The sequence below is a fragment of the Haplochromis burtoni genome, unplaced genomic scaffold, assembly GCF_018398535.1.
Source record: "Haplochromis burtoni strain Fernald_Lab_line unplaced genomic scaffold, NCSU_Asbu1 Contig_514, whole genome shotgun sequence".
Taxonomy (NCBI): Eukaryota; Metazoa; Chordata; class Actinopteri; order Cichliformes; family Cichlidae; genus Haplochromis; species Haplochromis burtoni.
In genome coordinates, this window is record NW_024582875.1 from 177,563 (window position 1) to 242,225 (window position 64,663).

Sequence of the window (64,663 nt, forward strand, 5' to 3'; positions counted from 1 at the left end):
CACACACACACACACACACACACACACACACACACACACACACACACACACACACACACACGCAGTAGGAGGCACTCTTTGGCCTCTCGTGAAGGCCGTTTAACTACAGCACTGACCACATAATGTGAGATCACTGCTCTGGCTGGACAGCAGTTGATCCCAACTCCTTTAGTGCAGGACAGTCGTAAATACGAATGCTTCTTACCTATTTGTCACTCACATTGCATCAGAGGACATTTGCATAAAAACTGAGTAGCACTACAAATCTACTGTGCACAGTTTAAATGAGCCTAATGAAACACACAGAGCCAGAAGGACACAGTGAACAACGAGGACCACATGTGTGTGAAGACTTCAGCCACGCTTACAGCTCTGCTAGTCTGTATTTAAGGTGTAATTATTCTTCATCTGGAGTGTTAATGACACAGTCAAATAATATGGCTCAATAAAAACCATATGCAAAAAGTGATGAAAATATCAAAATAAATACAGGAAAATACAGAAGAAAGATAATGGATGTTTAAAAATGTATTCATTTATTCAGAATCCATTCTAAACTGTGTCTCTGTGGCTTTTAAACCCCCCAAAACGCATAGTGTACGCTGTTAAGTGCCAGGAGGATTGCCAGGATTTATACATCAGGGAAACCAAACAACCTCTGGCGAAGCAGATGGCACAACACAGAAGAGCCACCTTGTCAGGCCAGGACTCTGCAGTCTATTTACACCTGCAGGCCAGTGGACACTCTTTCAGTGATGAGGATGTTCACATCCTGGACAGGGAGGAATGCTGGTTTGAGCGCGGAGTCAAGGAGGCCGTTTACGTGAAAAGGGAAAGAACATCTCTGAATCAAGGAGGGGACCTAAGGGTACATCTTTCACCATCTTACAATGCTGTGATTGCAGCCATTCCCCAACTCTCTGTGAACGGTACTCACGGCCATTGATCAGTGGTCTTTGATCAGTGAGCTTTGATCAGTGGTTGTTGATCAATGGTCATGAGAATTTGCATAATTATGATGAAGGAACTGACCTATTGTTCCTTCAGTGGTGCTAGCTTCAGTCATTATGCGAATGTACTGTTGATAAGATTGGGGAAACCTGCAGTCAGCTGAGACTGAAGAAGTCACTTGGATGAGTGACGAAACGTTTCTCCCACTGAAAACGCTACGTCCAGATGAACAGAATGGTAAATGGCCTGTATTTGTATAGCGCTTTACTAGTCCCTATGGGCTAAGGGCGCTTTACATTTTCAGTCATCCACCCATTCACACACTGGTGATGGCAAGCTACATTGTAGCCACAGCCCCCCTGGGGCGCACTGACAGAGGCGAGGCTGCCGAACACTGGCGCCACCGGGCCCTCTGACCACCACCAGTAGGCAACGGGTCTTGCCCAAGGACACAACGACTGGGACTGTCCAAGCTGGGGCTCGAACCGGCAACCTTCCGATTACAAGGTGAACTCCCAATTCTTGAGCCACGATCGCCCAAGAATCAACTTTTGGACATTTTATTTTTTTATTTTTTTAAAGGGAAAATACAAATAATCTTTTTGTACTACAAAGCAAATTACAAACTTGAGTCTTTGAGGAAGAGACAGATCAGCATTGTCACAGCATTACTCAACCCTTGATCCCAGTAAGCTAGCCTTACTTTATTTAGGACATTTCAGTTTGGTAACTTATCAAGCACTCCTATGAGGAATGGCTTTAATACTGTCCAGATTAATACAAATCAATACTCACATATGAATGGGGTGTGGCTGACAGGTAGGACATGTGCTTTCATCTCTGCTGACCTCGAGCACCACGTCAGGAAACCACACTGCTGTTTTACAGGCTGGGAAGCCCACACACGACAGGTATTTACTGCAGGAGGAGACAGAGAGCAGCTGAGAGGTCAGAGTGCAGCGAGGGTGCAAAAAGTGTTTATATGTCCGCTACGATGGTAGAAACCTCCCCCCCAAAAAAATAATCAAAATGAATAAATGTAACTAAAAAAATAAAAGTAAGATGTGATGGGTGCGTCAGGTAAAAAGAGAATCACATGAAGTTCCTACCACACAGGACTGTGGTGGCAGTGTTAGCATCTGAGGTTCCTTGAGCTGGTCAAGTTCAATCTTTTTCCATTAGTATGCCCCTTGGTGGCACATTAAAGATGGCAATGCCAGAACTCATCAGGCTCAAACTGTGATAGTTCAGCTCAGGGAGAATGACACACCATTTTCACACACCACGGAGTCCAGACTTTAACCCCAGTGAGAATCTTTGGGATGTGTTGAGAAGACTTTATATAACGGTCCAACTTTCCCACACTGGGAGATGCCACAGCGCATGTGTGCTTTTACCAAAGGTAAGGGCCAAAATATTAGAAGGTGTGAGTTTCTTTTTCTTTTTTTGCCCAATCGGTGTATTTTTAACAAATACATCTCTACTGCCTGCTGAGGAAGGTTGGAAAAACGCATCCTTCTTTATTACAGCTTCCGTTGCTTCCATCGTCTCACCTGTTTCCCTCTCTCTTCTTCTTCAGCACCATGTCCCGACCACAGTTAGGGCACTTCCTCACCGGCAGCGGGATCTCCATGTCCTGCTGCTCTGCTTCAGGGATCTCGTGAGCTGCACCGAGATAGGGAGACAGCGCTTCATCTAACCTGAGGGAACAGCAGACATACGACTTCTTACCAGCAGGATGCAGCGATAGCAGGAAAGGTTACGCACTAGTTTTAATATTGAGGATGCAGACATACACACGTGTAAACTACAAGGTAAATGCAACTAACTTCTTCGCTTTCCTAACGGACTCAATGAAGACGGTCTTGTATTTCTGGATGTGATGCTGCAGCACGCTCTGTTTGTCCTTTCGGCCTTCTGACACCAGCTTGAGGTCTGCTTCCAATTCAGCACGCAGGTTTGGTTTTGACATCTCATAGCCCATGGAGTTATAACCTGCACGCACACACAAACACGCACACATTGATATGTACGCAGCTTAACTGAGTGACCGAGCTTTACATTGAGTGCGAGCGTGCGTGCACATACCCTCCACCAGCCCCATGCCCAGCTCTCCAGGCGTAAACCTCTGGTCAGCTGTCAAGCCCACATACATGCGACTCTTTATAGTCTCAATGTGCTCAGCGTGGGTTGCATCTGTACCTGTAATGTGAACAGTTAGCATAGTAACACTCACATTAGACACCAAACTGTGAGTACGGAGCAAAGAAGGTCTATACTGACGTGTTAGTAGGTGGAGCTGCTTTTATTAAACCAGATCAACACACAAAAAATATCCACATACACTCACTAGACACTTTATTAGGTACAACTTGTTAGTTGGGTTGGACCAAGTTGGACTTTCTTTTGCCTTAATTGTCCGAGGCCCCAATTCAACAAAGTGGGGGTAAAATGTAATATTCCCTCATTTGCCGAATACTATTGACCTGAGTCAATATAATCATGAATCTCTTTATAGAGATCACATTTTAAAGCTAATATTTAATTTAAAATATGATATTTAATTCACTAAATGATCAAAACCTAACAACATATTTTATAATGAAACATTTCTTCCATTAAATCACATGACAGTGAGCTGGTCTTGTAAGGAAAATATTTTAAACTGACACTTTATGTACTGGGTCTTTAAATCTCTCATCCTGTGAAAAATCACACATTACATATATTCATCATTTAAAGTATTTATGGACTAGTGACAAGTCGACAAATACACAAAACTAACTAACAAACAAACAAACAGAATTTCTGACTTTGTGCGTCAATTATATACCAATGCCGTGCTTCTCCATCAGCGATATGAGGTCGGCTTCAGTGAGCAGCTGCGGAGGACTCGTCTGTCCGTCCACCATCTCAATAGCAGAGGGCTGGAACTGAGAGCCTTGTTCATACACTGGAATCACCTGTAGAGCACATTTGAATATGTTGTCCACAAAAAGCAATAACGTAGAGATGTGTAATGAATGCCAAGAATGTTTCAGCTCACAGTCACTATTTGAGCTGTTTAAGTGGGTTTAGAGCAAAACTGGTAAAGTTTGGTCAGTCTAAACACCCACACTGTACCTTTGTGCTCCACCTGTCATAGGGGTAAACATCCAGGTAGTTCCTTGCAATGATCATGAGTCCCGAGACGGAGAACTTCTCCTGAGCGATATCTATATCAACCACAGTCTCCTGTCCCAAAGCATCCTGGGATACACAAGCTAAGAAATGGCGAACAATGAACTCATACACACGTCCTTCATTGCCCTGGGAAGAACACAAAGAGACAACAAGCAGTGTTTATTGTAATTATCTTCTCAGATTCTGTGGTTGTTTTCTGTTCATAAAATTGAAACAATAGAAATGAAAAAAAAAAAATCCCTGTTATTGATCACACCAAGCTACCTGCAGTGTGTTAGTGAACTTGGTGGGATGTATGGGAGGGTGGGCTTGGTCAGAGTTCTTGCCCTGTCTTGGGTTGGGTCCCCCCGGCTGGTCAAGCACTCGCTGGGCGAACGCCCCCCACACCGGGCTGTGAGCCTGCTGCTCCACCAGTGGGGTAAGAGCCAAGTTTGCTGGAAAAATGTTGGTCTCTGTGCGGGGATAGCTGATGAACCTGAGCAGAAGAAAAAAAAAGAACAAAGAAAAGGACGCATGATTCACGATGTAGGAACGCTCTGGAAATGTAAAATCACTGATTGCCGAACCTCCAGAGTGGACGTTCTTTGTGTATAAAACTAAGAACACATCTAAATGCACTTGTATGTTTCACTGAACCCACAAACACTCTCACACATTAGGCTTAAGAGTGAAATAAGTTCAGACATCGAGACATTAGTTTATTCTCTGGAAAGCAGTTTTTACATCACATAAAATGCTTTCGACTAAAAGATTCACACACTCACCCCTGAGTATAGAGCTTTTCTGCAATTTTCATGGTCTCTTTGGCACTTATTCTGAGCTTCCGTGAAGCCAGTTTCTCCAGTTCCTGTAGGCCAGACAAATGAAGAAGACTATTTGCAGTGGGCCAAAGCAGCAGGACAAAATCTTTTTTTTTTAAGTTGCTGTGTGTTTTACATTTATGTGCAGCTGTTTGGCTTTCTATTCTTACCACAGTGTCCAAAGGCAGTGGCCTCCATTTACTCTTAGGTTTGCTGGTTACTGAGGTGACTGTTGCTATGGGATCCTGGAAATGAATGAAGTGATATTCTCTTTTCACACGCGGCTTTTATATCATTTTATTTGTGCAGGTTGAAAACACTTGAAACTTACTGTGGTGTCCTAACAGCAGCAGGAGAAGCATAGAGATGCGCTAACCTCACACACAGTTGGTACATGTCCATGGTGCCTTTCAAGGTGGATACTAACCTTGGATTGTACTTTTCACTCTTTTACTTTCTGCTGTTGGTTAGATTTAGCATCCTCAAAAATATTATTGATGTTACTTATCTGTTTGCAACAGCTGAAATAAACACCAGCTACTCTGGCCCAAGTGGTGTGGGGTTTTTGTGCATTGAAAAGCTTCTTGAATGGCCACAATGACCCCCCATAATGAATAGTTTAATTTAGTAGTAACAGGACCTGTAGTGCTTGATAATGTGAGATGCCTACCTAATCAAAGACCATCTCAATCTTGAGTGTGAGGTGTAAATAATACAGATTTTCAAATTGAAAGCAGAAAAAGGAACACAAATGTTAAGTGAGGAAGGAAATTGTTTCAGCACCTGTAGTCTGTTTTGGTGAAAAGCTGTGAATGCAAACAGGAAATGTGAACTTCTGTTTGTCTCCTCAGGACACATTTTAAAGTCCATTAACAGTTTTTCTCTGCCAACACGGGGGAACAAATTTAAAAAAAAGAAAATAAAAAAGCTAAGTGGAGCCATAAATGGACCACACAACTGAATGCTGAACTCTTTGGTTTTGGAACTACATGTGAGCCGTCTCACCATGTTACTATAAAAAGATAGTGTGCACTTTTAAGGTATAATGCAGGAACTTCCTTGCTGGCCTTCTCTAACCAGAATCAGGCTCTCATTGCCCCACTAGAATAAGTTCATCACACCTACAGTTTGACTTGTTATCCTCCAATACTCTAAAGAACTGCAGACTAAACCCGGCGCACAGAGACAAACATTGCTGAGTCTCTCTGACTTAAGTTTTTCTTCCGATTCTCACATTTCTCTCTGTGGGCAACAGTGAGAATGAAGTGTTAATTACTGGGCTCGACAGTAAACAATACACGTGTCTCGATGAGAGTCATAGAGCCAGATGACAACTTTGTTCTCTCATCAATAAGCAAAAAAACCCCCAAATCAAAATATAACAACACAAAACACTCATGGCTGTATAAACACACAGAAAAATCACAGCAGCTACAGTCTCACATAGAATAACAACTAAAACAAACCCATGAAAGCAACAGATCAGAGGTCGTGACTATTTCATGAACAGCTCATGAGTTTTTAATCACTGAAGGAACAAAGTGTAGGATATTCAACATAAAAAAATGCAGGCACATACCTCCATGCAGATCTGGTAGAGCACTAGACAAGCTGTGTGATTGAAGAGGCGGTTTCGTTTCCAGTTGAACTCCACACAATCCTCCTCCACCTCGTGGATCACTGAGGCAAAGAGAGACACGAAGGAGAGAGGCGAATATCCTTTTAAAACCCAAATCACTGAATTTCTGCTGAGTATTGGGGTGTGTGCACAGACAAACCTTTGATCTTATAGAAAGTCTCGGGTATGAATGCCTGGATGGCTTTGAAGCGCTCCACCACAAAACCCAGAGTGGGAAACTGACAGCTGCCGTATGAGATCAGCTGATTGGCCAGGGACTCTGGGAAGATCTTCTGCAGGCGAAGTGTCTGGAATCGAGTAAAAGATGCACCTATGAAGGATGCATCAGACATTTGTTGAATCACTGACCTTTGACCCAATCCATTATCCCCACAAAGCCTTCCATGTGCTTAAGAGCGAGTGCTGTCTTACCTATACGCAAGTCCAGCTCCTGGCGGACATCAACTGCATCGCTGACGTTAGCATCAGGCTCTGTTAGAGTTTCACAGGCTCTTCGGATTGAGTTGGGCGTGATCTCAGAAAACTTTGCCCGAAAGACTTGTAAATTTGGCTTCACTGAAAGAAAACAAAATGCAGACAGAGGAGATGTTTTTAGCAGCAGGTTTTTCACATGAAGCCTGAACTTCTGAGGCCTTACACAGTCAACAAAAACATCCAGACTTCTGCTATACCTGCTTTGCAAACATCTATGATTTCGAAGCCAATGTTTTCTCCCTCTCTATCACAATCAGTCCAGATGACCAAGGCCTGGCACAGCCTCACCTCCTTCTCTAGCGTTCGCTATGTAAGAAAAAAAGGACAGAGAAAAGGAAAGTGAGGAGAGGAAGAATGTTATAGCAGTTGACTTAATAAAGAGTAAACTTTGAACTGAAATACAAAATAATCATTTATTTCAGTAGATGTTTCCTATTATTAGGAGGACAGTTAACGAGCCTACCTTAATCTGTAACATATTATCCGGACAATATTTCTCTACTTCTGCATCAAACAGCAGCACCGGATTGCAGCTGTGCCTTTGGAGAGAAAAGGATGAAAAACAATAAGCTTTTTCTGTTAGCGTGTTTGATGCTTTATACCCCCAAAAAACAAAATTTTTAAACTTACCATTTCTGAAATGGAGCTTTAAACTCCAGACCCAGTAAATGCCCTGATACTGATGTCATTGAGACAGTCACATTCTGGTGAAGGAAGCACAGGGACAAAAATCAGACACAAAGTGAAACGCCAAAGAACAGACATTTAGGTAAATGTATGAAATTTTCCTTACTTGCCCAAAGAGATGATATTCATACTCATAGATTTTATTAAACTTCGACATTCCTTCCCTCTAAAATAAAAAAACAAGACAATGAGTGCTGGAGCAACCAAAGATTTGTTGTTGTATTGTCAGATGTATAGATGGAGAAATCGGTATGGTTGACAAGTCAAACTCTACAGGCGTTTCTTATTTTGCTCAACATATTTATGTAAGCTACACAATACAAATGTGTCTGTCAGAGATCTTGTTATTGTGTATATATGTACTTTTTCCCTGCACATATTATTTAAATGGAGTTTAATTTACTCGAGTTTAAAATACATCTTTGTTTATCAAATGACCAAAAATAACAGACAAATTCACAGACACAAGTAACACAATCTCACTGCTGGTCCAGCTATATGTGGGACCAGTTGTGCTTCTGTGAGTGTTCATCCTCCCAAAGGCCTGTTTTTAGCCAGGAGAAACCCTGATATATCACAGTTGTTACTCACAACAATAACATATCCCAGGGTTGTAGAAAGGTGCCTGTCATAAAGCCATTCTTAAGGAAGTAAACAAACCCAAACTTGAAACTTCTTACTCAAATCTCTTCAGCATGTACAGAGGAAATCAGCCTGTCTACAGCTATCTGTAAGACACGGTGGAGGCTCTGCCATGGTTTGGGATTTCATTTCAGTCAGTAATGTTAGGGAAATTATAAATACAGAATTGGATGGATTAGATTCAATCCATTCTAACAGTACGATCTCTGAAAATGTCCAATTGGCAACAGCTTCATTTTCAGCATGACAATATTCCCAAACACACTGCTAATGCAGTAAAAGCGTTCCTGGATAGAAAAAACACACACACACACACACACACACACACACACACAATGGAACATCAGTCATGGATTGGCCTCCCAAGAGCCCAGACCTCAACATTATTGAAGCAGTGTGGGATCATCCTGAGAGAGAACAGAATAAAAAATGCCTTATATACTGTATTTACATGTATGTTTGTGTATGTTTACTTAGCAAAATATAAAGAAATGATAGGTGGCTCAAGACTTTTTACCAGTGCTACACATTTTGGAACTGATAGAGAGTTGACACATTAGCCTGGCAGATTTGTCTGTCTGAGGTGAGTGTGTGTGAGGGGATGTGACTGACCCTCCTGGCCCTGCCGCTGGACATAATTTCAGAGATCCCCTTAGCAGCATCATTTTTCTCGGCCACGCAGAGGACCCGACGGATCTGCCCCCGGCTTCGGATCATGTCTGCCTCCTGCTGCAATGTGTCCTGGAGGACACTCTGCGCCGCACAGAAATACCTCCGCTGGACTCCCGGCCGCCGTAGTCCCGATAAAAGCACAGATCTCCTGAGGAGACACGCTACTAGCATACCCGCTCTCACGTGAAGCAGCCGGCTCAACGGACAGCTTCAGCGCTGTTCTCGTCCCATTTTGTTAGCATGCTAGCTGATGCGGGGAGCTACATATTATCAGCTCCCAGGAACTTCAACAAAGAGCAAAAAAGGCAACCAAAGCTTGACTAACTTCACTTCCCACAAATAAAACAGCGAACAAAGAGGAAATATATACCTGCCACACGAAAATTACCAACAATTAGCAATAAAAAAAAATGAAGAGGACCTTAGACACAGGAACACTCTTACTTCTGTTTACAAAATCCGCGCCTGCCTGTCAAAACTGCCGTCATCAAGGTCGGAACACTGTCGCAAATATCCTGACGCAAAACCTCAAATGAAAACCTTAAAACAGGCTTAGAAAGAATATTACAATACGTCCATTCAATTTTACTTTTGTCTAGATGTGTAGCATATGTTTTATTATTAGTTTTTTTATAGAATAACTCTAACGCAATGTTACTCGGTTGTTAAAAAAATAAAATACACTATAAATACATCCATTTTTTACATGCCAGAATAACTTACTATTGGTAATTTGGAGTTTGATCATTGGGTTTTACTTTCTAGAATATATTACATTGTTTTTTAAAAAAAAAATCTCTAAAATGTAAAATTGACAATTAATTAGTAGCTTTTAAGGCTCTATAATAATTTTTTTTGGGGGGGAAACCCCCCAGATCTTATTTCCTAATATGTATTTATACCCGTGGAGTGCTTTAAACCTCTATATTGACGAATTCAAATAAAATAAAATAAACTGAATTGAATTTAGGTTTCAGGGTCGATTTCCTTCACACGGGACTTACGTTGATCACGTGACCGGGCGGCAGGCAGCTGAGTAAACATGGCGTCCGTGTCTGACTGTGGGAATTCAGTGCAGCGCTTCAAGCTGTAAGCGGCGTTTCTGCGGCCCCGGTGTTTGAGCCACGGACTCAGAAATTACCGTGACACAGGGCAGACGTGAAGACTTGAAGAGGAGGAAAGAACAAGCTCTCCGCTAAAGCAGCTTTATCCTTTTTTCTCCTTCTTGCACAGCAGGGATGGCCTGATGCCTCCTAGCACGCTGTGATTGGCGCTGGATAATTGCTTTTGTTAACACAGACGCTGATTTGTGTTTCTGTGAGTCAGCTGCTTTCTTTCTTTCTTTCTTTTTTAAAATAAGCGATCCTCTTCTGTGGACTAAACTATGCAGGGGCGCAGATGCCTTTAGGGACACCTGTGTCCCCCCGCTTTATGACTTGTATAAAACAAATTGATTTTCTTGGACCCCTTTCAAGTCGCTTAATCAGCATCACCTGGCGAGGTGCTTTATGGACTGTGTGAGTGCAGGATGACCAATTTAACTGTTTTTTAAGGCTATTAGTGGAACTGCACTCGTGTCTCGTGTTTCTCATGTCTTGCTTAGAAACACCACTATGATAGGCTCCCCGGATGTGGTGGCTTTCGCTAAAGAGGACGAGTATGGGCAGACCAGTCCTGATCCCTGGCCTCTCCCAGAGGAGTTCTCTGTCCCCCTCTATCCTCTGGCTGACTCCAACCCCTGGGCCAAAACCTCCTATGCCAAGTTCACCAAAGACTTCATCCTCATCTCAGAGTTCTCTGAACAGGTGGGCCCACAGCCTCTCCTTACTATCCCAGATGATCCCAAAGTCTGTGGCACTTTCGACCTCAACTACTTCTCCCTGCGCATCATGTCAGTGGACTACCAGGCCTCCTTCGTGGGGCATCCGCCTGGCACTGGCTACCCAAGGCTCAGCTTTGTGGAGGACTCCAGGGTGGTGTTGGGCGACTCGAAAGAGGGGGCATTTGCCTACGTGCATCACCTTACCCTTTATGACCTTGAGGCGAGAGGCTTCGTGCGGCCCTTCTGCATGGCCTACGTTGCAGCAGATGAAAAGAAGATCATGCTGCAGTTTCAGGAGCTTTCTCTTCGCTTCTCGCAGGCTTCAGAGTGCCTGAAGGCCGGGAACAGGAGAGCATTTGCCAAGGAACTCCAGAGGAAGCTCCGAGACCTTGAGTAAGAATGCCAGCGCAACCTTAACTGTTCTCCTACATACAGTTTAAAAAGACTTCATCCAAATGAGAAGTTTACATCAGATAGTTGTATTCAGATTCTCAGTGAGCAGGATTTCTTGGCAGCTTGATCTACTGATGTGTGCTAGAATGATGCTTCTGTGTTTCTGTGGGCTAGAAGGATCAGGGATGGGTGTCATTGTTGAGTACTGACACTCTATAACACAAACAGGTGCTCTAAATAGAAGGTAGGGGATTCTCAACCCTTAAAGGAAAAACCTTGTGTGTTTGGACATTTAGCCAGCAGAAAATAAGTGATAAGAGATTAGTTTGATTTGATATAATTTGATTAACTAGTTTGATTTGAACCGTGAGGCTGAGCTTTGGCACAGCTGTTATTTGAATCAAATGTTAACATGATGGCATTAAAAATATGAGTAATCTGATATTTAATTGATACTAGGTTGATAGGTTTCAAAATATTTTTAAACTGCTATAATGCTAAATGAAATGTGAGAGGATTATCCTGTCCTCCGGCGACAATGTGCCCTCACCAGACACTTTATTAGGCACATCTTTGAAGCACCGTGTTGGCCCCCCTTTTACCTTCAGAACAGCTTTAAATCTTCATGGTTTAGATTCAGCAAGATGCTAGAAGCTTTTCTCAGATTTTGATCCATATTGACATGAGAGCATCACACAGTTACTGCAGATTTGTCGCATGGACATCTGTGATGTGAATCTCCTGTTCCACAGGAGAGCTTCCACTGAGATCTGGTGACTGTGGCAGCCGTATGAGTACAGTGAACTAATTGTCATGTTCAAGAAACCAGTTTGAGATGATTAATGTTTTTTGAAATGATGTGTTATTCTGTTGAAAGCAGCCATCAGATGATCACTGTAGTCATAAAGGGATGGACATGGTAAGCAACAACACTCAGGTGGACTGTGACGTAACAAGAAACTGTAGCCTCAGTTTTTTGTTCTTAGCTGACAGGACCCACTGTGGTCTTCAGCTGCTGTACATGTTGTGTGTTCAGTGACTTTCCTCTGCATAACTTGGCTGTAACAAGCAGTTATTTGAGTAGCTGTAGCCTTCCTGCCATCTGGAAATTCCCCTTTGGTGTCAAGAAGACATTTTCTCCCAGAGAACTGTCGCTCACTGGACATTTTCTGTTTTTCAAACCAGTCTCTGTAAACCCAAGAGATGTTTGTGTGGCACAGTCGGTAGTAATAGCAGTCGCTTCTGAAATATTTCAAACATTCCTTAAATGCTTTGAGTTGCTGCCACGTGATTGACTGATTAGATATTTGAACAGCTATATTTCGTAAAGTGGCCTGTGATTGTATTTCTGTACAGAATTTAATCCATTTTATAGCTGTCAAAAAATCCATTTGACCATTGATTAATGTATTGGTAAAATCAGTTAGCAGATCAATACAGATATCATTGGAGCCACAATAATAGCATTGCTAGAAATAAAATGATCCCCACTCTGCTTCAAGATGTGGGTCTCAGCTGCAGGTATCCAGTGTTTCCTGTGCTGGGTTAGTCTTATCCTGTTGTGTCAGTTAATATTTATATCCCTGTGTGAAAAACAGGTCGATCACTATCTCTGTTGTGCTCTCCTCAGGTACACTCACTCTGTGCTGCAGCGGGAGGAGGGCCTGCAGAGAGAGGCGGGGCCTCAGAGCATGTACTCTGCTCATGCTGTGGAAAAGGCCAACGAACTGGCCAATGTGGAAAAGAGCATTTTTGAACACAGGGACTTGCTGAAGCAGATCAGCTCCTACCACCGCCGTCCACGACGGGATCCTCATGCTGTCACCTGCCAAAAGTGTGTGGACGAGTGCTTGAGTGAGTGCGAAGAGCTGCTGAACAAATACGCCAAGATTGCCTACCCTTGTGGTTACAGTGAGAAAGCGGGGAAAGGAGAGGATGGACAGGGTCATCCTCGTGGACAAGGTGAAGATGATGATGATGATGATGAGGAGGAGGGTGTTAAACGCAAGCTCTCCTACACGCCACAGCTGATCAAAGCTAAATCTGCCAAATGTTTTGACAAGCGCCTGAAGACCCTGCAGGAGCTGTGTGACAAGACTTTCTATGAGGCCACTGTGGAGCTCCTGAAGGAGACAGAAAGAAGTTTCCGGGGTGACCTGTGTTACCTCTACACACGCCGCCTGGACAAGGCACTGCAGAGAAAACAGAGAGTCACTGCCTTTTTGTTTGAGGAGGACCTCAGTGATGATGACGAGGATGAACTGGGAACACTAAGACCATTCTGTGCTGTGAACCATGCTGTAGATAATTATGTACTCTTAAATCCGCCTCCTATTGTTCTGACACCAGAACCTCATGAGCTGGATGCGCTGGAACGTCCGGAGCATCTAGACCCGGCTTCTGAGACCAGTGTTACTCAGGAGAGTGAGCTCGGACTTGGGGAGAGTCATCTGGAGTCCTCCCCTTCAGACCAGACTCTTGAAACCCAGGAGAGCTCAGAGGAGACCAAAGGAAGCTTCAGCAGTGATAAGAGTGGAGTGGGTCTAGCAGAGATGCAGCAGGGTCTGGTTAGTATGAAGTCAGAAGCGCCTGATCCTGACTCTGACTTGACCCCTGACCCAAACCATAACCTGGAGAGAGAGAGCAGCAGTGAAGAGATGGAGACAACTGCAGGGGAGGATGAAGGTGAGAATGGTGGACACCAGACACCCGTGTCTTTGTTGGAAGTGGTGTCTGAGCTTGAGGCCAACCGGGAGGAGGAGTGTGAAGGAGTAAGTGGGTCTGAGTTGCTGGCTCCGATAGACACAGCATGCTGTATGGCCCAGGAGGGTTTCCTCTATGAGGCTTCTGCCCCAGAGGCGGTGCCTCGTCTCTGCCAAAACTTCCATCTGCAGCCTTCTCAAACTCTTGTGGTCAACCAGGAACCCCAGGCCCTCCTTCCACTCCAGGATGACTACACTGTCGGCTCTCCGTGCTCGGAGAGCCCTGTGACTGGGTTGGAGCTGCCTAGCGGCCTCCTTGGAGATGCAGTTTCCCGTACTTCGGCGGAGGATGGGTCAGACTGCACCATGAGTGCCTCCACGGGGTCCGATCAGACCGCGTCACCTCTAGGCTATGGGGCGGTGGTGACCTTGCGTCAGAGGAAGAAGGCTGGCCAAGGAGCCTTGAGGTTTGTGCGTCAGTACCCCTTTGCCATCCAAGCCCTGTGGTGCCTGCTGAGTGGCAGAACCCTGGTGGTGCTCGGGGCAGACGAGGGGAGAGTCCGCCGGTTGGTGGCGGCTCTGGCTCTCTTCGTACCGGCTCCGGGGAAGTGTGGAGAGAGGGTTCAAGCTTGGTTGTCCTGTCCCTTCACCCTGACTGACCTGCAGAGGTGGAAACTCATTGGATTGCAGAGGTATGAATGGAGTCAAACTCTGATGCACTTCGGTATTATAGGTAGTTAGAAAGTGCGAATGTCTGTGATTAAGCTCAGGTAGGGTAGTACTAGGAAAATCAAACTAATGAGTGATGATGCTTTTAACAAAGATTAAATAAAGCATGAAGTTTGCTTTTCACAGAACCTTAGCAAGTCTCCATCAATGTGAGGTTTGAAGTGACTGTTTATTCTACATTTTCTTGTTTGTGTTGCGCCGTACGCTACTCTTACTCATCCCCCGTGACTCACACTTTGATGACTCACACAGCCAAGCATACACGCAATACAACCTTGAGCACATCTGTCCCTGAACTTCTTTTTCTACTCATCTTTCTGGTGACAGCGTGGGCTGCGAATCCCCCAAAGTCATTCACACAAGATGGGGATCCAAGGCGACTGAGTGTATTTGTTACACTCATCCAGTTGATACATACACAACACGTATAACATTCAGAATTGTGCAATGCTAAAGCTGTGCAGCAGGTAATGTAGCACTACAGTGAAATCATTCATAAGTAGATAAAGTATCAGAATTGGTACATAAACTCTTTTATTATTAAAAGACTTGCCTTTTTAAATGATCTTAGTGTGAAATCACAAATCATTAATCCTCCATTTAGAAGTCAACTTTAAAAGTCTAAAGACTATTTAATTCAACTCTCTCTATCACCAAATCACAACAGTCACTTCAAGGTGCTTTATATTGTAAGGTAAAGATCCTACAATAATACAAAGAAAACTCCAACATTAGGAAATCATCTGTGAGAAAGCACATGGCAACAGTGGGAAGGAAAAACTGCCTTTTACCAGGAAGAAACTTCCAACAGAACCAAGCTCAGGGAGGGGGAGCTATCTGCCAAGAGTAGTTATGAGTAAGGGGAGGGAGACAGGACAAAAACACATTGTTGAAGAAAGCCAGAGATTATTTTTTTCAGTAAAAGGACTACATGTTACAATCCCTGACAATGCAGATTACATGCAGAGTGTTGTGTAAACACATATTGAGTGAAGAAGAAACGCCCAGTGCACCATGGGAATCCACCAGCAACTTGAGGCTGTTGCAGTGTGACAAAAATAAGGGAGGATTGGGGTGACCTGATCCAGCCCTAACTATGTGCTTTATCAAAAAGGACAATTTTAAAGTAGAAGAGGTGTCTGTCTCTTAAATCCAAAGTGGGAGCTGGTTCCACAGAAGAGGGGCCTGGGAGCTGAAAGCTCTGCCTCCCATTCTACTTTTAAATATCCTACTTTTTTTTTTTTTTTTAATATGCAGATTGAAGGATATATATTCTGGTCAGAAAAAGACTCAAAGATTCCTCACGGTGTTACTTTACAATGAAGTAAACAAGAAAAGTGGAGAACATTAACTAATCTCAAACACCTGGTAGCATAGTTAGATTAGTTACACAAGTTACAGTATATAACAAACAGCTGGGCAGTGCAGTGGTGTATCAGTCAGCTTGAACCTGTCCAAAGACCAATATGAAGTGGCTGTTTATATGACCGTAAACTGCTATCCATCTTCCTGTGTTTGCCTGTTTTTAAAAATAAATATATATTAAAAAAAAAAAAGCCAAATCAAAAACGTAGGTAAACAGCTGAACAGATGTTGCCTTGAATGCATGAAATTAAATGAGTCACGTGCAAATAAATTGTAAGTGGATGAGAGTTAAATATCCAAACCCAGTTGCTACCCAGTTGATGGTGCTATCAAAGGGATAAAAAATTAATTCCTTGATCTCCCCAGCTCTGTGCAACTGTAGCTGTCCTTGGACTGTTAAAGTAACATTTAGGTTTTCTTGCTCTGAAGACAGTTTGTAGTCTTGCTTATAGCTAGAAGTATATAAAAAAACAAAAAGTAAAACCTTCAAAATGTATCCAGTGATTGAAATTCTGACATAAAACAGCAGTTTTCCAAAACTGTAATACAGGCCAAATTGGAAAATTGTGTAACTGAAAATTCAAATGCCTAATGGGATTGTTTTTTTAATTAATGGCTCCACAGAGCCCCTAATTTGGTGCTTTTACCCACTTTTAAAATATTGTTTCAGTTATCTGCTGCACTGTACATCAGATGTGATCAGATTGTTCTCATTAGTCTAATTGTTTTTCCAAACACAGCCCTTTGCATACTGGGTTTAACTATTACATGCACATGCTACAGTATAGTTTGGCCTGTGATTATATTCTGTTAGGTGGTTGCTAGGCAAAATAGAGATATCATAATGTATCATGCATGTTTTTTTTTTGTTTTTTTTGTTTTTTTTAGAGATTAGGTGTTATTGGCATAAAATTAAAAATGACCTTGTCTTTTACCAGGTGTTATAGGTGCATAAACCCTACACAGGTAATTTTTGCCAGTTGCTAGGCAATGTGATGATGCCAAAAATAAGGGAGGATGCAATGAGATGAATTTTCAGGAGCCTGAAATGTTCCAAGTGTGGTTGCTGAACTCCTGATAGTTCCTTTTATCATGAGACTCATGAGTAGCATTCAGAATTGCCTTAGTTGTTTTTGAGTAACGGGAGAGAGGGAGAACTAACAGGGATCGCTGTCTCGCTCTCTTCCCCACAGGGTCGCATCCCCGCTGGGCTCTAGCATGCTTTACTCGCTCTCCCGCTACAGCCGCTACATCTCCATCCTGGATGCTGACCAGAAGACCTTGCGCTGCCCGCCGTATCGTGGCCAGCTGCTCGCTAACATCGCTGACCACCGCACCTACATCCGCCGGGGCTCCACCTACTTCCTCCACTTACAGAGTACGCTCTGTCACCTAGCGGCCAAGGCCTTCTTGTTCACTTTCACCCATCACCTCCACCTGCCAGTCAGCGCCACCGAGGGGCCCGAGTTCGTGGAGAGCCGCCGCCGGTGCTTCCTGCAGGAGCAGCTGGGGCTTGGCGAGGAGGACAGCCAGATACTGCTCTACCTCAGTCAGCTCATCACTCAGCAGTACCTACAGCCCAATGGCAGTAGTGCAGCAGCACCGTCTTTTAGTTTTAACTACACCACCAGCATTTTATATAAGATCTAATACCACACAGGGAGGAGGATTGTTACATTTTTGCAGAATTCATCTGTGATATTTCACTTTTTAATGGACCAAATGTGATCTTAATAAGGTCTAAGGTCAGTTTAGTTTCAGGACAAAACTCACTGCACTGGTTATTGTTTTATCTGTGCTCCATCTCTCCGTCTCTCTCTGCCTTGCTGTCTTTTTCCTTCGGAGCAGAGAGAAGGATACAGAGTGAGTTGTGACTGTGTGAGTGGATCACTTGAGTGTATTTGATCTGGAGCATATTGACGCAGCCACCGAACAGAGCGGATGAAGGCTGGCGCACACAAACACACACACCTGTTAAATGTTACAGAACTCAATCTGACGCCACTGCTCGTGTGTGCTCAGCCGGCAGCTTGCAAGCAGGTTCGGTCTCAGCTAAGTGTCAACACCTACCAGTTACGGAGCAGTTTGTCAGCTTTGACTTCATTCGCGCTATATGTAAACATGTTTTTCAGGCTTATGGGAACAAACTCGCATATGCTGACACTTTGTGCCCATCGAGGACAGACGTCTGCTTACGACACCTAATTAGCACCGCGGAGGCTTATTACAGCAGGTTTTCGTGACATTCCTATCTATTTGAAAATCACCGCAGAACTTTCAAAGGTCAAAACACTTTAATTTTCTTCGTTTTGCACATCCACACTTATTTTTCATCCTCTCTTTGTTACGAATTAATTTTAAAGCACATTCCTGCACAGATGAATGTCCTGCTACCGTCTGAATTTGACCGAGTTAGACTTAACCCGCGAGAGCACTAAGGGCTGCTGGGTTGCTCATGCATGAAGAAGTTAGAAGAACTTGGATTCATTCAGCTCCATGTGATAAGTTGCATGTACTGTAATTGCACACGAATTTAACCATGTATAGAGCCAGCAGCTGCCGAAACCTGTTGGTATTCACTCCTGCTGAGCATTTTCACTATTATTATTCCTCACACAGTCAGGAAGATTTTATAGCCTCTTAACCTAAATGTATTCGATTTCACTGTTGTCTTAAACTTGTGTGAGGCTGTCGTGGTGTTGGGGTGTTCGCTGTACTGATAATCTTTTCGGTTTCGTCGTGTTTAGATGAAGTGACTTTGACCAGACGCTGAACAGTTTTGAGGACGCTTTTTGTTTTGTATAGTTTTTATTATGAGAGGAAATTCTTTCTCATGCCATCTGGGGTTTGATTTCAGACAGTTGCCTGTCCTTTATTTAACAAACCTTTGCTGGGGATGTGTTCTGAACAAATCTTTGTTGTGTATTTATTGTTATTTTTGATTCTGACCATTTGTCTGTGATTTGTGCACATTTGTGTTTGGACAATTGAAGAAGTAAGACATTTTAAAGTGGCTGTATTATTATCCTAATTTACAGAACCATGCTTTCATTGCTGAGCTCCAGTAGTGTAACTTCCCATGATTCACACAGTAGTTGGTATTTATCTTACTTTATATTGGGCACCTTAGTTCATCCAGTGTGTAAAACAAGCTGTCCCTTTTAGCCACCTTCCTGCTGATTGGCTGCTCTTCACCTGACTTTTACTACAGAATCTGGTGCAGGTGACTGGCGCCATCTCCATGTACCCGTTTATAAAGTTCTGAAAACAAACTGTAAGCCTATTAAAATGCACAGTTTCACGACTTCCCAATTCGATCCAGAAGAAGAAGATGGTGAGTTTAAGGTTTTACAGACAAGTTTACGCTGTCTGCTTATTGTGGGACAGAACACTGGATATTTATTTCAGCGTTTGCACAAAGTATATCCTCTTTAATAGTTGTATAGATGAGGAAAGTGGCTGAAATTGACACTAAAGTGGAAAACTGTAAAGAAATACCAAAGGTATGTGGCCAGTAAAGTGTTCTGACAGTACAGTATAACTGCTATTACTTCTAATCAAAGCTCGCAAGCTTTAGCATAACTGCAAGAGCAGCTTAGCTAAATGTAAATGTGCCCTTCATTGTAATTACTAACTTACAGGTCACTTATAGCCTGGGGTTCGGACTCCTCAACCTTTAAGCATAATAGGTCCACTTTAATTATTGAAGTTATATTGGCCAGTAATGAAGAAGCGTCCTCGACAGTGTCTTTAAATTTTATTGTTCCTAGTTCTGTGGCGTCAGTGATTGGAGCTGTCATGGTAACTGTACTTGTGAATGCATGGTTTTAATGTGAAAGGTCAAACAGCATAGGATCAAGTCTGCTGTCTTCTAACTACAATCAAGGCTTTTAAAACAATTGACAGCAATCTGAAAATTTTAAAATTCCATTCAGTGTATTTCCGTTTAGTGCAGTTCGGGCTTAGTGATTATCATTCTTTTGCTGCATGTGATGTCTGTTTAAAGCGCTTGAAAGCTACTTTTTGTTTCTGCTCAAATGTTACAGCATTTGTTTTTTGTTTTTTAGTAGCTAATGTCTCCCTAATGCAAAAAGCTGAATGTAATCTGAAAAAGCCATACCACAGTGTGCTTAACATGTTGTCACTCAGTGTCCTTACGTTGCCATATCATGTCTACCTTTCATCATGAGGGGGCGCTGAGCTGTCTTCCGCTCCGTACGGCGGTGTGTTTGCCAGTGACCTGAATAAAGCACGTTGTGAATGTCTTGATGTTTTTAATGCCATGTTGATGATATTCATTTATTAAATTATTTTTTTGCCTGATTAAGCACTTGTAATTTGTGTTGATAATGCTGAACCTTACTGTGAGAAACTGCAAAGACAGACCAGCACAATCCGCAGTACAAATCACCCTTAAGCAGGACAGAGACCAGCAGATTTGTGTCTGCGTGAGTGGCTTTAGTGATGGCAGAGGTGTCAGTGTTTGAGGTGTCATGAATAATAAATGTTCAGCTGTGAATACATCTAATTGCAATGCTGGAGCAGCAGAAGGAAAAGTGGCTGAGGGTGGAGAAAGTGCCAGTAAATGAATAATGTGGGGAGAAAAAAAGTCTGCACCAATACAGAAATGATTCCTCTTGATTTTATTTCCATGCTCTGCAGGAAGTGAACGTGTGGGCAGGTCAGTGTCTAACTTGTGACATTTGGTTCAGTCTTTAATGATCAAATGATTTTGTAGGGAACATGCTTTGATGTCTCTGGTGTTTGTTGTTTAGCATCTTGGTAAAATTCAAAGACGATAAACTGTCTTCATTATATCTTGCTTTTGAGAATATGTTTTTTGGAAGAAATATATAAATGTTTAGTACTGTGCAAAAGTATCAAGTCGCTCCTCATTTCTCTATATTTAGCTAGGAAATGGAAATATAGGTGCATATATATATTAAAAAAAACAGTGTGCAATTCTAACAAGCTTGAAAGTCAAAATTTGGTACGATCACCTTTATTCTTCAACACACTTATTCTCTCTAAGGCAGTTTTTTTTTGTTTTTTTTTTACATTTCTTTAAGTCGTCTTCAGGAATAGTTCTCCAGGCTTCTTGAAGGACCTTCAACGCTCTTCTTTTCAATGTTGGCTCTGTTCTGTTCTCTGTCAGGATGATCCCATCCTGCTTCAATAATGTTGAGGTATGTGCTCTGGGGAGGCCAATCCATGACTGATAGTTTTCCACAGTGTGTGTGGTTTATTTTTCTTCCTATCCAGGTTTGCTTTTACATTGTCAGTGTGTTTGGGATCATTGTCATGCTGAAAAATTTGATTCATCACTCAACTCAATTTTATTTATATAGTGCCAAATCACAACAATAGTCATCCTTAGACAGAACTAGGCTCAGGGAAGTCCAGATACTATTAGTCTATTGTTTCCTCAGATGTAGTGTAAGGACATACAGTGCATCATGCTGAGTTATGCCAAGTTTTTGGCTAATAGTTCTTTTTTTTTTTTTTTTTAAACCCTTGTTCGTGCAAAAATACCATTTTAAACATGTCAAACTGTTATATTTGGTGATTTCTTTTGGAAGATTTTACTAAAGAGTAAATTATGTTGTAAATTAGTGCAAAAATGTACAAGTTTCACCGAACGAGTCCATTCTCACACCACACCAATGATTTTACTTGCCACAGATTTACAAGTTTAGACTCCCAAAACATCAAACCCAAATCAGATCATATGTCTGAGGAGCCCTGCAAAACCACATGTGGACTGTTCAAGGAAAGGTGTCCAAGCAAGTGTTCGAGGTTTTATTACATGTTCATAATGACATGACTTTTAGTATAATAAAATTAAAACATCTTTGACATGTATCCATGAATAAAGCAACACCGCAGTGGTTTAATAAAACTCAATGAGAATATTTTTCTAGGGAGGCTCAGCAAAGGTTGTAAATTCAATAATTAATTGTTCAGTTATTTGACTTTGTGTGTAGTTTGGTGCCACCAAGTGGTGAGTTTTTTCAACAACATATTTGTTCCATTTTCAATGAGATCTTATCGCATTTATGTTTAACAACTCCCACCATCCCTTCAATATTCTACATAGAGAAAATGTAATCAAAGGGAAGGTCTTATATTTTTATATGGAAAATGTAACTAATCGCTTGGGTTTCTCAACAGTGACATGTGACCTGCAGATGAAAAAAGTGGTGGAAAAACCATTTTAATCCAATGCAGCTCTCAGACTTAATGATCCCAGTGTATTGATTGATATTGTATGTTTTTTCTAGGATATATATATTTTTTATATATATAAAATATATATATAGAGGAATCTTTTTATACACACACACACACACACACACACACACACACACACACACACACACACACACACACACACACACACACACACTGTGTATGTGTCCTGAGACGTCTAGGGCCATCTCTGGGTGATGTCCTTGAGGCCTGGAGTTGCCCACCCCTGCAGTAACTGCTGGTTGTTCAGTGAGAGGAGCCAAAAACACATGTTTACAATCCATTTCACTTTTATAGGTCTGTAACAAAGTGAATCCATCTAAACACCACCTGTTTTTGTGTGACTGGACAACACCCCCATTGTTGGGGAAACTGACAAATAACCAGAACAAAGCCTGAAACAAAAGCTCACAACACTGAGTCACAATTTATTTTCTGAGCTTCAGAAAATGTTTTTTGACCTGCAATAAACACCTGCACTCACACATTTTTGGAGATAAAATATCTTAATTTCAGGAGCAGGCCCACACCTCTAAACATGCCCTTTCCGGTTCTTATACGATCCCTCAGTTGTACAAGCTGTTCTCGTTTGAAAAAGTCCAGCGCTGCCTCCTGCTGGATGATCCACAGCTGCCTTCAGGAGCTCTGATAGACTGAGCCAAACACCTGGGCAACTTGACCTTCAACATCTGGAACAACATGAAGAACATGGTCTCCTACACTCCTCTCATTCTGGACCCAAACACTGCTCATCCAGACCTTATCCTGTCTGAAGATCTGAACAGTGAGAGAAGGAGCGAGGCAGCGGCTTCCTGATAATCCAGAGAGGTTTGATTGGTTCTATTCTGTCATGAGCTCTGAGGGCTTTAACTCAGGGACTCACAGCTGGGATGTCGAGGTTGGAGACAGTACAAGCTGGATGCTTAGTGTGGTAGAAGAGTCTATCAAGAGGAAGGGAAACACAGAGTGTGGATTTTGGGGAGTAGTGGGCTGTTTAGGTAAATACTCAACACGCTCACCATCAGCTGGATTCACTGCTCTCTCAGTTCAGAAGAAGCTCCAGAGGATCACAAATCAAAAGGATCAATCAAACAGTAAACACAAATCCATAACGTCTCATCCACATCACAGGCTATATTGGCCCTGGCCAGGCAGTGGGGGTAAAATCCTCATGCATGCCTGATCCACCCCTGGCATGCATCTACTGATATATCTAGGCAGGCTTCTTCCATGGCCCGTAGGAGGTGAACACGGACATAAGGTTCTCTGTCGTACACTTTGCACCACCATGCCGAAAATAACTCCTCTATTGGGTTTACAAAGGGAGAGTATGCAGGCAGAAAGACATTAGTATTTTTGGTAAACCAGTAATGAACCAGAGCAGCACGATGGAAGCTGACATTATCCCAAACAACAACTTAGTGAGGCTGCTCTGGCTGTGCTGGTTCCCTGTAGTCCAGCTGGAACATATGTTGTTTTAGACCATCAAGAAAAGCAAGGAGAAGCATAGTGTTATAGGTTCCTAGAATTGCATGGTAGTGGAGTATTCCTCGTTGTTCTGATGGCTGCGCACATAGTGACATTCCCTCCACGCTGACCAGGGACATTTACAAGAGCCCGATGGCCAATTATGTTCCCCCACCTCCTCCCGGTGTCCTAGACCACCTCCTCCTCCACCACCTCTTCCTTTGCATCTCTTTGGATCCATTGCTTAACCAAAGGTTTTTAGTGGGAAGTTTTTGCAGCATGTACAGCATGAATAAGTGCGCTCGCATGCTCTTTTTTGTCAGCATCATAAGATCTGCCACTAACACCAGATGGTGATTGGAAATATATTATCTTCAAACTCTTGTAAAAGTCTTTTGGAGATCTTTTTAGTTTCTGGTAGTTGGCCTCCATCGTCCTCTGTTTTTCCACACCACACCATGAGAATAACCTTGTTCGTTTTCGCTTCTTTCGGAAGAGGCGATCTTTGAATATAGAAATGACCACTTCCTGGTGCGGCTGAGCTACAGCCAGTGCAGTCTTTATGGAATATCCAGCACCTTTGAAATGACTTTAAAAATGACTTTTTCAAGACTTTTGATCCTCTTTTGTTTGATATTTAGTGGTTTTTCTTTAACTTGCGCCCACAGAGACGCTGACTCTTCGGATGGCGACACCTTTGCCTTTCTTGAGGCGCTTGTAATTACGGCATTTATGATCTCTTTAAAGAGCATCTGTTCCTTGGTGCATTTTTTGGGCCCTCTGCTACGGAGAGAGCAGACTCCAGATCAGCTGACTGTGGCTCCTCCTGATTCAGTTGCTGGGTGCAAGGATGTGGGCAGCACACACAGTGCTCTAATTTCTCCCCTGTACTTGTGCCAGTTTCCCACAAGTACATTTTTGTGAGTTAAAATCTAACAGGCAGAAGGCAAATGCATTTGGCACGATGTTGGTGCAGGCGACTATAAATCGCACTGTTCACACAAACACAAACCCTGAGGCTTCATGCATTAAAGAAATGCACATTTACATTCCATGTGTCAAAAAAGAAACAAAAAACCCCCAACTCAGTTTAAAAATACACAAAAAGCTGAAAAGTGTGTTTTGCTGTGTTAACTTAAGTGGAGAGTAAACATCAGCTGTCATTAAAATATGTTCAGAGTTTTGCAAACTGTGGAGGAGGAATTTCGACCGACTCTTCTTTACAATGTTGCCTCAGTTTATTGAAGTTTGGGAGTATTTGTTTATGCACAGCTCTCTTAAGGTTAGGGTTAGGACCATTGATCAACAGCCATGGCCTCCTTGACTCCGCGCTCAAGCCAGCGTTCCTCCATGTCCAGGATGGAACGCTGGTTTGAGCGCGGAGTCAAGGAGGCCATTTACGTGAAAAGAGAAAGACCATCTCTGAATCGAGGAGGGGGCCTAAGGGTACATCTTTCGCCATCTTACAATGCTGTGATTGTAGCCATTCCCCAACTGTCTGTGAATGGTACTCACGGCCATTGATCAGTGGTTGTTGATCAATGGTCATGAGAATTTGCATAATTCAGAATAAGGAACTGACCTCCGAGCCCATTGTCCCTTCAGTGGGCTGGTTTCAGTCATTATGTAATGTACTGTTTATAAGATTTGGGGAAACCTGCAGTCAGCTGAGACTGAAGAAGTCACTTGGATGAGTGATGAAACGTTTCTCCCACAAAACGCTATGTCCAGATGAACAGAATCAACTTTTGGAGATTTACTTTCCTGGATGATTGAGCATGCATCAAGATGTAACACTAATATTTTTTTTAAATGTACACTAGTATGATAAGACAGTTACCATGGACTGACATGAGTTAAACTTAAACATGAATTATTATTGTTATTATTAATAACAATAATTTACAGAAACCTATTAAATCTTTGTTGTAATGAAAATCAATCAATCAATAATAATTGTCGATAGAACGAAAGTCAAAATGGAATTTCTTTACAGATTTGTCGTCAGCTCTTAAGGATTTAATTATTACATGATTTATGACTCATCACATTTTTGGTTATGATTTATGATGTATGTATAATAATTTATTATAAAACCTGTATTGGGTTAAGTAGAAGAATGTAACTTTTGCAAACAAATTAACAATTTCAAAATTGCAGCGCAGACTTCTTATTCAGCTACGCAGCACCCTTACCGTAATCTCGGTAATAAAGTAGCAACCAAATTCAAGGTGACTTTGGTAATTGCCCTCAACAGACCAGGTTTTCTGACTTGACTTGACCCTTCTGGACTACACAGCCGGGGGTATGAAGTACCAGAACCTCCAAGCTTTTGGCCCTTTCTGGCATGTCGTGGCAGGCCGTGGTATGTTACACTAACGAGTCCATGGTTTGCGGTATTTGTTAGCAATTGCAGTGTTACATCCACTAGGTGGCACCAAAAACCTGCCGTAGTCGTTTAGAATTGCGACATGCCGTAAATCAGCTGTCGCAAAAACAAACAAACAAGAAACGTGGATACTACTTTCTAATCATTAATTAATGTTTTTATTGCTTTTATTATTATTTCAACGTATGTTAATTAGTGGGTAGGTGACCAGTGTCCGGTCATCATGTTCGTGCTGGTGGAAATGGTCGACACCGTGCGAATTCCGCCCTGGAATTTTCACCGGCAACTCAACGAGGCTGTTGCGGAGGAACTGAACAAGAAACTGGCCAACAAGGTGATGGAGACAATTCTAGCAGACTTAGGATCAATTTTCGCCACACAAAACACAAGCTGTACTAACAGTTCATCCAGGGTCCTTTATAAATTCATCCTCTTATTTTTAAGCTATACGCGTGGGTGGCAAATGCAAGGAAAAACCCGACCTCTGCACTGAGTGGATTCAGTGGCTCTGTCATTCAGTACGATTTGGTTTCACTTTGCCCTTTAGCAGATAAAACTAGTGTAGGTCACTAAACAAAGGGCTTAGATAACTTGGACACCTGTGTGAGATCTTGGAAAGCACTCACCATTTTCATCGTTATCACTAAAACATAAAATGAGGGCGTATGTTGTGGAAACTGATCATCCCTCTAATAGAGTTCAAGAAAGGCTAATGTTTCCATGGCATCTGGTGACCCTAAACCTTGCTGAGACCCATCCAGGTTATCTGAACTACTCCCGCGGTCAGAGCCTGATCAAAAAAGCCTTTAGATACCCATTACTAGTCTCCTTCAACGGTACAAGCCTTTAAACACTGAAGTTCTTGATAGTTCACCTCATGAGTAGTGTTTTGAGAAGAGATGCAATGTATTCAGGCATCTTCAGTAAGAGAAGACATGGCATTGCCACCTAGACTTGAGATGCAACAATTTTAATAGGGAATTCCATTTACAAACATTTTTAGGATAAGACTGGTAGCTAAAATACTGAACATATATTGTCCTTTTAGCAGAAGTTTGTGTGTTAAATTGTGTAGTGCTGTGCTTACATTAGGTGGTCTATAACGTGGGACTCTGCATCTGCTTGTACGACATCACAAAACTCGAGGACTCCTATATATTCCCAGGAGATGGAGCCTCTCACACCAAAGGTATGACGATCATCATCAAATAGCTGAGACAGCCTTGCTGTAGTTGAGTTAAAGTCATATACTGCTTGTAATACCTCAGACATCAAAGCAAAACTCACCTTTTTCTACTGTTAGTGCACAAACAAGGTAGATGGTGGTGAGTGGTAACTCCCCCTTACCTTCTCTGGTCTTTGTGTCAGTTCATTTCAGGTATGTTGTTTTTCACCCCTTCCTTGATGAGATCCTCATCGGCAAGATCAAGTACTGCAGTCAGGAGGGAGTTTACGGTAATTTTTGACATCTGCACAGCACCATTTTAACACATGTGTCTGCACGTTTATTCTCCACACCCTCAGAGGAAGGTTAGGGCGGCAACAAACAAGCATTCTCCTTGCTGACTGATATTAGCCTCGAAACCAACCATCAAAATCTCCCAGAGTTCAGGGTGACATCTTTAGAAGTTTTTTTTAACCAGTATTTAAGCTATTAACTGTGCAGTAATGCAGAGACTGTCTACAAATCAACATTTTGGAAACTTTTGCTTAAAAAATATAAATAACTTGTCAGTGTCTCCAGTGCCAGAAGGTGCCACCCTCATGTATGCTTTATTGGTACCCTCCAAATAACTTTCCATTATGGTTAAGACAGTATGGAAGGCACAGCAGGAGCCTACAAAATGTCAAACACTGAATCAAAAAAATCATAGAAACAGGAGAATACAAAATCAGTCCCACCACATCATTCAAAATCATGGATGAGCTCATCTACCGTGATGTCAAACTTACCACACAAGACCCTGTTTCAAGTCTACATACCAAACAGCTTTCAGTGGCAGTTACTGGAGTGTTACCACCACGATCACGGGATTTGTTTTTGGGCTTTAAATTTTGGAACAATTAGCACCGTGCGTTGTGAATTTTAGTAAATCAGTTTGGACGCTTGATTTAAATATTCTCCTCCCTGTTTTTGTGCCTTTAGAAAGAAGTTCATATGCAAGCGGGTCGGTCGCATCTTATGTGCAGTCTTCTCATTGCGCAGTCTTTGTAAATACTGTATATAAAAAAATCATCATTATATATGATTTTTCATTAAAATATTTTCTACAAGGTATTTAAAGATGATCGTGAAGCTTTTCTTTAAAGTCTGCTTAAGAAACTTCCTGTGTCCCTACTTTCATCTGCAGCGGGCAATATAAAAGTACCTTTCTAAAGCACTTCTCTGCTTCACAGTGACCATGGGCTTCTTTGATGACATTCTCATCCCACCAGAGTCACTTCAGCAGCCTGCAAAATTGTATCCTGACATATGTTTCTGTGAATTACATAAAGTGCAGTTTTGTTTCCAAATCCCTGTTATTATAATCAAAATGATGTTTAGGTTATTTTCTTAGCTTAAGTGAAGCCTTCCTTAGTTGCCACTTCAGTGATGAAGCCGAGCAAGTTTGGCTTTGGGAGTATGAGACCGATGAGGGTGCCCATGACCTCTACATGGACCAAGGAGAGGAGATCCGTTTCAGGGTGACAGATGAAGTCTTTGTGGATACGTCACCAACAGGCCCGGCCACTGCCGCCTCTGATACGGCGGCACAACCGGGACAGTCAACGGCACCACCGAAAGAAGACGGCGGGGAGAAGAAAGAGGCACCATATACGCTGATTGTAAGAAAATACACTTTCTTATCGTCTTCATTAAACATCATAAAGCTGTGTTTTACTACCGCAATCGGTTTTAAATCAAAAGTCAGATGTGACTGCAGTGCAGTGAAATTGCAGACTTTCAGCTTTTAATTCAAAGCGTTTCACAAAAAAAATTGTATTGGCTGTTTAAGAAATTTATACACAGCCAAGATTTTCTGACGGGAATTGGAAAACTGGTTTTGTGGCCTCACATTTTTGTTGCTTTTCACTGTAATTTGTATATGAGGCCAAAAGAGATGTCAGCGGCAGTGAAAGAAGCAGTCATTAAGCTGAAAATCCCAAATAAAAACATGTCAGAGAAGCACAGCAGAAACCTCAGTAGGAGGCAAATCAACAAGCTGGTGAAGAACTGACCTCAAAAGGCCTGAAAAGACCACAGAAGACAACTAAAGTGTGTGACGATGGAATTAAGAAAAACAACTTCACAACATCTAACCAAGTCGGAAACACTTTTGAGGTGTGCCAAAGTGCACAAGCTAGAGACACTTTCATTAATGGAAATACAGAGAGTTTATAGCAAAGTGCAAACTGCTGGTTACACTCAAGGATAAGAAGGCAAGATTAGATCTCACCTGAAAACATCTAAAAGAGCAACAAGGAGAAATCAAGACGAACTTGACTGACAGATGGAGGAAAGTATGAAGGAGTGATAAGCCACATAATACCGCATTGCCTGTCAAACATGGAAGTGTTGCAGTGGAAATGTTATTGCATATATACATATAGACATACCTGTGTAACTGGTTTACTGGTGTTTATTGATGACGTTACCCATTTTTGAAGCAGCAGGATAAATTGTGAAGTGTAGAGCGCTGAACTCGCTGTTGAGATTCAGACAAATGCCGCAAAACTGGATAATGACCCGAATGAAACTGTAAATTTAACTCAAGAAACGGGAGGTTCTTCGGTGGCTGAGTCAGTCACCCGACACCCACAAATACAACACAAACAAGCAGCTACTGAATGAGGTAGAGCATCTCAAAGGAGGAGACGGAGCATTTGGCAATGACCACGGGCCTTTCAAGAGTTCACAGTCACTGACTACAAAGTGTTTCCATCCAGTTATTAAAAACTATCTCTATTTTTAAATGACAATTAACCAGTTGATCAGTTAATTCTGAGCCTTTGTACATGACGGACTTTGTATAAAAATGTCTGGAGTATTGGGATACATGTACCGGCGTTACGTATTGAAAATACAAAATATGAGTAACTGTATTTTGTTACAGTTACCATTTTAAGAGGTGGTATTCAGAATAATGTTACTTTGTTGAAAGCGATGGATTACACAGCGGTCTTTTCCTGTTTCATATGTTAGGCTGTGCACTCTCTATTTTTGGTAATTCCACGCTGGTGGAAACCCCAAAAAACATGCATTAAGAGGCTCCAATGCCTGTGTCTCAATCTCGCGGCCCAGGTCACCTCTACATGCAGCCTGCATTATGACGTGAAGCCCAACACATTAGCCAGAGGTCCCTTTACTACGGTTCGGAGCCGTGGACCTGTTTTATATATGCGCGGAATAGTTTTCTATAGGAGATCGCTGCAAAATTTGCAGCCTTACCTAATGTCCACCCTACTGTTACTCATTTTGGAATACATTTTAATAGTAACCTTCCCAACACTGGTAACACTTAATGCAATGCTTTCCTTTAACCCCTTGAATTAAAGCTCGCATTATGACTGATCGATATAAAATCCACTGCAGTGATGTTGAGAGGCAAAAACGACAAAAAAGTGCCCAACAAATTATGGCGCTAACAGTAACCGTGTGGTAATTAAGGCGTTGCCTTCATCTGTATGGCTGAAGGAGTCAACCAGGTTTTTCTTACCAAGCTGTCTCTAAATGGACTCAAGAAAAGTTTTTTTTTTTAAACCATCCTTTTCATCGCTCTAGTGAAAGAAGTAATTACCACTGTGTGACTAAAGTGATCAAGACTTTTGCATCCCTCTGTGTTAGGCAGTGGGATGTGTTGTGTCAGTGTCACAAGCTAAGAAAAAAAAACAAGAAGGCAATAGCAGTTTTGTTCTCTAGCTTTTCTGGGGGGAGCACCTTTGGAGCTAGACCTCGTTTCTTATGGTCGTGCTGTTCGGTCTCATGAAAATGATGCTGGGAGCTCGGACATCTAGAGATAGCAAGATAAAACACTTGATTAAAGTAGATATTTCCTATGAACTCCTGACTCCTGTTTGCAGTGCAGTAGAAGACCATAAACTTTGCTATCTTTACCTAACCTGACTGATACAGGACATTTACATTAGTGTACAAAGAAGTAAGAGGAAGGTGCAGCACCGATGCGAGACAAATATCATTACATTCATGTCTAAAAATGGGTCACTATTAAAATGTTATGTGTGTGCATGTTAAAAAAATTTATCAAGCCCCAAATAGTTTTGTCTCTCTTTACTCATGCATACAAAATTAGGTACTTGCTTATTTATAGATAACTTTTTAAATGCTGGATTGCAAAATAATGTCAAACTTGTGGCAGTGGAGCTTTTAGCTTTTTGGAAGCTTTTTTTTCTGCTGTTTCTGTGTTGTGTTCAGACCCGGAGATCATTTAGAAGCTTAATTGATGCTTAAAACTGGAGAAAATTGATGGAAAATTCATAATGAACAAGACCTGTAAGCAGAATAGATAATGTGAGTGGCATCTGTAAAATCTGAGTTCTTCCATAGTGACAAGTTGCTCTTTTCAGCTCTTCAGCTTTATGTGAAAGTAGCCAGCATTGATTTTCTTTGTGTTTACTACACCAAGAATTGAAGTATGATGTGACCGGTATGTATACGTTTTCCTGAAACAAGAGACCTACACAGCCTTGTGGATGTGCAGTGGCTTGAACTCTTCTAAAAGTCAAGGATCACACCCACCCTGACCTTTTCCACTTTTTGTTTCAGGGCACCATCTGTGAGCCAGGGCTCGGGCTGCTGTCATGGTGGAACAGCTAGCACTGAGTCTTTAACGCTAGCTGTTCAAACATCATAGCCGATCTGAGGCACGAGGGACCCTCGGCAAAGGTCGCTGAGCCCCACTGTTTTGGTGCCTGTTTCCACCCATGTGGCATCCGTGTGATGGAGAACCAGTTCTTCCTTGGTGCCTTTTGAGCAGCAGTCCTTTCTGTGTCACATGCACAACGTGGGGTAATTTAAAAGGGACGAGACAGTTTGTATGGAAGCACTGACTTTATGCAAGAATATTATTTACCATTTAATGTAATTAAGTTGAAATCTTTCAGGCAGGGGGGAGAAATAAGTGTGACCCTACTGTATATATAAACTGCATCCAGTGGCAAAATCAAAAAGAATATGTCACCAGCACTGCATGTTGTAAAAGATGTTATTTTTATTTGACATACCTCCACCTCCAGGATCTGCTGCACACATCCTCAGTGTGTGCTAACCCCCCACCCCTTCCTGTTTTTCCCCCCCACAATAAAAGTCGAAATGAGAGCTAGCTGCTCTGTGGATTTTTCATTCTGTGTGATTATAGAAAGTATATCAGAAAGGATTAGTGAGCAGCCTTTAAATCCTTCAGTGTAATGGGCAGTGAAGGACACAGTCAGATCTGCCCTCTGCACACTTAATGTCAGTCTACACACACACAGATGTGTTTATTGTGCAATCAGTGGACTGTTTCATGTGACAACTGCATGGTTGAGGTTGTGAAACAAGGACAGTCTGCGCTGGAAAGGGAGCAGCAGAAATGTTACATATGAACTAAGTCAGCATTTGAATAAGTAGCGTTATGTAGGGTACTAAATAATGTGAACACGAGCTCATTTTTGCATCCTGACTCTGTCAGCAGTCATCAGTATAAATCTATAAATGCAAAGCCGTCAGTAGCAGCGCATAAACGACATACACGGTGAAACCAGCCTTCACCACACGAGGCTGGCATGGAAGTCAAGGAATGAGGGAAGTCATTTTCTCTCCCACACACAGTCACATCACGGCATCGGAATCTCCGCCAGCTGCGCAGACTCACCAGCAACCCCCCCCTACACTCCCCCGCCTCTCTTCGTCACATCAGGGTTTTCCGTCGATCTGCGCGGATTTGGCTTATTTATTTAATTACTCGTTATATAATACGCACTGACTTAAAACACACGCACTCACTCCCTGTCCGTCCTCAGCCTACTAACGGAACAGATGCAGTAAGTATCATTTCTGGGAATGCATACGTGTGTAAGTGCCAGCAGAGAGGGTGTGTGTGTCAGTGTGTCTTTGTGCTTGGATCGGGACGTACTGTATTCTTTGCACGCCTGATTGAGAGTCAGAGCTGGATCAGAAAAAGACAGGCTTGATGTGTGTTTTCCTGATTGTGTGGAGGATCGGTCGCCTTCCGTCGTCTCTCTGACTGTTGACGAAGCCACTTTTCACTCTGCTTTTGTTCCAACTTACACAGAGCACACAGAGCGCTTTATCCGCTTATTTTTCGCAGAAATTGCACCCTTGCAGGTGTGAGTCGAGGAAAATGTTTCTTTATGCTATGAAAAACGAAAACAAAGGAAACGACAGTTTATCCGGTTGTAAAGTGTATAATAGTGGATTCTCTGAGGACAGACTCCGCAATCAGTCAGGCCTTTCCATCTAAATTCTTTTTGCTTGATTCATTTTGTCATTCAGATGTTCTCCAGCTGTTGCATGTGGGTAAAAGTGAAAACTGTCGCTTCATTTCTTTCCCCCCTCTGTGATAAACACCTTAAAAGTCACCTATCATTCACGCAGAGAGCTGCTTTTCTTTAAATTTAATTTAATTAATTTATTTATTTGCATGCAGACTGCCATATCAGGTGCTAGTATAAGTGGGCCTTCTATTATGTTAGTCCTCTGGGATTACACTGACGTCACGAACGCGCCACTCTCCGCGGACTTCTGCAGCTGTTTTGACGTCACGTAGCGTGCCTGCATCATCAGATGAGTGGGCGTAAAGAAAAATACACCCTATACACACACGCTATATCCTACCCAGCTTATATGAAATATAGACTATGATGTTAGTTTTCAGGACCATGTTATTAGTTTTAGTTGAGTAAAATTGATACATTGATTGGAAGTGGAATTCAGGTAGCTGTAAGTTGAATATTATCAATATTTGCAAAGAGGCAATCCCAAAATGAGTCTATGCACTTATCCAAACACAGAAACAGCTAAATAATGCTTTTAGTGACTCTTCTTAACCTGAAAGGAAGAACTGAGCTTTAACTGTGCCATGTCTTAGGACCTCTGCTAAGGATTTAAAAATGTGAGATGTTGGCATCCAGTTGCATTGCTCATCTTATTAATCTGTCAGTGACAAATCTCCCAGCTTTGTGAATCATTATGTGCATGGAGGGCTGCAGATTTATAGAGTATGTATTGTTAATTAACGCGATTTACACTACTCGCTTGCACAATAACTCTTCTCCTTCAGCGAACTTCATCTATCTATATGAAGACATACATTTGGATCTAGTTCTTTGAATTGTTTGTGGTTTTTGGCTTCAACCATCAGGCCAAAATATGACAGCTCCTTGATCTCCCTGGTCTCTCTTGCTCTCTGTTTCCTCACAGCTAGTCCTCCTAACAGACCTGAGGCAACAGCGCTGACCTGAATTTCCCCCAGACCTGTTTCCCAAACTGAGGCGGGCCCCTCTGAGCATACGGGCTAACAGATACACAGGAAGACAGACAGCAGTGTCAGCAGCTACATCTACAACACCCCCCCACCCCTAAATCGTCCTCTTCTTTATCACGTCTGACATGGCGGACCCCAGTCTCACATCGCCCTCTGGGACCCCTCTGCGTTCCCCCAGCAGCTCTGTCACCCTGTCCTTCCCCTTCTTGAGCGAGAGGAGCCGGGTGTGGGAGGAAGGAAGGGAGCAGCCCCTGCCGCGAGAACTGCCCAGCCCACTGCCGACCAAACGCACCCGCACATACTCTGCGTACGTATTATTAGATTATTTACAAAGCAGTGAGAGATGAAAAGTTCTCATGCACTTGCATCTTACTTCAATGTTTCCATCTCTTACTTTTTAAAAAAAAATGCTTGGCTTACATTTAAGAGAATAATCAGAACCAGAATCAGAGAGACTTTATTTATCCCCAAGAGGCAATTAAGATACTGCTTTAACTTAAGTATGCTTAAGTTAAAGGTATATAAAATAGTTTAATGTAGTTCCACCTTGACTCAATACAGCAGCAACATTAAACTATCTGATCCAACACTGACCGACAGGTTACCCCAGGTTGCTGAGTACTTTTACCTGCTACAGAGTAATTTTAAATTGCAGTATTGTTACTCAGAATGTGTGAAGGACTGACACATCGTGGGACGATTGTGCCTCAGCAGATTAGTGCTCTCGTCTCTGCTGTCGTTACACCGTGACGTTGTGAGGCAGTGTGTGTGGGAGCAGATTTCATCAGCACTTCATCTGCTTTTCTCACCTCCTTGTTAAATGCTTCTCTCTGTTATCCCACGCCTGCATTTGTCAGGCTGAAAGAGTGTGACCCATTAAATGTATCACATAAGCATTGTTCCAAACTGCTTTTTGTCTTGTTTGTTTACTCTCCGCTGGAGGAACAGAACAGCTTTTGGACTATAAAAAGCCTATTTTATTGTTGATGTAAGCGATTTCATTGTCTTCCTCTTTCTGTCCACAGCACTGTGCGCGCTCACTCAGGTCCAGTTTTTAAAGGAGTATGTAAGAACTTCTCCAGGTCACAAGGTCACGGTTTCATCCAACCTTCCCACGGCGGTGAAGACATCTTTGCTCACATCTCAGAGTGAGTGGAAGCAAAGCTGAACGCATAGCAGACTAATATGTTGTGTTAGCTGAATAAAAAATAGCAGATCTGCAGTGTCAACTGCACAGGAAGAACTGAGCAAACATCTCTGTACTTATTTTCAAATCGAAAGCATTTTTCTCTCTCACTTTATTACTTCTCTTACTCTGAATCCAGGAAAAGCTCATCTGTAGTGATTTTTTTAAAATGATTTTTTGACAAGCAATGCGGCAAATGTTAGTAAAGACTCTGCAAACTGGTGCAAACTGATTATGCAGGATGATCCTGTTACCCTGGGGTCTTCCAATTTTCTTTCTATGAACGGATGTCTGGACCTTATTGTGTAAAGGGAACAATTCCTTTAAAGAGAGCAGTCTTACATTTTGTCTGTTTGTGAGAGTGGAAGGAGGAGGCATGTAGCTTTCTCTGTCAGTACACATAAATGTAAAAACAACAGCCACTGTTTTAAATCTTTTTAAGTTAATTGGTAGCTCAGAGGAGACGAGAGATCGATGTTAGGCTCTGAATGGAGGGGAAAGAGCTGCTTTCTCCTCTGTGTGCTCTAACACCACACTTCATCATGTGAATGGTTTTGGTATTTTCCCAAATGTCAGCCTATCCCTGTAAGTCGCTGCTCCTTTGGTTCATTGTGCAGTGTGGAGGAAATTTAGACAGAATAGTTAAAATAGAAGAGGCTTCAAATGGTCGTGATTTTCAAACAGGTTCTCACATGTTGTGTGAATAACGCGAAAAAGTTAAAAACAGATTTTCTGTTGTAATTTTTACATAAGCGGATTGTTAATTGTTGATGGCGCCTCCTGTACAGCTAGGAAATAATCATTTGACCCCCTGCTGATTTTTGAATTTCCTAACTCACAAAAAAATGATTTGCATGTGACTGTGTGAAATAAGTCTTTGATCCACTACAAACCTGCAAGAATTCTGACTCTCACTGATGTGGCACACAGCTTACAATCAGTCAGTTACACATGTTTATGATCCAAACTCATTATGCACATGTACCACATCTGTTGACAGTTTCAACCTCTCCACTATGATACTCAAAACCAAAGGCCAACCAAGGGACATCAGGGACGAGACAGTAGACCTGCAAAAGAATGGAATAGACTAAAGACCTTGGTCAGAAGGAGACACCTGTCTACATGATTACTGGGAAATGGAAGAAATATAATATCAGTCGTCCTCGATCTGGAGCTTCATGCATGATCTTGCCTTATGGCAGCGTGGACCACAGTAACCAAGAACATGCTGCAATGGACTGAAATCTTGCAAGTCCCTCTGCTCAAGAAGTTTTACAGTTTTACAATGAACACCTAAATAACTCAGAGAAGGATTAGAAGAAAGAATTATGGTTAGGTGAAAGCAAAATCTAGCTCCATGATGGGTCAAGTTTTGGACCCATGGTGGGTCTCGAACTTGACCCGCATGGACAAAGAGAAATATTGAGTATAAGTCAAAGAACACCACCCCCAAAGCCAAGCACAAAGGTGGAGACATTATGCTTTGAGGCTATTTTTCTGCTAAGGGTACAGGACAGGTTCAGTTTGTTCAGGAACTAATAGATGTGGCAATGTACTGCAATCCTCCCTCCCTCAGGCCGAACACTGATGGGTCGTGGATGGGTCTTCTAACATGACACTGACCCACAACAAGGAGAGGCTAAAGAAGAAACACATTAAGGTCATGGAGTGGCCAAACTAGTCTCCAGACTTCAGTCTGATAGAAAATCTGTGTCAGGGCTCTGTGTGCAGGCAGGTGGAGATGTGGATCCAAGTGCAGGACTCTCAGATGGAAATATAACTGAAAACCACAGCTTTATTGCTGGCACCAACAAAACAGAAACCAAACATGAAAACACTAACTGGAACACACAGGCAGGATCTGAGGGTACGACGCGACACTGGGTTGAGGACAACACAGGGCTAATATACACAGGGTGGTAATCAGGGAATGGGTAACAGAAGGGAGACACAGCTGGGGGAGATCAGGGCTAACGAGACGGGGGAGCTAAGCTGCACACACTAACATAAGACAAAGACTTTCACAATAAGACAGGAAACAAGGAACCACTAAACAAAGATGCAGACACGACACAGAGACAGACTAGACACTGAACAGAAACTGCAATACACATGAGAACCCAAAACCTAAGAACTGATACCTCACCAAGAATAACTGAAACAGATCTATAATAATAATAATAATAATAATAATAATAAACAAAGCACCAGAACATCAGAAAATAATCCATAATGCAAAAATAGACCAAAATATAAGAAACTCAAAATGCTGGGTCAACACTGACCCAGAACCGTGACAATCTGTGGAGGGAGCTGGTGATTTAAGTTGCCAAGCAACAGCAAAGAAAACTAAAAGATTTCTGTAAAGAGTAACATAGGAGTAGTAGTAAAGAGAAGTAGCAAATCCCTCATGAGATGTGTGCAAACCTGGTGACCGACTATAATAAACTGTGCTAACCAACAAAGATTTCCCCACCACATGCTAGGTCATGTTTTGCTTGAGGATCAAATACTCATTATTACTCAATGACATGCAAATCATTTGATAACTTTCATGTAACCTGTTCTTTTTTTCTGGATTTCTTTTGTTGCTTCGTTTTCCATTGAATCTACCATATAAATTAGAGACTTTGTTTTTTGTAAGCAAGCAAACTTACAAATTCCGGCGTGGATCAAATAATTATTTCCCTCACTCTGTGTTCCTGTCAGCTTTTATCCTCATTGCAAAGCAAAACGCTCTAATTCTGTTTCATTGTCCTGAATTTTCTACATTTCAGCATCGAGGGGGAATACGTCCCAGTCGAGGGAGATGAAGTCACATACAAAGTATGCCGGGTCCCACCCAAAAACCTGAAGGTGCAGGCGGTGGAGGTGAAGATCACACACCTCAAGCCAGGAACGAAACATGAGACCTGGTCTGGGCAGATCATCAGCTCGTAGGGAGAGAGCTGTGGGCCTGTTGGGCTGCACTGGACTGGATTTGGTGTGCGCTGAAAGAGGTGCTCTGGGACTGACACTTTTTTTTTTAAAGGTTTTCCTTTCACAGAAAACATGCCCGGTGTTAATAAGAGTCAATAATGAAGTTGTTTTTGTGTCTACCCTACAGAGCTGACATGTCCTGTTCAAAAGTGTCCACTGCTCTCATGAATTTTGTTTGGGATTGTAAACTGACCTGTGAGAGCTTTGAAAGGATGGGTCTGTAAAGGATGAAAAAGTAGAAAAGACATCATGCTGTTATATTATTCTGAAAACTGACATAAGTGAGGAGTAAACTGGGCAGAGAAAGTTGAACAACAGGCTGGATTCGGTTTTACTTCCCCTGATAGCAGCTCACCAAAGTTTCAGGGATCACATGTCTGGGTTAGATCACTTATCACAACATACTCACATGTCCAACTTTGAACAGATGAGTAGGAACTTCGTATTCAATGTGTTAAAATATTTAAAAAATATTAAGAGTATTAAGTCTGAAAAGATCTAAAGAAGTTAAAACTGGTTTAGCATTAAAAACCCACAAAAACGAAATCCCTACAAATCTTACAGTAACTACTTCCATATTTGCACCCACGACAGGACCTCCTTTTTGTTTCAGATCACCATTTTAAGACACACAACTGAGAGGGAAATGTTCTTCTGTGTTATTGTCAATGTTAGAGTAAACTTTTAAATGTTGTCTGTTGTGATGGGAGACCGAGGCAGACAAGATCAAACATTAACATTTCAAAAATATGAAATATATACAGGTTACTGCAAGCGTTTCCTTTAAGAATAACCACCTTTTACTGTATTGTCTTGTTTGTGGTCACTTCATTTTATCGTTCGCTTGTTGGTTTGTTTGTGCGTCTGTATGTCAGACTGCTTCGTTTTTCAAATAATGCAGTTAAAAGTTGCACTTAAGAAACTTTCAATACGAAAACTGCAGCGGTACTCGAGACATTTGTCTTAGTTTGTTTTTTAAAAAATCCTTTCGTCAAAGGATCTGGAGCCATGGATTACTTGTGTGTACATTTTGTTTTCTGTTCATAGAAACATATATGTGTGTGATTTACTGAGTCATTGTGATTGTGAACTGCCAATGCGTTCTCATCCCAGAGCGTCAAATCCTGCTGTTCTCTCAGATGCGGCTTGTGTTGCCAAATTATGCATAAGATGTCCTTTGATGTCTGGACCTCAACACACTGCCTGTGGCATTTGTGCACGCTGCAAGTTAATGGTCCTCTTTAAAGTCCACATGAGGAAGTTGCAGGGATGGTGGTGCTGCAACTCAGAAGATAGTTTGCCAGGATTCATTTGTTTGCTTCCTGTTTGAGAGCTTAACACTTTGAAATGTGGTTTACTTGGTTTTTGCTGGATGATTTTAGTTTTCAGGCCTAATTATTTCACCACTTTCCTTTCGCTGTACTAACTAACAAATGCAAAAATGTAAAAAATAAATCCTGAAAGATGGGGAAAAATGTGATCCCAAAGGGTTTTTGTTACACACCTAATGTCTAAACCTAAAAGGCCACCGTGTGTGTGCGCCAGTGGCTTTACCAAAACGGGAGTATTAGACGCCATGAGAACGAGAACGGGCTGCAACCAACTTGACTGCAGAGTTGCAGAGCTGGGTGCCAATAGTGCATATTGTCATATTGTTGTTCTTCAGGTTGAAAACTGTACTGTAAATCCTTTTATGCGTTCCACTGAGTCTCTGTCTTTCTGTCAGTGTCACTGCCTGATTTTTTTAGTTTTTTCATTGTGAAATTTTACTTCATTAATTGGTGTTTTTGTCTTTCTGTAGACGAGCCACCGTTGTGGTAATCCTAGTCATCACTTCTACTGAGCCTTGAAAGAACATTAAAGCAGGTTATGATTCACTTGACTCTTGGAAGGTGTGTCTATTTTGAAAAATGCTGGACCACTGCAACTCAGGCAGCTTGTGTGGTAGACGGCTTGCAGAGGAAATGGCTGTTTCTTGTGGATGTAGCTGCTGGAGAGTCTTGTTTTAAACTGTTAAGCTGTTATTATGTATAAGAAATAAGCACTGATAAAAAAAAATCACATAAGTAAACAAGGAAAAAGGCGATTTTTCTTTCCCTTAAACAGTTTATTAGAGACTGATTAATTTTGCTTTTTTTTTTTTTTTTAAATTTTGCTTCTAACACAATAGAAGTTCTCGTTGAGACCATTTTAAATGTGAGTATGTGCTGTATGAGTAGCAAGCCTCTATGGTAACTATTTCATGCACAGTTAGTTACATGAAATATAATATTCAATGGTTTAATGGGTTTTTAATTAGAAAAGAAATTATTAAGGTTTGTTTGAGATATATTCAATATAAAACCAAGTATTAACAAGTACAGCCTGATATTATAATCCATCCAGTGGACAGTCAGCCAGTGCAGTGATGATGTTTGCAGCTTGATTGGTGGATAGGACAACTTGAACATGTCCAGTCAGTGGGAGGAAAGCGTGGTGGTCAGGGTGGAAGGCAGGATGTGGATCATGTGCAGGAATAGGGGCTTATCACACCATAATCAGCTGACAACAGTCAAAGAAGTTGACAACAAAGAAGGAGGAAGCGAGAAAAAGAGCTGCAACAAAAAGCATGAATAAAATGACAATCTTGCAGCTCTAAGTCAGAGGCCATCTAGTGACTGGGTATAGAAAGACAGGTAAAAGGCTGTTTACTGAAGAGCCACCGTCCCAATCTGGCTTTGTTTCTGGCTTCAGTCTCCAATTCAACCACAGAGAGGTGGAGCTGGACTTTTTGTCTCTGCAGTGTTAGCACACCCAGGAAAGGAATCGTGACAAGATTACAGAGAAAGTTTTTGTCAGCCTGAAGTGCTTCACATGTAAAATAGCTGAGAAAAACACCAACACCAACAGAGAGCTCTGACTGGAGAAACAAGTAGACAAGTGATTCCTGCACACTTTGATTTTCAATAAAGATTTACTGGAAAACACATTGAGGTCCTTAGACAACATATCACACTGAACAGAAAATGAATAAACATTTAATACAGTTCATTTTCATCCATATGTTACCAATCTTACAGTCAGTTTACAGGCTCATATCCAGATGTGCATGTCAGTCTACACGACCCCTGTAGTCTTTCAGGTTGAAGGAGTGCTTACAGTCAGAAACAGATATGTTCCATATATGACTTACTAAAATCCACATATTCGCATCAATGATCCATGAAGTACGATGATTTTTTTCAAACCAATAACAGATGTGACTGAAAAATGATGCCAACACATTTTAAATATCATTAAAAGGCATTTTTGAAACACTTTAACCTCCTAAGACCCGAACTCTTCCACAGCATGCATTTTTAATTTCTCTTTGATATTTGGGCTGATTGGGACCCGATGAATGTAAAAACAAAGAATTACCAGATTTTTTTTTTTTACCTTATTTTTGTTTTTAAGAAAAATAAGAGCCACATATGAGGGTATTCGTTTAAAATTTTGACAGAACAGTAGCAGCATAATGTCCTCGTAAGTGGATATCAGGCCCTTGTAGAGCAAAATTGAGTATTTTGGTCTAAATAACCCAAAATGTGATGTCCACATATGTGGACACCAGGCGGTTAAAGAGGACCTATTATGCTTGTATATGAATGAACACCTCAGGCTTCAGACTGCTCTAAAACCTTAGTTTCACTGAGTTTTTTCCAATATCGGCTCCATCTACTGATATCCTCAGAACCCAATTCTCTCCTGTTGTTCTCAAACCTTTGGTTTAGGACAAGCAGCCAATCAGAAGAAAGCTTGCATAAGAGGAGAGGAGCTTGTTTCAGACAGAGGACGATCTGCAGCAAGGCTCAATGTAGGATAAATAAAGACTAGTTTGATCAGCATGAGTCAAAGAATAAATATAAGCAGCTGGAAATGAGCCTGAATGTTCCACTTTAAGCAGCTGTTGATAATGTCGTACAACTGGAAAACCATCAGCAGATGCAGTCACGCGTATCACATGCAGGCAAAAGCCCAGCTTGTAAGAAAAGGTTTCCATATTGAGCCACATAAGTATACAGTGACAGTAGCTTAATTCACTGATTACAGTAAAGAATCTTTAGAACCTTCCCTTGGATGTGATTTATAAAGCTTTGAGAAGCAGAATGAGAAATGGCAGCAAGCTTCTTTCTGTTAAAGAAGTTAAAACAAAAATCCAATGTTCCTGTGATCACATGGTAAAACAGTCAAACACGTACAGTTCAGACATTAGAAACATCTGGAATGATTCCTCTGTATCCTCGACTTGAGATCTAAGAAAGGCCCTTAATTCCAATCTCGTTTTCATAGAAAATCCCATAAATCACCTGTTTAATGTCAGTCTCTCACACTGCTCGCCTCCATCAGCAGAGTTAAAAAACAATACATTGGCAAAAATTATGTCAGCATTAGTGCAAGTCTTACATTTTTAAAAAACTGCATCAAGTGTTACAATCTCTCAAAGTGAACGTGATAACACGTCACAGTAACGCGACTCTCCGGTCAGAGCACATCTCCGGGCACAGTCCTCCGCACATGTAACACTTCCCTCGTCAACGTCCCTTCTTTAAAAAAAAAAAAAGAACTGCGACTTTCCGAACAGGTGTAGCTCATTCACCCCGCTTCAGTCCATTTAAATTTAGTAGAAATATTAAAAACATGGAGAGATCGGTATTGGTACCTTTCATCAGTTTAAAACAGCCTGGGCTCGCCAGCAGACGGCCACAGACTCGTGTTCAGACGGGGCTTGAGGAGAAAGGGGGCAGTTCGGGACATCAGGACTCATGTGGTAGAGCGTCAAAGAAAAGCTCCCGACAGAGCCGAGCTGTGTCCTCTGGAGAGTAGACCGTGAAGCCGATGGTCCGTGGGTCGTTGAAAATTTCATAGTCGTTTCCTCCCTGCAGAGAGAAAAGAAAAACCATTAGATTAGTGCCGCCTGGTTTGGCTTGTTTTGTTCTCTCTGAGCAAAACAAACCATAAAAAACAGATAAAGCTTCATTTGGCTGAGGCCTGATTATTCTGGGACCTTTGGACTGAGATTGCAAAACAACTGAATGGACACTTAACAAGCAGGAGTCTTTCCAGGGTTTCCCAGAAGTGCAGCTGTTTCTCTTCACATCTACACCCTTTTACATCCTCATAGAAAAACTACGTTATACGTCTCCACGTTATTTCTGTCAAATATGGTAAAAATGAATTTTGATCAAAACTTATCAAACTGATTCAAAGAGAGATTTTGGTCCAAATCAACATGATAGCATCAGACAGTTGCTGAAAATTTGTCAGATGGTACGAAGGATGAACATAGTCAGATAGGCTGATGTGTTTAAATGATGCTCATTGGTACGCACACCATTACACCACCAGCCGCTTGAACCACTGTCATAAGGCAGGATGGATTTCATGCTGTTTACAACAAATCTTCTGCTTCTGTAGCCCGCTTGATATTTTCTATTTTTCTGTGTAAACGCTCACATTAGGCCATCTGACATCAACAACGACGGCACGTTCAAAGTCACTTCTTCCCCATTCTGACCTGTACCTAATGAAGTGGCCAGTACATGTAGAATCTAATGCTATTAATCCAGGAAGTCACTTTGTCTAATTTCTGCACTTCTTCTAGATATGCAATTGCTCATAAATGAAAACATCTAGGAAAAACATAAACAGGCTTACTGAAACTGCAAAACTCCTTGGTGCCAATTAAACATCTCATGTAAAAGTGAAAGCAAGTCAGATTTAAACCTTTAGACCAGCATTCTTTCTAACGGCCAGAAGGGGGAGGACTTCTCTGTTAGCTAAAACAAGTCGGACTGGATAGAAATCATAAACACTTCCCTAGGAAGTTATAGTTTCAAGTCATTTTTAATAGAATAAACATTCATTTTATAAATTATGGTCATCATAGGAAAACAAGAGGTACAACAAGGCCTTACTTAGAGAGTGGTTACACTGTGGCTGATGAGTTGTGACCATGTGAAGAGTTTTTCACAATTGTCTTCAACATGCCAAAGCACAAAATATGAAAAATGAAAGCCTGACTGGCCAATCAATGAGCTATTTCACAATCACATACAGTTGGGGTGTTGTAGTCTCCAGAACATTCCTGCTTTTTAACCGTTTATGACTGAACTTACATCTGAGGTCTCATTGCCAAAAAAGTAGATGGCATCCAAGCCTTCCCTCTCCAGCACCTCTAAACAGAGTCTCTTGTCCCAGCCCTCTGGGAAAATGTCAAAGCTGATGAGGCCACCTAAGAGGAGATAATGACAAGAAACATGGCTGTCATTATAATGACTCAGACTTTAAATGTACACTGTGTGTTTCGCGAATGATAGCTTCAAAGAATAGCTTGTATTATAAAGTAAAAAAAATTTTACTTTTGGCTTCTTACTGACAACATACAGCAGTGTTTTTCTAGGAACTTTGTTGGCAGAGGAAACAGCATACTAGGAAAAGGAATGTGTCCCCAAAACACACTTGTGTACGTCAATCTTTGTCGAAACAGCGCTGAGCACTTTTCTGTGTTTAAAGAGTCACAGAAAAGGGAGCAGAGATATTATCATGGCTGCAGGGTGATTTATGTTGCAGCTCAAGTTTTTTTTTAAACTCTAAATGTAACAGCAGAAGCTCTGTCGTTGCTCTGTGCTGACTTGAATGACCCCGGTGACATTTAAACTGTGAAATGTGGGTGAAACATCTCGCTCGGAGGCCTTTAGCAGGACCTCTTTCTCTCATCCTTCCCCCATCATACCTTACATTTTTTTGCCGTCTTGTCTTTCAGTTAAAGCCTTTAGAGCTCAAAAACAACAACAAAAGCCGAGAAGCTTCCAACCAATCGGAGCGCTACTTCCCTCACACACCCTCCACACGCCTCTGTCCTAAACACCTTCAACCTCAGACTTTAAACACGGCAGTTCTTCAGTCACATCTGTAATCAACCCACCCCAACCCTCGACATGCATTCTTCACCCTCATCAACTGGCCCCAGATGACTGCTGACACTGCACAGATGTACACACCTGACCTTTATCAAAACTTACTCAACCGCTTCAGCTAAATAGTTATACATCCACCTCTTAATCGCCTTCCTCATATAAACAGAGCCCTCTTTAAACTACAGGCATTATTTAATTGAAGAACACACAGGGTGTCGTTTACCTCGTGTCAAAGGTTTGTGTGCAGAGTGTCCCTTACATTCTGTACTCTCAATGCAGATTGGATAGAGTGTCACTCAGTTATATAACTCCTATCGCAGAGATCAGCTTATATCAGCAGCCATTCGCAAGAAGATAAACTCTGAGCAAAACAAACTAATAAATCACCACCGCTGCACATCCTCTGGATTGACTGACCTGTTTTTTTAGGTGTCATTAATAAAACACACACAGCTGCTTTAAACAAAAGAGAATACAAGTATATGCTCAGCAGAGATGGGCAGTAACGCGTAATCCGATTACTTTTTTCAAGTAACGAGTAAAGTAAGGGATTACTATTGCAAAAACGGTAATTAGATTACAGTTACTTTTCCGTAGGAACGCTGCGTTACTGCGTTACTAAAACTGTGATTTTTTTTGCGAGAATGTCTCATGACAGTGACGTAAGCGAGTGCGACGTTCGTGACAACAGCTGTGTGCAGATCAACAATGGATCATATATCGAGTGCAGGAGAGAGTATGAGCGTGCAGCGTTTAAAGCGTGGAAGTACTGACCTTACTTTGAGTTTGATTCTATAAAAAGTGACAAAAACATTAGTGTCCGTTGTGCGTGGGAAGAAAACTTCTTTTTACAGCGAAAAAACCCCTAAACTTCCAAGCAAGCACCGAGTGCGCTACGACGTAATGGGAAATTCACAGAGAAACTCGTGGATTCTTCAACTGACTGCTGCGGCACACCTGCACCAGGGCAAACCTCCGCCTACCCTACTCCTGCTTTACAGGTGAAAATAGAGTAAAAGGACCGCTAGTCTATGACTTTATTTATTTTCTGCTGTGTTTTACTTGCATCTATTTGAAAGAGTGAGTGTAAACACAAAAAATATTTTATTTTATGTGCTGGAATGTGTAGAAAATAGGTTTAAATATTAAACAAATTTCTTCCAGTCAGAGAATGTTGCATATAATTTAATTTTTGCTTGATGCATAAAGTTAAAAGATTAAAACTAATAAAACACGTTTTAAAAAGAGACTTTTCCATTTGATTACATTTTGTATGATGGATTATGTAGAAAAAGTAGAATTGGGCTGAAAGATCTATCGCTCTATCACCTATTCAGGTTGTAAATCGTGTTTTTAAAAAGTAACTAAGTAACTAAGTAATTAATTACTTATGAAAATAAGTAATCAGTAAAGTAAGGGGATTACTTATTTGGGGAAGTAATCAGTAATTAGTTACTGATTACCTTTTTCAAGTAACTTGACCAACACTGATGCTCAGTATCTTTCTATTCATTTATCTGGGGAAGTAAGATCTAATCCCTTCTTTTGCTGCTACATGTCGAGGATGTTCACAAGCAGGTTTGCCGTGGGTAAACAAGGCCAGCTGTCTCGCATGTGGGCAGCCTTCATGCATCACCAGCTGAAGTTCACACCTCATGGAGCACGTAAGCAAACATCAAGTACTTGATTCACCTTCCCTGACACACTTTAATAAAGCAAGACAGGGAACAGCGAGCGTGTAATAGTTAACCGAGGCCTCGGATCAACAGCACAAGGTCCAAGACACTGCATACAGGTGGGAGACAGAGGGGCCTCTTTGTAAACTGAGATAAGATACAGCAGGCAGATAGATGTGGTTTGTCATTAAACTACATGGTATTGAGCTGAATACTGACTTAACTGAACATGAAAACAACATAAAAACAAAGGCGGTCTTACTGGTTTGACAAACCAGAAGAGTGAGTCGCTTAAAATAGTTCAAAGCCTGAAAGAACCAGTGTTAGGCTGATGATGGTGAACTGATTTGGCTGGTTCAGGTATGAAATAATAGCTGATGTTTTGATGATAACTGAAGTGATTACCAAGACAAATAAATTACAATCAGAGTGATAAAGTATCAGTTGCATACTATTTTAATCATCGCTTCAAGAGGTGTGTCCCAGTAATGTCAGCTTTCTTGCATGAAGATTTACAGAGAGCTTTATTATATTTATCAGTGGGTGTGAAGATGCTTTCAGTTTAAACTCTCTCACCTTTAGTAAACCGTAGTCCTTTTCCAGCAAACTCCTTTTTCAGAGCAGCAACAAATTTCTCTCTGATCTTCTCTCTCTGTGGAGGGAATGACAACCCAGTTAGCTCGATGGCAAAAACAAAGTAAAAGTGCTTTTGCAATGTAAAAGTTCGTCAAGTTCACAGAAACCGCTGCAGTAGCCATGTCATTTTCTCTATGAATACAGCAGAGAATGCAGGAATTTAAATGTTAGCAGGTAACTGAAGAGTTAACCTTCGACTTCCTCCATATCGCCTGTGTCTGTGAGCCATCAATGGGCAGCTTGTTAAGCGGTCCTGAAAGCTCGCCATTGTTTAACGTCCTTTGTCTTTGTAACCGAGACAGTAACACGACTTGCTGTAACTCTCAGTGACTGATATTTGATATTTAATTTTAAGGTTCATATGTCAGGACATAATAAAATCAATCATCTGGTCCTTCAGCTTCTAAAATTATTTAAATCTAAAACTAAATCAAATGCAGTGTGTGGAAAAACTTCGTGCACCCCATGAGTCAGTAGATTGTAGAAACACCTTTAGCAGCAATAACTCGAAGAGCTGTGGAGGAATTCAGTCCGACTCGTTTTTGCAACATTGATTCAGTTCATTGCGATTTGTGGATATTTGTTTATGCACAGCTCTCTTAGAGTCCCACCACTGCATTTTAATCAAATTGAAGCCTGGGCTTTGATTGCAACACCTTCATTCTTTTCTCTTTCAGACGTTCTGTTGTAGATTTGCTGATGTGCTTGGGATCGTTGCCCTGTTGCATGACCCAATTTGGACCAAGCTTTAGCTTTTAAACAGATGGCTTCGCATTTGAGTCTAGAATACTTTGGTATACAGAGGAGTTAATGGTGAACTCAATATCTGAGTCTAAGTCCTGTGAGTGTAAATCAAAGCTTAATTATCACTGTGCTTGGTAGAAGGATCAGCAGACAGCCAGAGATTGTTTTTTAGACTTAAGGAGGTTGCTGTCCTATTTTTACTCATGCAGAAATACTGATCCCTTATGTTGATCTGAATTAGCAGAGAGCTTTGTCAAGGTAAGCGTGTTCAGTGTTGGATGAGTTTTCAGTTCAGCTGATTAAATGCGAGTTTGCTCGGTTAATGTTATCTCTAGAAAGCAGTGCATGTTCACAGTATTCAGTCTTGTTCACAGGTATTCCCAGAATGTCTTAATTTAATTTATAAAATATAAATATTTACCTGTCCTTGTATCCTTATCAGTACAATATTGCCACACAAATTATCATAATGCTATGCTATGCTTTATCGATTTTTCCACCGCCCCTAGTGTTTAATGGTTGGTCTAAGGTGTTCATGCTGATATGCTGTGTTTTGTTTTGGCCAAACATCTTAATCTTGGTCTTGTCTGTCAAAAGGACTTTATCCCGGAAGTCAGATGTTATTCAGATGTTTTTTTTACAATGTTTTGTTGCTTTTTCACCCTTTTTTTGTAGCAAAGAAATGGCAGCTTAACTGCACTGCATAAGTTTTGCTGCTACTAAAATGCCTGCAGGGACAATAAATAAATACATGGTGTTTGCTTCTGAATAAAGTACTTCTGCCAATGAAGTTTACCTTGTCGATTTCAGAAAATTCAATTCGCTCCTCTGGCGTGCAGCTCCGACCGATGGGGGAGATGTTGATCATTCCGTTCCTGAACTCAATAAATGTGCCCCTGCGGCAGAAAGGCATCGTCAGGACATGATACTTGACTTGTGAAAAAAAAAAAACCTTTAAACATATTGCCAAAACTTTCTTTATATGATGAGAAATCACAACACAATTGTGTTCTCTTGCTTCAGTGCCTCAGGTCATTGCTAAAATACCTCACATTCCTGAAAAGCTGGAATTCAGGTTTGTCTTTCTGCCTTAGGTTAAAATAGCTTGTAGCCTAATTCTTGTGAGCTCTTTTTACCATCTCACCTTTTCTTTGGCAGTTTGATAAGTCCCATGTAACTGAGGCAGAAGTTGATCAGGTCCTGCAGCAGCTCCTCCCCGATCTGGTTTTGAATGGCCTGCAGGGATTAAAATACACGAAAAGACCAGGGTAAACAAATGGAGTAAAACTAAGTTTTACAACATGGTTTATGACAGCAAATTACTTTCTTTATGCTTTTGTGCAATCTTCCTTTCATTACAATTCTACTTGTATTCTTGTTACTGTTATTTTTTGAATCAGGACATAAAAACGTGTATCTGAGTATAGGAGGACTTACATGTTTTGAGAGGAGTTTCCCATCTTTGTACTGCACTGTCCCATTTTCAGCAAACACATAATCAAACTTGTGTATCACTGCAAGAAAAGAGACGGGTCAAATGTACCTAAATGTGCTCATCTATTTCTCTTTAACCTACATACTAAATTTGGAGCAGCTCCTTCGCTAATCGGAAGACATAGCTGCTATATTTACCCAGCAGCAGATTAAAGTGTATGTAACGCTGGCTAGACGAGTTTAATCCTCCTGACTTTCACACTCACTCTGCACTAAGACAATGATGAGGAAGCTCTGTAGCTGAGCCTGTGTTAATGCATGTTTTATGCAGAACTGCATAAAAACATGTTAGTTACAACAGCTGTATCAAATTTCAAATACGCAACGTTAATATTACCTGTGACATTGTAACACAAAGTAAGTGAAGGTTCACCTTTGGCACACTTGGCAGGGTAAATGAAAATGCCGAGCTCTTTTTAAGCACAATGGAGCTGCATTCCAGCGGTAACCTCATATTGATTTACAGACAGGTTATCAGCCTGCCTGCAGCAGCTGGGCGTTAACTCAGCTGAGAGGCTGCTGGTGCAATGCCCGTGTTACAATTGTGTGCTTTGGCTGCTGGTTTGGGGAATCACAAGATCATAAAGTGAAGTGAACATACATGCAACACACATGAAGTTAATGACTGGCCGAACCAGCTTGCGCTGTTATTTATTTATGGCAGGTCTCGCTTTTAGAAGGAAGCTTGCTTTAGTTTAATTTGCGGCTTAAATACAAAATTATTTCCAGAATTAATCATAACCTCAGCTCTACTCCCTGCAGCCTGTGTCAGGGCATGTTGGGTGATGGAGCTTGCTGAATCACAAGCGTCTGTGGCTGAGACAGGAAGAGATCTCCTCACCATCATCTCCCTCCCCAAGCTGCTCTGCAATCTTCGAGTAGTCCGACCCTCCCACGATGCCGATCTTCATCTTCTTACGCAGAGTCTGGAAGAACTCATCCAGCTCCGGGTCGATTTTCTACAAACAGGAAAAACACACTTTAATTATCACTTTATGTTTTAATGACACAAACACACCTAAACAGACACACATATCGTCATCAACAACAAGCTCTCTATCTTGCAAAGAGGTGTAGTGTCATTTATTTGGAGCAGATTTAAAGTCTCCCAATGTAAGGAGGAAAACTCCCCAAACTGCACTCAAAGGAGACTACATTATGCAATATCCGGGCACTGACGTGTCCTGCACACACGCACACTCACACACACACCAGTGATCCTGCATGAAACTGAGCATAGAAAGTCAAAGACAAAAGAACAAGAGAGTGTGCATAAATCAGACGCTCCAGATACAAAAATCAAAGGCTCTATTAAACCTTACATAACTGGTAACAAAAATGGTTATTTTAAATTTCCTGCAATAAGCCAGCTGAGCAATGCATTATCAGTTATTCTGCACAGCAACATGTGTACCTTACTGAGAGGCTTTGCAGCTGCATGGCGAAGCCTGCCTTCAGTACCTGATGATAGAAGGACTTTCTGATGCACAGTTGATGTTGTGAAAGGTTAAAAACTTGGTAAATAAATTGTAAAAAACACCTCAAATAATAAATACAGGTTTGAATTCACATTGGATTGAAACCTCCTGGTTGACAGTTATGAGTTTATTGCATCTTAAAGTGCATAGTGTCGCCCTACACCTTTTTTTTCTCCGAGATGCAACTATTACATCACAGCCCTGTGATTGGTCAGTTGCAGAGATCGCCATGGAGCACCATTAATATAACACTGAAGATATACATCCATGTGCATCCCCGCAGACCCGTACCTGGGTATGTGTATAGGAGGAGCAAAGAGTGCAAAAGGAAAGTAAACACTGTGAGAAAGAGCACGTGAAGTCATCAGGACACCGTGTTCTCTACAGTAAGGTGCCTCTCATCAGAGGTCAATGATGAGGGCAGAAGAGGAGAGAGCTGTCATGAAATCTGATCATAACTAATAACAATAATAATAAGATTATCGATGGGAAGCGAGCTCACCTCTCTCGGTGGTGTCAGAGTGCCGTCCACATCAAACAGGCAGAGGACGTTTCTGTCCGGAGAGAAGCCCTGTGCTTTCTCCATGTCTTCTGCTACCTCACTGTTCTTATCTAGAAATTTTCAGCAGAAATGCTACTGCAAGCTCCACTCTCGTGTAAAGAGACGCATAAAAATATCTAATTTACATAATGGAGAAAAAAATGCATCCGCTATCAGCTGCAGAGCAAAAACCAACAAAATATAAAATGAGCTTCCAGCTTTATAAATAAGGATGGTTATCTCTCTCAGTGCGAGGCTCTTCTCTCCCTTATCTTTCTTCTGAGCCGCAGTCCTGCTGGTTTGTTTTGGGTCCGCTTGGCTCAGTGAAGCAGCTCTGCTCACACTTCAACACACGCTGCGTGCCGTACGTGTTGGATTTTTCTGTTTCTGTTCTGCAGCGCTCATTAAATCACCAGCCAATCACAGCCAGGGGACATACGTGACGTCAGGAGGCGGGGCAGATTAATTTACTCGCCATTCAACGGCCGACGGCCTTTCACCTACAAGCGATGAGCAGGAGCTAGGAGTGATTGGAATAAGGAGGGTGCTGTATGTTTGACACTGAGTAAAGCTTTGTTTATGAATGAGAAGAGTCTGAATAACAGTGTAATTGCGGAAGCCCAGGTTCAGCAGGATATCATATGATGCAGGTTTTTCTAGAAAAGTAAGCCACAGTATTTCTAAAATAGATCCAGATGAATTAATTCTCAAGTTCCTCCAGAGTTTTGTGTTTTTGCAGTGAGTCAGAATTATGATCCAGGGACTTTTTCACAATGCAGCTATAGCTCTTCCTGTTTCTTCTCAATGTATTAACATGCATTTAAAATTTATCCTTGGAATAGAAATTTAAGGCTTTCCATATTAGATCTTTGCATTCTATTTTCTAATTATTATTATTATTATTTATTTATTTATTTATTTATTTATTTTTTACCAGGGATAATGTACATTAATAAACATTTCTGTAAATTAGCCACAGGATAGTTTAAACTAAATTTCATCTGTAGTTCATGGCTACATATTTAAAGCACCTAATCAGTGAAGAATGTATGTAACAAGATTTTCAAAGTTAAGTAAGCTGTACTTTTGTAAAATTTTCTAAAACATTTTCAGTGTTCTAGTATATAGAGACTGAAGCCAGACTGTGACCATGTAGTAATACAATAATTAATATTGTAATAAAAATGTGTTAATTCTGTTCTTATAACCCTATAATAGCAAAAAGCATTTTCTTTATATTCATGTCCTCAGGCTTAAACCCTTAAACCCTGGATTTGATTTGGTCCTGGTCTCCTGACCATGGGCAGGTTTGCTGCATTTGTTGCAGTTATGTCTTTAAATATTTGCACAATAGCCTCATTTTGCAGTTTTGCCTCTGTAAAAGACAAATTGGTCACTGTGAGTTCAGTATTTTCATCCTACTATAAAGCCAGTTCTTATATTTAAAATGATGTATTGGGGATGTGTCTAAAAATGTTAAATTAATTCATGCTCTGGACAGCTGGTTGTTTGTGGTCTTCCAAATACCCTTTTCCAAATGGGAAGTTGCAGAGTGCCCTCTGGTGGACAAACTATGCAACATCCGTCATAGCATAGTTGTAGGACAGGGACATTAGCCTCATTTTACATTGTGGTCCACTTTGATCTTAAGCAAGCCAGACCAAATCAGTTCAATTCAGATCATTTACATCGTGCCAAACACAAACAAAGCACCACTAGTAAAATTCCAATTTCTGTCAATGTACACATTTAATCCCTGAGATATCTTCATAATAGAAAAAGAAGCCTAATTTGAACTGCACATCTCCGTCTTTCTATATGATGAAGAAATGCTGCTCCAGCAAAGAAAGAAATCAGTCAGCATGACTCTGTGGGATTAAGCTATTCTCTACATGTGTAAAACTGCAGAATAAGATTCTGGGAGCTCATTGCCCAGACTGGGCTGTAAGTAGAAATAAGAAGATTTTTATTAATTCACAGAAAAGAAAAATAATAACTTTTCTGTCATTTGGTTGTTTTCTATTACTTAATTATTTTGATGTAAGATAAAAGTAGCAAAAGCTGTAAAACATATGAAAATACAGTTAGAAGTCCAAAATTTTTCCAGCTCTATGCAGCGGGCAGGATTGAAGTCTTTGCCAGACTGAAATCTGGCCCTGGGGCCTTATGTTTGACACCCGTGTTGTAGGGCATTTCTCTGACCTTCTCTTTACTTTTTAAATATTCATTTTTTGGCTGTTGTAAGTGGGAGTACTGATATATTGGCAAATTGGCTCCACTATTTATATATCGGTTGGGCTCTAGTTGAATTTAAGTTATTCTTAGTTAAACTGGTGTTTTTGTAATAGTGAAGATGGAGAAGTTAGAGGAGCTGATGGAAAGCTTTATTACATTTTATTTGCGTTTGTGTGATCCAAACAAGGAAAATCAGAATCAAAGACTTACAAACACACCCCCTCAGCGGGAGACGGTCATATAGGAACAAGCATCCCAGAGAAAAGTAAAATGCGTCTTCACACACCAGCCAGTGTGGGTAAAATGACAATCTCTCTGACTCAACGCAGTGACCCCCAAACTGGGGGTCCTCCCCGATCCATCAATAAAGCAATTTAAAATAGAGCTTTTTGGGAAAAACCACTGATTAGTAAAGCAATTTCAGAAAGGCAGGCTCTCGCTTTGACCAATGAGAGAGTGGAGGAGGTCCAGTTTAACCTGATCTCTGTGAAACAGCTGTTTGGGGGTTGTGACCACCACCCTCACTCAAAACCTGCGACCCCGAGTGACCAGAAATGATCTCCTGCCCGACTTACTGGAAAAAGCCCCCTGACTATAACCCCTGGCCGCAATTAGTTACTTTATTAATTTGTTACACACAATAATGTGTGGGTGCTTTATTGAGTTCCTGTTTCTCTTTATTCTTTATTATTGTGTGAATGCCACTCACACTATTGAGTTCCTGTTTCTCCTTATTCTTTATCCTTTATTATTCTTCAAGTTGCTGCTTTCTTTTTTGTGTGTGTTTACACTTTCACGCTTTCACATAGATGCAAATAAAACACAGCAAAAAACAGAAAAAAATGAAAGATTCAGCAGCACTAAGTCCTGTCGCTCTTAAATCTTAAATTTTCACCTGTTTAGCAGGAGTGGGGCCGGTGGAGGTTTGCCTGGTGAAGCAGTGGTCATGTCAGTGGGGGGATCCGGGGGTTCCTTTGTGAATTTCACATTCCCATTGCAGCGTGCTAGGTACTTGCTCAGATTTCAAGTTTAATTTTTTGCTGTAGAAAGAAGTTTTCTTCCCACGCAGTGTACAGCAGACGCTCATGTTTTTGTTACAATCAAACTGAAAGTAATGTCAGTACTTCCAAGCTTTAAACGCTGCATGGTCGGACACTCTCCCGCACGCCATATTATCCATTGTTGATTTGCACACGTCTGTTGCTACCACGGACGTCGCACACTCGTACGTCATTGTCATGAGAAACTCTCACAAACAAAATCACAGTTTAGTAACGCAGTGTGCTTGTGGGAAAGTAACAGTAATCTAATTACTTTTTTGCAGTAGTAATCCCTTACTTTACTCGTTACTTGAAAAAAATAGAATCAGATTATAGTAACTTGTTACTTGTAACACGTTACTGCCCATTTCTGCTTACAGTGTACTTGTTTCATTGTTTCCTGCAAAAACCTGACTTGTTGCCTGCAAATTGCATGTAAATACAGGGTATTTGCAACCTTATTCGTGAGTCATGTTTTAAAGTGTATTTTGACATGCAAACTACAGAATATTTACATCTTCTCCACAACTTATCATCGTCACTGAAGCACAGCAGCCACAAGAGGGCAGACAGAGAGAGCGATAGTAGCAGTCAGAACAGAATATCACAGATTACCTGTGTTAAAATGCAGGCTTTAATGCAGTCATATTCTAACCTAAACACAAGCACAAATGCAAATGCATTCACCAAATGCACAGAGTGTCCAGCATGACTGTCACATCCAGCAGCCGTCAATGCTGCTCTTTTCAAACAAGATGAACTATTTGTGAGCACCTGTTTGTACACCTGTGTGAACACCTGTGTGTGAGAGCGCTTGTGTTCATAAGGCACCCATAAGGCACGAGCCTTCAGGCTCTGTTGGGTCTGGTGGGCCAGGCCCTGCCAAGCAGCCCCGGGGAGTGAGTCACTACACTCCTTAGCTCCCAGTCCCGGACACAGAGAACCCACCAATTCACTCACAGGTGGGGGCATCAGCTGCTGGCAGGGAGTGTGGTGGGGGACAATAGGCCCCCGCACCTATGGGAGCCTGAGATGTTCCTTGAGAGTTGGAGTCTAAGACCTGAGCTGACACATAAACATAGAAAAACAGGCACACACAGACACAAGCATGCATTTCCACCGTCATGTACACATATACAAATACACGCACACTTGCCCAACATGGAGTCAAAACGGGTGCACAGACCGTTCTGTGTGCCCACCCAGACGCCCTATATGTATGTGTCATAAGAGTGTAAATAATGTGAGCGTCTAAGTCAGGGGTCGGCAACCCTAGGCACGCGTGCCACAGCTGGCACGTGAAGGGTTAACTGATGGCACGACCATAGCTAGACTGGCCATCGGGCATACCGGGCATTTGCTCGGTGGGCTGATGGTGAATTTTCGTTTTTATGGGCCGATGATTTTTAAAAAAAAGAATTTTTTTGTAACGGTATAAACAATGAAAGGTGGTGGATTGGCCAGTTGCTGGCTGATGTGTAAAAATAACTCAGTTGTTTGGTGGTGGCTATGGCGGCGCTTCCACAGATTCAGTAACATTAGTAAGTGGTGGAGGCCAGCAGGTGGGTGAGGGAAAGGGGAGGCAGGAGGAGGAGAGACCCGAGGCGGGGCCGGTCCGAGTGTCAGGTGAACTGAACTTCAGGTAAGAATTTATGACCTGCAGTCTATCTGGGTCAGATATAAACCAAGTTTAGGTGGAGTTTATTTTCGTTGTGCTGACTTTTTACAGTCAGTTAATGACTTGCACTGCGTACTAGCTAGCATGACGGAGTTTCTATACAGCTGGGTTGGTGCAATGATTTTACTGATAGTGATCTTTATTTTATTCATAAGGTTAATTATTAGAGTTGCCAACCGTCCCGTAAAAACGGAATCGTCCCCTATTCAGAGAAAATATTACGCGTTTTGTATTGAGCTGAAAAGAAACGCAATTTGTCCCGGACTTCAGCTAGAATAGAAAAAAGGACAAAGCTGGACTTATTCTGCGTCATTACGCTGCACAGCTGCCTCTTCTTATCTCATTCTCTCCCCTCCCTCTCCTGTTGCTACTTCAATCATGAAACTGATCAATGATCAGCTGATCGGCTTTTCTCTCTTGTTTGTTTATTGCCCACTTTGTGCCAGAAAAGCTTGATCAGCTGTTGTTAGAATTTATTTAATATTGATTTCTAGATGTTTGCTGGAGCCACAGCTGGAAAAGCTGCTGGTCATGATGTCGGTTTGGATATGTGGTGAGAGGGAAACATGAAGATGAAACCAGGAGATGTCCTTACTGAATCATCAGAGCTGAGCAGGTGATGGAGAAACAGGTTTACCTTTTAGGTCACGTGAATGAGTTGAAGGGAAGTTATGAACTGTTTCTGAGAGACAAATAACACCAGCATCCTTTTCTTTTTTTTCGTTTTTTTTCTTTTTGTGTCCCGTTTGGATCTTTAGCCGTCAGAATTGTTGTCTTAAGGCCAAGAAAGATGCCAAGCGGATTTATTTTACCAAGTGGATCATCATGGCCTTGCCATATTTGTCCATTTGATTGACCTTTATTATAATTATGAATTTATTTTATTTTCAGTTCCTACAAACGGGACAGACATGACTGGAGGACAGGACAAGGAGAAAGAATGAACGAAAAAGAGGGAGAGAAAGAAAACCAAAGGGGAGAAGAGACGGTGAGAAGGGGGGGAAGAAAGAAAAAAAAAGAGAAAGAAAAACAAACAAAACACCTGGGTCACCTGTATGGAGAAAAAAAACAGAAGAGAAAGCAAACAACAAAGAGCAACATAATAAAAAACCAGCACCATCACAATAAACTAGCTAGCAGTAGATAACAGTAGATACTAAATAATAAACGATATTGTGCAGCACGCAAGATAGACAGCGCACAATGTGCTTTGAGGCAGCAGCCAAGAAAGGTGTAGTCCGCGTCTGTGAACACCCGTGTGCATACCTGTGTGGATCAGCATGCTTGTATTCCAAAGGTTTCTCCATGTAACGATCTGCTAGGGAGTGTGGGGAGCCATAGCCCCGTCCACCAGGGTATGAAGCAGGTATGGAGGAGATCCAGGCCCCAGATATCCAGAGGCCCCAGAGTACAAGGACCCGAGGAGGACCACCAAAGGGGGGGGAACCGTGCCACCCTCCTGGGAAGAGCTGAGTAGAGCCCCAAAGGAGAGGTCACCCCGCAGCTACGGAGCAGAGGCCAGAGGGGGTTGCAGTGGCGTGCCCGCGGGCTCTGCCGGCAGCCAGCTGTGCCAGAGAGGACCGAGCTTCAGGCCCAGAGGCCTGAGGGCATCCCACCCCCCGGAAGGAGCCCAGCCGGGCCACAGGCGCCCGGCCCCGCCAATCGGCCACCAGGAGTGAGCCGGTACATACATGAGCGCCCAGCCCCAGACGACAAGGACCACCAACACACCAACGTCTGAGGGCATCAGCCACCGGCAGGGAGTGTGGTGAGGGGAGATAGGCCTCCGTACTTTAGAGGGCCTGAGATGTACCCAGAGAGGTTGAGTCTAAGACCCAACCTGACATATAGACACAGACGAACAGGCACACGCGGACACAGACGTGCATTCCCACCCCATATGCACAACCAAATACTCGGCACTCACCCAACGTGTAGACAGACACAAATAGACACTGCACAGACAGTCGCACTCCCCAAACATACTCTATATCCCAGGTCCAGGTACCCCCGCCCTCAGAGGGGCAAGCCGCACCTAGACCCAGGAGATGTAACCCTTCTCTCTGGGGTGGAGGCAAGCGGACCACCTCCTTATCTGCAGTAGCAGGGAGGCCCCGCATCCCAGACCCCAGTCTGACGGCCAGCACCTCCTCCCAGCCCCCCAGCCCTGACGGCTAACAGAACCGGGGTGAGTGAAGACCTCAAACCTCCCTACGCCCGCTCATATGTAGTGTTGCTGTGTGCTGTTCTAAAGTGCATTTAAAACTCAGGAGAGCATGGTACTAGCTTCCTCTCAGAGAGCAGCACGGCTCTTCCCGAAAACCCTTAGTGTCTAAATGCATTTAAAATTGAGGGTAGGGCACCAGCGCCAGAGGTGGGTTGGAGTACACCGACCATCCTCTGGATGCTGTAAAACGTGCCCACCCCCAAGGCCCTATATGTATGTGTTATGTGAGAGTGTGAGTAATGTGGATGTCTAGGTTGCAGAATAAAATTGAGGCACAGGCGGCCAGAAGGGGACAGAGGGGGAGTGCCTCCCCTGCACCCTGGTGACATACCTGCACCCCAAGCCCTGCGTGTGTGGGTGGGTGTGGTAGAGCGGGAATAGGGAGGCAGCTGAGGATGGGGAGGGAAGAAAGGGAGGGTAACACCAGGATCCTTTTCTAAGTAGCTGACAGCTGGTAACTGTGCAGGGGCGGGTCTAGCAAAGTTTTGCCAGGGGCCAGGTAGGGCATTAACAGGGAAAGGGGGGCACAAAGAAATACTTTCTTATTCTCATTTAAAATGTCTAGCTGTTATTAAATAATTATCTGAAGCTTACAACCAAAGTTTTTATCTGACATAAAATGTATAGAAATCATATATACCAACAAGACAGTGTACACTGTCACAACAGCGTTTGTTTTCATTCAAAGGCTTTATAGCTTTAATACCTGATGGGCCGGTCTTTAGTCGAAATGCCCGGGCCAATTTTTTTGTCCCAGTCCATTCCTGGGCATGACGTGCAGTGAATTAATCTGAGAAGGTGCATTAAAAAATAAATGGCCACACCAGCGGTGCACATCGCAAATTAGCTCGCATAGACACATTAGTTGTGCCGCTTCTTAATGACAGTATCTTAGCTAACAACCCCAACTACCAGATTCAACTTGTAATTGGCTAAAACTAACTTAGCCTACTGGTGAGGGGGACGTTGTTAGCTTTCCACATTCCGACACTTGAAAAGCTTCAGGAGCTGTCTGCTCAGCACAGCATCAGCACCGTGGAAATACACGGATACATCCGTAGACTCGAGATAGAATTCACAATGTGTTTTTGGGACTTTCAGGTGTATGGACCAATGTTTTCTTTTCTAATCAAACCAGAAATCTTTAATGAGCAGCTGGATTTGTCTCGCATTAACTGGCTGAGTTAATGCCAGTTAATGCAACATCGAAGCAGCTGGAATCCACAGTTGTGCGTGTTCATGGAGCTTGCATTTTCACCTGCTGGACATCACTACCTGACAAGTTTGACTGTCTTCAGAACATTGCAGAGGCCTTATTGACAGTATTTGTCTCTACATATCTGTGTGAGCAGATTTTCTCTCACATGAGTGTCCTCAGGTAGCCATCTGAATGCTGGACCAGAGATCAGATTAACATGTGTATTAACAAACATGCCATATTGGCTCAGTTTATTTTTCTTATCATTGTTGTGAGGAGACCATAAATAGCATTTGCATTTTCTGTTGTACAGTTCATTTGCTGTTATGGATAAAAAGTGTATTTTTTTTGTTTCAAAATAGCTGATAACTATTCGCTGATAGCTGCCAACATCTGCAAACAAATATAATTCTATAAAGTGGTTCTATATAGTGTATAACTGTTCATATAGAGCATTATTAAATTTATTGCTAATGCAATCATATGGCACACTGACTTCTGAGGAAATTTTAGATGGCACTTGTCATCAGAAAGGTTGCCTACCCCTGGTCTAAGTTGTGCTCAGTTTTATTTTCATTAGGTTTGAAGAAACTTTGTGAGACACAAGTTTTAAACATTGAAAACAGAAATGGACCCAAACTAAAACCTTGAGGCACACCACTGATAAGGAAGGCAGTGAGAATAGCAGTTGGCAGTGGTATTGGAAAAAGAGATAATAGTCAGATAAGTCTTGAACCAGTTCAGGGCAGTTCCACAAATACAGTAGATCTATATACAAAATTTACGTGGTTACCCAAATGTAGAACAAAATTAGCCTCATTTAACCCAACTCACCACTATCCCGTATCGGTGTATTGGTTTATTTCTTTTACTATATAACACAGACCAAAATGACGCTGTGTGAGATTTGTTGTCATCAATTATCAATATTGTAATGCTTTTGCAGTGCCTAAACTGAACTGAACTAACCTAGTTTTTCTTAATAGCATGTGATGAAATGTCCGGTTTCGCAACAAGTCCCAGGTTTAATAGTGGAACCATTAATTACTTGCCTGTTTTATCTTTCACAATAACCATAAATCCCCACTGCACATGAACCTGAATTTCAATATGAGCGATACAATTCTGTGGAAAGGGCTATGGAAGAAAACACTGTGCCACCAAATTGAAGTCGCTAGTTAGGCTCCAGATTTATTAGTATGCTGCCAGTCGATATGGTTAATATGGTGTATGAGAAGGGGGGCATTGGGCAATTATTGACTAATCATAAACAGACTAATAATTAGCTACTGAAATTTCAAGATACCTGTTTATCTTACTCTGACACAAATTTCTGTTATCTCCAGCCCGAGCTGACAGGCGTTTTATAGCCTTTACCTTTGTTTAAAGCACGAGGTTGGTACTTTTATAAACTAAGATTAATTGTTGCAGATACCATGAAAAGAGGAAACCCAAACCTAAATCCAAAGTTGTCTTGTTGCACTAAGCCCATACTGAAGATTTAAATCTTTCTCTGACTAACAATAATATACACTTTTAATGCTTTCTGACCGTCATTAAACAGCCAAGGTGAGATAATAAAACAAAGAGACGTGTTCCTTCTAACATGTTATAATTTCCTGTGGCTGATAAAACTCTGAGTAAAAACATATAGAAAGCCTCTTCAAATGGAACTGCAATGGGACTAATGACTGTGTGGCTCTGTGTCGACTGTGCAATTACGCCGTCATATGTGTGTGTTTGCTTAAGATGTTTACAACCCTGCAAGGTGGCAGCCGGACAGGAGGCTGCGTGATGTACAGGAAGAAATGATATGTTTGTTGGTTTTGTGTAAACAGGGTTAGGCATTATTAATGCCTAATGTTAATGGTATGTAAACACAGCACACAGCTGTGTGAAAGACTTTATTTTTACAGGATGCCATTTATATTCACGTGCACAGAAACAAGTAAATCTGTCTTGAAGCAAAGAGAATGAGTCTGCCTCAAGGAAGATTTAGGAATAGATTTGGGACTGCAGCGGTGGGGGTCTTTGGGGGTTGCTTATTTGGTAAATGCGTACAGAGGATGGAAAGATAATGAAGTGACACATGAAATACTTTGGAATACTATGAAACCAACTATTAAAAAACAAATGCATCCATCAAAAATGTGAGATTTGCATGATGAAATGTTCAGATTCACATCTGGTTAATGTCAATAAATCAAAAGACTTCGCAATATTAAATTTAAGGTATAATCCGCACACACCAGATGAGTTTTATACAGTAAAGAAAGGTCAGTGCTCACTTTTGGATACATGAAGATCCAAACCAGTCTTCCAGCTGAAAGTCATCAGGTAAACTCACTGCAACACTGCATCTGCCTCTTTTAATGCAATATTTTAATGCATCTCTCTTTGTTTTGTTCTTTTTAAACAATGACCTATAACCTGTGAACAGACAGTCAAAAAACATCTTGTCATATACACACTAGTTGTACTGAAAACAGCTTTAAAAACAACAACAACAAAAAAAAACCCCTAAACAACACTTTTTCTCTTTATGTACATCTAAATTCTGTCTCATTTGTTGCACTTTGAATGGGTCTCAGAGTGCAAGATTATGAGTTCAAGTCAACACTGGTAGATTTTTTTTTAGTGTACAGGCTATGATCACCTTTGTGGATGTACACAATTTAATTCAACAAGATGTCAGCAGATGTTTCATGAATTATCCTGGCTGATTTCCATCCTCTACACTGACAGTACACTGTTTATGCTGTCTTTTTTTCTAGATGTATGGTATGAAGGTGGAATTCAGTGAATGAATCTCTGCATCATCAGCTAAAATTCATATGAATCTCTGCTACACTTGATATAACCTAACTCTGACCATGACACCACAGCCACTGTGCACCAGTCACACACTGTTCCTTACTTTAAATCTATCACAGTACAGCAAACTAACCTGTTTATCCTGCACTAACCTGCAGAGTATTTTCATGTAACCTTTAAATAACACAGTTGGGCTGCCTCAGTTTGCAGCATTTTTCATAATATGAAATGCTAACATATAAAAATGAGTTTTCAGCCGTTGCAAAAACAAATAAAAGAGTCAGCTGACGTCAACTCTGGTTTTAAAATCAGAGCAAGCGTCAGTTAAAAGACCCTGAGTAGATGATCAGAGAGGGTGGCTGCTTTGATAAGATGTTAGAAGCTTTGCAAAATAAGCAGGGGCCTGTCCATAGAGAGCCTTATATGTCAATAACAGAATTTTAAAGTGAATCCTGAATTTCACTGCAAGTCAGTGAAGGTGTAATATGTAAACCCTTGCTAGCTCGTTCTGAATTGATTGAAGATGAGCTATAGAGGACTGAGAGACACATGTGTAAAGTGAACTGCAATAATTCAAGTGGGAAAAAAACTGAAGTGTTCAATATGAGTGACTGACAGTAAAGGTTTAACTTTTGCAATAATTCTGAGATGAAGGAAACAAGAGTGGCTAACCTTTGAGATATAAGTTTCAAAGTTAGGTGCTAGTCAAAAATGATACCCAGGGTTTTAGCAGATGATTTGATGTTATTGGTGAGGTGACTGATGTAGTGACTGCCCTTCCTAGCGAAACTGTCTGGGCTGAACACTAGAGCGTCAGTCTTACCTGAATGGAGAAGGAGGAAATTAGAATACATCCAAATAGTAATGGTAGAGAAACATTCATTAGGCAGGATAAGCTGTTGAGGTTGTTGGGCTTGGCAGAAAAGTATAACTGTGTGCCATCTGCATAGCAGTGGTAGAAGATTCAGTTAAAAGCATTAATTAGATTTCCCAGGGGTGACATATACATACATATATATATATATATATATGTAAAGAAAATAGAACATGTCCAAGGATTGAACCCTGGGGGGCTCCACATACGAGCTGTGCAGATGGGGGCATACATTGATTAATATGAGTTCTGAAGGGTCTGTTTGATAAGTATGA

General features: G+C 41.7%; 5 protein-coding genes across 7 annotated transcripts in view; 3 read left to right on the forward strand and 2 right to left on the reverse strand.

The window, feature by feature from the left end:
• Positions 1-10,163, reverse strand: part of top3a (DNA topoisomerase III alpha) — a 19,262-nt gene extending 9,099 nt beyond the window's left edge. Inside the window, exons 1-17 of one of the 2 annotated variants that reach the window (XM_005947015.2) lie at positions 10,053-10,163; positions 7,841-7,900; positions 7,678-7,751; positions 7,511-7,586; positions 7,245-7,353; positions 6,985-7,128; positions 6,713-6,883; positions 6,514-6,614; positions 5,105-5,179; positions 4,899-4,981; positions 4,399-4,609; positions 4,075-4,260; positions 3,785-3,914; positions 3,040-3,153; positions 2,781-2,946; positions 2,505-2,651; positions 1,747-1,869 (exon numbers count right to left, since the gene is read on the reverse strand). In XM_005947015.2, coding sequence (XP_005947077.1) covers positions 1,747-1,869; positions 2,505-2,651; positions 2,781-2,946; positions 3,040-3,153; positions 3,785-3,914; positions 4,075-4,260; positions 4,399-4,609; positions 4,899-4,981; positions 5,105-5,179; positions 6,514-6,614; positions 6,713-6,883; positions 6,985-7,128; positions 7,245-7,353; positions 7,511-7,586; positions 7,678-7,751; positions 7,841-7,891 — 1,961 coding nt within the window. In that variant the 5' untranslated portion in view covers positions 7,892-7,900; positions 10,053-10,163. Of the gene's footprint in view, positions 1-1,746; positions 1,870-2,504; positions 2,652-2,780; positions 2,947-3,039; positions 3,154-3,784; positions 3,915-4,074; positions 4,261-4,398; positions 4,610-4,898; positions 4,982-5,104; positions 5,180-6,513; positions 6,615-6,712; positions 6,884-6,984; positions 7,129-7,244; positions 7,354-7,510; positions 7,587-7,677; positions 7,752-7,840; positions 7,901-8,988; positions 9,538-10,052 lie in introns of those variants that run through there. The other variant, XM_005947014.3, reaches the window with a different exon arrangement.
• A 466-nt stretch (positions 10,164-10,629) lies between these two features.
• On the forward strand, positions 10,630-20,382 carry smcr8a (Smith-Magenis syndrome chromosome region, candidate 8a). Its single transcript, XM_005947013.3, has 3 exons — positions 10,630-11,263; positions 12,894-14,657; positions 17,253-20,382. Exons 1-3 carry the CDS (start codon positions 10,662-10,664, stop codon positions 17,707-17,709), a joined length of 2,823 nt encoding a protein of 940 aa, XP_005947075.1. The 5' UTR covers positions 10,630-10,661; the 3' UTR covers positions 17,710-20,382.
• A 5,837-nt stretch (positions 20,383-26,219) lies between these two features.
• polr3h (polymerase (RNA) III (DNA directed) polypeptide H) lies at positions 26,220-32,886 on the forward strand. The gene is made up of 6 exons (XM_005947016.3): positions 26,220-26,498; positions 27,257-27,353; positions 27,533-27,619; positions 28,562-28,625; positions 28,756-28,990; positions 31,929-32,886. The coding sequence occupies exons 1-6, from the start codon at positions 26,388-26,390 to the stop codon at positions 31,977-31,979; spliced, it is 645 nt and encodes a 214-aa protein (XP_005947078.1). The 5' UTR covers positions 26,220-26,387; the 3' UTR covers positions 31,980-32,886.
• A 130-nt stretch (positions 32,887-33,016) lies between these two features.
• Positions 33,017-40,697, forward strand: csdc2b (cold shock domain containing C2, RNA binding b). Of its 2 annotated transcripts, none has more exons than XM_042214081.1 (4): positions 33,017-33,184; positions 34,584-34,954; positions 35,673-35,795; positions 36,834-37,709. In XM_042214081.1, exons 2-4 carry the CDS (start codon positions 34,773-34,775, stop codon positions 36,925-36,927), a joined length of 399 nt encoding a protein of 132 aa, XP_042070015.1. In that variant the 5' UTR covers positions 33,017-33,184; positions 34,584-34,772; the 3' UTR covers positions 36,928-37,709. The 2 variants fall into 2 exon arrangements, with proteins under 2 accessions (XP_042070015.1, XP_005947081.1); XM_005947019.2 differs by lacking the exon at positions 36,834-37,709 and adding an exon at positions 38,614-40,697 and having other exon boundaries at positions 33,018-33,184.
• Positions 40,698-43,381: 2,684 nt separating this feature from the next.
• On the reverse strand, positions 43,382-52,706 carry LOC102305061 (phosphomannomutase 1). The gene is made up of 8 exons (XM_005947020.3): positions 52,284-52,706; positions 51,145-51,262; positions 50,247-50,323; positions 49,954-50,045; positions 49,606-49,705; positions 48,006-48,081; positions 44,953-45,068; positions 43,382-43,713 (listed from the first exon to the last, which is right to left on the reverse strand). The coding sequence occupies exons 1-8, from the start codon at positions 52,365-52,367 to the stop codon at positions 43,591-43,593; spliced, it is 786 nt and encodes a 261-aa protein (XP_005947082.1). The 5' UTR covers positions 52,368-52,706; the 3' UTR covers positions 43,382-43,590.
• Positions 52,707-64,663: the final 11,957 nt, after the last annotated feature.

Coding starts and splice junctions, on each gene's coding strand:
- smcr8a (XM_005947013.3), top strand. CDS start 10,662: ATGATAGGCTCCCCGGATGTGGTGGCTTTCGCTAAAGAGGACGAGTAT. Junction 11,264..12,893: donor AGGAAGCTCCGAGACCTTGA/GTAAGAATGCCA, acceptor TGCTCTCCTCAG/GTACACTCACTCTGTGCTGC. Junction 14,658..17,252: donor AAACTCATTGGATTGCAGAG/GTATGAATGGAG, acceptor TCTTCCCCACAG/GGTCGCATCCCCGCTGGGCT.
- polr3h (XM_005947016.3), top strand. CDS start 26,388: ATGTTCGTGCTGGTGGAAATGGTCGACACCGTGCGAATTCCGCCCTGG. Junction 27,620..28,561: donor CAGTCAGGAGGGAGTTTACG/GTAATTTTTGAC, acceptor TCTGCTTCACAG/TGACCATGGGCTTCTTTGAT. Junction 28,626..28,755: donor CTTCAGCAGCCTGCAAAATT/GTATCCTGACAT, acceptor TTGCCACTTCAG/TGATGAAGCCGAGCAAGTTT.
- csdc2b (XM_005947019.2), top strand. CDS start 34,773: ATGGCGGACCCCAGTCTCACATCGCCCTCTGGGACCCCTCTGCGTTCC. Junction 34,955..35,672: donor CGCACCCGCACATACTCTGC/GTACGTATTATT, acceptor TTCTGTCCACAG/CACTGTGCGCGCTCACTCAG. Junction 35,796..38,613: donor ATCTTTGCTCACATCTCAGA/GTGAGTGGAAGC, acceptor TCTACATTTCAG/CATCGAGGGGGAATACGTCC.
- LOC102305061 (XM_005947020.3), bottom strand. CDS start 52,367: ATGGAGAAAGCACAGGGCTTCTCTCCGGACAGAAACGTCCTCTGCCTG. Junction 50,324..51,144: donor GCTTGGGGAGGGAGATGATG/GTGAGGAGATCT, acceptor CTTTTCTTGCAG/TGATACACAAGTTTGATTAT. Junction 48,082..49,605: donor AATTTTCTGAAATCGACAAG/GTAAACTTCATT, acceptor TTCCCTCCACAG/AGAGAGAAGATCAGAGAGAA.